Source organism: Atractosteus spatula, chromosome 7, assembly GCF_055471065.1.
Source record: "Atractosteus spatula isolate fAtrSpa1 chromosome 7, fAtrSpa1.hap1, whole genome shotgun sequence".
Classification (NCBI taxonomy): domain Eukaryota; kingdom Metazoa; phylum Chordata; class Actinopteri; order Semionotiformes; family Lepisosteidae; genus Atractosteus; species Atractosteus spatula.
In genome coordinates this window covers 40,382,756-40,437,041 of record NC_142712.1, presented here as the reverse complement: position 1 = coordinate 40,437,041, position 54,286 = coordinate 40,382,756, and the positions used below count along the sequence as shown (strand labels likewise).

Genomic DNA, 54,286 nt, shown 5'->3' with positions numbered 1-54,286 from the left:
TTCCAGACTCATTACCAACGTGGAAAAAACTGAATTAAAACTTTTCGCAAGTCTTTAAATAGGCTCCTGCTCTTTAGACTAAAATTACGCACGTGGGGCGCACCGTGGCGCGGTGCAGCAGGGAGTTAAAACTTTGTTTTTATAAAGCCACCAGGGTCCGTACAGCATTCCCTGCACAGGTTTCTTCACGTTGATCCCAATTCGCTACAGCAGAAGCGACAGCAGAACACCTCGATTTCAATTGAAAGGGTCCCTATACATACTACAGTCAATCGGCTGTCCCGCCGCGCAAAACAGCGTTTACTTCCTTTTTCTCTCGTGGTCCTAGGGACGTCTGAACCCCTACACCGTTTTTCTATTTTGGGACCTGTTTCCTGACTTCTCTTTCAGCCATTTCCTCATTCCTGCCGGCGCGAGTCTCGGATCGCCGTGGTGATGTCACTTGTCCATGCCGCCCCCTCATTTTCTGAAGTCGGGCTCCGTCTCCCTGTGCTACACTCGAGCGCCCTGATTTCTATAGTTAGCATACAACTTGGCTGTCGCCGCGGCCGTGACTTAAGCCCATAGAGTCCCGCCCCGGGAGTTCAGACCCCGCTGAGAATGGCCGCCCTCTATTCCTGGAGGGAACACGCATCATTCAATAATGCAAGAGCATATGTATTCATCAGGGGGCTTTTTGGATGTGCTGTATTATGTTTTAGAGCGAAAGACATTGGCCATCAGTTCTGACCTCTAGTGTGGTGTGTCCCATAAAAATGATGGATCAGATCCTGGATTAAGGCCACCAAGAGCAACAGCTCCCTTCTGCCACAGGGCACACATGTCAGCGCAGGTCAAGCACCAGGAATAACGCCCGTTAAGCCCTGGCAGCACCGGGGCCCAAGCAGGCTTGGACTGCAGGGCCTGCTGGGCTTGCCAGACTCGAATCAGACCACATGGGGACTTGGGCACAAATTGCCAGAGTCACAAATCACAGCACTCAAGCAGCTCGGCAAGGGCAGCCAAGTGGGGCAAACCGGCCGAATGCTTTCTTATAGGCCTGAGCACAATCCCCCATGTGTGTAGCAAAATGTAGGCCCTCGCCTATTACCAAAGCTCAGCTCCCAACACTGCCAGTGCACGAAAGCTTTATTCCTCTGCCTCTATTCTCAGATACCGTCAAAAACAGTGAAACACAAACGAGAAAACCTGAGTGGAACCTATGGGAAAGAGCATTTAAAATGGAAAATGGGAGACAGTTTGTCACACAAAGTTCCTAAGGAGTCTGACACGGGCTGCCTAGCCATGTTGTTAAAAACAAAACCTTGGCTTCTTTTAAGAAACGCCTGGATGAGATCAATTAGCTACTAACTACCAAATGAGCCATATGAGCCAAATGGCCTCTTCTCATCTGTAACCTTCCTGACGTTCTCAGACAGCCATGAAGGAATCCTGGGATGTAGTCAGCAACATAATCAACATGGAGCCATCAGTGTCAATGCATGTCATAGCCACTGTACAATCAGGACAAAACTTGCTTGATTCTGCGTGTCTGATCCACAAAGCTGTCACTTTTCCCTGCATCTTTTTTCTGCAGCTTATATTTGGTCGCAACACAAACCGCAATATCCTACTACAATACACTAAATTGAACAGACTGATTGCAACAAATATTAGAGAACAGTCTAGGAGAATTTCTCAACATTACTACAGCCTTGGCAGAAGCAAAATAACATTCCAGGAAGCATGTAACCCCCATTTCCCTTATTCCTTCCATCCTTGTTTTTCTTGTTGTGAGATCTGTATTTAAAACATTCATTTTTGGGGTTTCGCTAACCTGTAAATTTTATTGCGGTCATTTTCCCCAGTACGTGGTTCAAACCTTTATTAAATGAGGAAAGCTCCGCAGAAAAGTGCTGAAAGAGTGGAAAATAAACCACCCTGAAACCCCAGGAGGTTTTTACATCAGGATTAACCAGGTTTCGGAGAAGTGACCCAATGGGAGTGTGCGATGGCAGCAGTAAAACATCAAGGCAAACAGTTTGCTGGAAGCAACAACCTTTCCACAGCACAAGGCTGGGCTTTGTGAGCAGTATTAGCAACGACGGACAAACTTCTGTCCCTGGGAATAAGCCTGCTTTTTTGTTTCTACATGTTTTAAGACAAAAACCTCCTACAAGCACCCTAATGAGTTTTCTAGACGGGGTTTTTCCAAAGTAAGCTGGTGATTTTTCCAAGAGGATTAACTAGGGGAAAAAAACTAATCAGCTACTTTTCTCATTGCCAGTTACCTCCTGGCTTTCACGCAGCTTGCCAACAGGAACCTTGAGTCGACATATGAGCAAGCAGCCATTAAGAACGCTGTGGAAACAAGCGATAAAATTCACAGGTTCTGAAGTGGATGCTGTCCTCTGTCCGGGGAAAAAAAAGATTAGCTAAGGAAGGAGGCCTATAGGAGATCAAAAACTAAAGAGGTTTCCAAGGATAATAATTGCAGGATTTAATTTGTTTTCCATTTTGTCCAACATTCCCTTACTGTATTCCCATAATAAGTAACAAGGAGAGCAGGACCAATATCTGTCTCAATTTTCCATTCTAGCTTCTCACAGGTAAATAATTCTTCAAACAATGGCGTGCTGACGGAAACTGTGTATTAGCTGAAAGCACTGCGTCTCCACTGTGTCCCCTGTTGCCTGGAAATGTCAAATGTTTAACTTTGAAAAATTAAAGTAAATGGTGCCAAGCATTCTCCCATCAGCAGTCTGTCAAAAGCAGCACCAGTGTATTAAGAAAGGAAAGACAACAGCTTATATTTCTACATTCCAAGTAGCAGCGATGCAATTGTTGAAGATGCCAATTTGTGAAAAGAGCAGGAAGGAGCAGTGGGTGTTTTGGCAAACTATCCACCTGCAAGGTGACTGAATATTATAAAAACCTTATCCTCAGTCTTTGGTCATTCTATATTTAGTCTATACAATTTGTTCTGTACAAATTTATCGTCAAGGTTTCCTTTTTAAATGAGAACAGAAGTCATTTTAAATTTCAGATTAATCTGAATGCTTGTCCCGCACATGAATCTCTGACAAGACCTCGAATATGAACTGACCGTCCCCACATCTTGTAGAAAGAATTTAAGCCATTTTATTTTCAATTGTGATTTAAATAACTTCAATATTTTGTTAACAGCAGGGCACTGACATAGAGACATATTAGACAGAAAATCAATTCCAATTAAAGAATAAAAATCTTTAAAGTGAATTTTGACCTGGGGTGGGATCAGGTTACATCTTGAACAGTATCCAAAAGATACAGTAGGTTTTGCTTTTATGTCTCCGGTAACTGGGAGACAATATTCTAATTACATCAACAGGAAAGAGGCTCGTTTCCAGAAAACGAGAATATTTCCAGAGATTAGAAGAAATCCTGTGCAGGTCAGTGTGTCTAGACAGGTCTAAATAAAAAAAACTGTTACACCTCCACCGCAATGGAATGTGGAGATTTAATGTTAAGTGGAACAAATGTAATAAAACTGGGTTACTGTCAGAGAGGGCTATCCATGTTGAGATATCTTTCTTCACTGTTAGCAATCATCCACTATTGAAACTAAACCCATGCTGGCCTAGGAAACCCACAATATGAATCCCGATGCTTTGGTGAAATGCAGATCTCCTGCCTGCAGACTGGAAGAATGAAACAAGATTGTTTTGATTCATATTAAGATTAAGACTGAGCCAGGGGCTGTTTGTCTGACACGGGTCCCTCACTGTGCAACTATCTGCTGACAGCACAGCAGTGCCTCACAAACCCTAGGATTAAAAAATAGTTCAAATAACAATTAAGTCAATTAAAAAGACGAAGAAAGTGATCAGAACACACCAATTAAAGGTAAATTAACTCAAGTGCACACAGACAAGTGTTTATCTACCAGATCACTCCTCAAATATCCTCCTCAATCTGGCACATCTTGGCCATGTTTAGGTATCACCCACTCCAGGTTATCCCAGCATAACCTCAGTATATTAGCCCTCTGCCAGCACATTAACACCCAGCATCTGGTGAAGGGGAGGCACGGCGCTCCTGCTGGTACCGGCCCGTGACGCCCTCAGTTCTCTACAGATCGTGAAGGCTGCCATGAGGCTCGGGCAGTTTGCTGATGTCGCAGTTCTGAATCAGCCGAAAATAAAACTCCACCAGGTCTTCGTAGTTTTTAGCCGAAATCCTCTCGTTTACACCATGAAACCTGGGGGGGGGGAGAAGCAGTAAAGTTGTTTCTGGCTCCCATTCCCTGTATCCACCCAGCCAACTCAAAAATGCATTTGGCATTCCTCAGAGCTCACAGATAGACAGCCTGCTGCCAACTACAGATGAAATGGAGTATTACTTGTTTCCAAATTAAATTCATACAATTTATCTAATGCTCCACTAGTATTTTCTACTGTTGTACCAATTTGGACCGTTATTTAGCTGCAAGGAGCCAAGCTTGTCATTTAGCCATATCTGTCTCACATTAGTTAGGATCTTGGAAAACTCCAGGGGCAGCCCTCTGTGAAGTAATGTAGCCGCTAATCCATTACATTTACCTGCCACATCTAATTGGCTCACTGTCAGGAGATCCTCGTCTGTTCCTCTCGACACATTCATGAAGCTACAAAGCTACTTTTGGCACTACAAAATGGAGACCTATCAGGAGTAAGCTTCAAATAAGATGGTTACAATTTCCCAAGATCAAGTAAAGAAGGAAAAAAGAAGAAAGCAAAATGTCAACCCAGCACTGTGTGCGCGAGTGATAAAACTGCAAATAAAACAGTTATTTTGGTTTGTGTAACTGGTGCACTGAATCAGAGAAAAAAAAATATTTTTTCTCACAACATTTTCTGTAACTACAGTATGTCTGTGTCTGCTTTATAAATAGAATATGACTCATTGCCAAGTGACCCAAAAAAACCTAGAATGCCTGAAAAGGTGTTGTTACATAAAAGTGCAGTCATTTCTGTGCCACATTACTGCAGCCATTCCGAGATTCTATAAACATCCCCGAGTTGAATAGAGAGCTAGTTTTCCACCAGCACGAAGCAGACGCGATTGTCTGAATGGGTCTGATTATACACTTCAAGTGCCTGTGCATTCCAGCAGTATCCTGTAGCAGGGGCTACCAAATGTGCAGTCTCTGCAATCCACTCCATCCTCAGAGTATTTCTGCTACAACCAGCTCATCAAGTAGTTGTTTAATATCAGAATCAATACTAACAATTAAGAGATTGGTGACTCCTGTCTAAGGACTGCAGTGGAGTAGGACTAAAGGGCTGCAAGCTGTACAGCGCTGAGCTCATCACAGAGCAGCTACACTGAGTGCGCACTCATTTCATCTGTTCCTCTCTCCTGAACGCCAGATCAACAATCGGAATTGAAAACCTAATTTAAAAGATCCTCCTTAGCTACATTGTTAAATTCAATCTTTTTTAAGCAATTTCAGATTACAGGGAAAATTATTCAGCAGAGCAAAAGCGCTTTGAAATAAATCACCTCATGAGTTTTGATTTCAGGTTTTCATTTGATAGAACAAAGCAACCCATCTGTAAGCAACCCAATGGGTCTTCACTGCAAAAGCATTCAGGAATTAGACAAGCGGAATGGGCAGAACAGAGCTTTCTGGTGAGATACTCTCAAGGATTTGTCACAGTGGAAAGTTTCTCTTTTGCAAACAATGTACTTAAATCCCAGAGAAACTGAGATGATTGTGACATTTTATCTGCTCTTATCAAAGAAAAATGTTTTCAACCAAAGACACATGAATCAAGACTTCAACCTTTAGTATCAGAACAGAGAAACATGGAAAATAATTAAGTTCTGAGTGCTTGTAAGTCTCTTTTCAGACACTGCTCTGAGATAAGCCAAGTTTTAACACTGCTTCTTAAAGAGAAGAATATTTAGAACATTCATTACATTTCAAGGTTTGTTTTAGCAAAGCTAGATGATAAGATCCGCCCTTCTCCACCTGAGTAGACGAGTCATTTGAGACTCCAAAAATCAGCCATTAAATTTAATAAAACATCCAGCACCAAAATTAAGAAAAATCCTCTTTAAGTTGTAAAAGACACAAACCACAGGAAATGTTCCACCTACTGTCAAAAATCTAAGCTTTTAAGCTTTTTGCAGGTCTTTCTCAAGGAAGGAATTCAGGAAAGTGAATGAAGAGACTACCTTGGCAGGAAACAAGCTACCTACCTCACGCTGACTTTTCAGAAAATGCTAAATTTAGTTTGGATGACAAAAAGTCCTGAAATTATCTGTGCAATCAAATCTCACCGAGTTGAGTTTAAATGAAAAACCTGCTACTAGACCTATCACCCCTGTGGTCCAGCGAGGTTAATGGATCTTGTCTCACCTGCGTAAGTCACCTTTCTTAAACCAGGTTGGAGTAAACCTGTAGGTGTCCTTGGCCAAGTCAACATAGTGGCGACTATCCGTGTTTCCAACGCAGATACCTGCAAAAAGACCCCAACCACTGGAATCAGATAAGGGAACACTCAGATATGTGACTGGTTCAGTCTCCTGAAAGATACTTATCAACAGTAACAGTAACAGACATTTCACATGGGTGACTGAAAAACTGATCAAAAGATGTCAGTTTTGCTCTGTTCTTAGAAAACTGGGGAAGAACAATTAATGGAAATTCACTGCATTCTTGTTTTTGAAGTGATCATTCTTTATTCAGCCCTTGGTGGGCGGGTGTTTAATTACTGTCCAGGTGTATCTGGGCAGAGTCCTACCTGGAGCCACTGTCACCTGGGGGAAGGAGTCCAGGACTGTCTTCTTGATGATCTGGAACCCAAAGGACTTCTCGTCGTAGGAGCTGACGCGAGGGGGATCAAAACCACTGACCAGCTCCAGCTTCACCCGTTCATCCCCAATAATGTCCCTGATTATCTCCAGGACCTAGAGAAGACCCAGTGAGAGACAGGCTCGTACATCTTGCAGCCGGCAGCCACATAACTCTACAATTCACAACTGGCAGCCCACTGAAGCTAAGCAGGTGTGAGCCTGGTCAGTACCTGGATGGGAGACCTCCTGGGAAAAACTAAGGTTGCTGCTGGAAGAGGTGTTAGTGGGGCCAGCAGGGGGCGCTGACAGGGACACTATACTGTAAATAGGCGCCATCCTTCGGATGAGACGTAAAACCGAGGTCCAACACTCTCTGGTCATTAAAAATCGCAGGGTGTTTATTGAAAAGAGTAGGGGTGTAACCCCGGCGTCATGGCCAAATTTCCCATTGACCTTTACCAATCATGGCCTCCTAATAATCCCCACCAGGTGAGTGTTCTGGCGCACTATGGCTGCTGTCGCATCATCCAGGTGGGTGCTGCACATTGGTGGTGGTGGAGGGGAGTCCCCATTCTTACAATCAGGCTTTAACCTACAGGGTCAAGTCAAATCCATCCTTGAGCAATTAGCCACTTATTCCTGGTGAGGGCCGCAGCAAGTCAAAGCCTATCCCATCAGCCCAGGGTGCAAGGCGGGACCGAGAACACGCCGGTTCTCCCCAAGCCATCGCACGGCAGGTCACAGCTAAATCTGCTTCTCAGATGTCTTCCCCACCACACTACACTCCTCATCACGAGTAGTCACCCAAAGGCTCTTGAGAAGGTCCTGTGCCACCCAAGCCCTTCATTACCCACTTGACCCAACAAACCGCTTAAATGAGCCTGTTTAACACTCCTCTAAATTCTTACATTCCTGCCGAGAGAAAGGTTTTGATCAACCCTCTTGGGCTGACGGATCCACGAGGACCGTGCTTCTGCGCCTGTCTGGCTGAGTCTCGCCCATTTCCCCTGCGCAGCCGTAGGTCCTCGTGCACAGACAGACATCCCCACACTTACCTCCTGCAGTGTCTGCGCAGAGTGGATCCGCAGATTGACAAACGCTTCGGCATACGGAGGGATGACATTGATCTAACAGCACAAAGAAGCATATAAATGGGGGTTTAAACAGAAATGAAAAGGATACAGAGACTGCATTTAAAGGAAGATGCATCTAGTTGCAATATTTTCTTATGATTTTAGCAGTAGTTTTACAGATCCTGATTGGCACTGATCACAGGCAACCTAATAATATTTTAGGCAAGCAAGTACAGCTGGTGTCTGTACAACCAGCTCTTAGAAATGGTTCTACTTCAGGGTAAATCTTGTTGAGGGGAGCCACCTGCTGGAGCCCACTGGTAACTGCACTGGCACGTTTTTAATTTCTCTCTGGGTCCTAAGTGAACAAAGCTCACCATTTTGTTGACTACGTATGAATGATAAAAACCTGAACTTTTCTTTTAGTTACAGTTCAATTTTCACTCATCTGCCATGTCTAAGCAAATTCACACTAACTTTTAACCATTCACAAAGATTTATGTATAAAGATTTGAACTGCGGAGCCCAGAGATTCTTCTCTACTAGTGTATCTGCTATGTTTATACCTTAATGCCAGAGTTAAACATGGTGACTGCAGTTGTAGTTCGGACAAAGGCATTGGAATCTGGTTTTCCTTCCATAACCCTGTGGGAGGGGAAGACAGCAACTGCTAAATAAAGACGAGCAATGCAGAACGGGTTTAAACCAAAATAAACTCAAGACTGCACTTACCTGCCAATCAGGGGAGAAAACAGCCAAAGGTTGGTCATGAAGAATTTCAGAGGGAGTGTGAACTGCAAAATGTCACAGGAAGTGGTTGCAATACTTTTAAAATCTGACAGTTTTAAAATTTGCATCCAGCTCTAACAGTGAAAGGTACATGTACTTATCAACTCTTTATTGGTTAATGAGTTTCAGAACTTTCCTCATTCGGGTGCGTTTTCTGAAATGTAATTAACTGACCTCAGCAGAAAGAGACAGAAAACCCACACTGGAAGTGGTTGTGCCACAGCACCATTCCACATGTGTCTGTTCATCACAAAGTGATGCCCTTTGAAGAGCAGATCAGACAGAAATAAGACAGCAGACTCTTAAGGTGAGGAGAGACTTCATAAAGTGCCATACAGTGGAGGTGTTGCAGCAAACCCCAAAGAAACATGTAAGCAACAACGTTAATCTATTAAAGAAGCTAAAATGTAAGAAGAATTAAGATACAGTACAGACAGGGTCTCCCTGTACCAGGGCCCGGATCCACTCTTGCATCCCATATCCACCTGTGACTGCATACATTAAAAACTATCTTTAAAAAGACTTGGGAAAAGAGCCAGTAAGATAAAGATAATCTGCATGTAAATACCCTCATTTAGTTTTAAGTTGATTTTGTGTTGATTACCTCATTGGAGTATTTAGACTCAACTTGTACAGATATGGTTCTGAAAAGCCATGTGTGATCACTGCAGGAAAGAGGGTGTTGGGAACAAATACTGCAAACAAGAAGGCCATTCAGCCCATTTATCTGGCCTGTCTGGTTATTCGCTCACTGATCTGAGGATCTCACCCAGCTGGGATCTACCACAGCCAGACAAGCACATGAAACAGCTGGGTCTGCTAGCCCACAGCCACAGGAGATTCACTCATCCATTTTCTAACCACTTCTTCCAGTTCAGGGTCGCGAGGGAGCTGGAGCCTCTCCTGGCAGGCACAGGGCACAAGACAGGGCACGCCCTGGACTGGACGCCACTCCATCACACAGATAAAGACACACAAGCACGCACACACCCACGCCAGGGCCAGTTTTCCCAGGAGCCAATTACCTTACCAGAATGGTTTTGGACTGTGGGAGGAAAGCAGAGGAAACCCAGGCCAACACGGGGAGAACATACAAACTCCACACAGATGCCACCCCAGGTCCAGACCGGAACTCAGGGCCACAGGGCTAACCAATGCGTCAATAGGTGGTTCACATTTGACTTATATAGCTATTACACAGAATACATACATTAGAGGAAGGGTCACCACTCCCACCTGCATGACACATTTAACAGGAATGAGCCGCCACCCCTCCTGAACTTGACCATAATAAACAAAAAGCCATTCAATTAGAAATGCCCCCATAATCAAACAATGAATTCAATTATTAGTACACTATTATAAACATTATGATAAAAAATGGTCATGAAGGCAGAGGAAATGAGGATGTTCATCTAAGCAGCAGAAACAGAGGAAATAAGAAAGTATCAGACATCCCTCTGATTGGTACAGACCCGGAAGGACCCAGGGCCTGGAATTAAATACGCCAGGAATGTCGGAAAGCTAACTTTACCTTATGGGCCAGGTGCTCAAAGGTCGCAAGCTCTGGGCCTAACCCAAACATGCTGGGAATCGGGTTCTGTTCCAGCCTGGAAACAGCAGAAAAGAAGCTGTGTTGCACACAGAAGTCCAAGATGACAAGTCATACATTCTATCTATGGGGGTCACCACAGACAGCAGTCTGCTCCAGACCCATCCAACAATATTTCGCTGCAAATCAGGAGAGTACATTTGCTAAACTCTACCTTGTGCTCTGATAATCAGTTTTGGATTGATGTTTTTTTTCCTATACTTTGAGGTGAATAATAGTAGCTAAAAGAAAATCTTGTGGACTGTGTTGCCAGGATAGGGTCTGTCTCCCTCTGCCTGGGAAAGATGAAGCAGTTAGAAAACAGATGGATCTTGTGAACTGCAGAGGGCTGATTCTGGCTCCGGCTGTCTTCTCTCACCTGGTCACAGCTGCTGCCAGGATGCCGATGCTGCTCTCTCGCAGAGGCATGGAGGAGTGCCCGGGGCTCGTGGTCACACTCAGCTTGACCGTGGCCTGGCCCTTCTCACCGATACCTATACTGCTCCACAGCGAGGAACACACAGTTCTGTCATTTCCCCCCTTCAGTACAAAACACTGCTTTCCGCCATCTTAAAGAGATGAAAGCAACATTCGCTCTGAATTTCTAAGAATTGTTAAGCTCTGTAAAGGTGTTGAAATGCTCTAGCCTGTCAGGAGATAGTGATGATTTTATGCAAAATGAGATACAAATATCAAGGTACTGATGCCTGTTGCTGTAGCATTACAACAGATTTGGCATTTTATCTGTAGGGCAGAACAGAAGAAAATATATTCAGAGCAATACAGAGTCAGGAACAAAGCTGGAAACCCTCTCCTTTGGTGAGCTGATCTTTACCTTAAGTGCAGGATCATGAAGCCTCCTATTTAATTCTCTCTGCAAAACACAGTCAGCAAGTGCTCTGATTGTCTTTCAAGCTAAAATTTATAGGAATCGACCTCTACTTGGCTGTAACTCAATTTGGAAGAGAAAAGAAACAATGAATGTTCAAGGTGAAATTTAAATAGTTCTAAGCTTTAGATGAACATCATGATGATCATTTAGATGAACTCATCTCTATATTAGGAAATCCTGTGGTTTGGAACAAGTAATAGGTTTATTCCATGCTGAAAAGAGAAGAAAGAAAACAACATTTCGGCTGTGGAGCCTTCTTCGGGTGTGAGGTTCAATCCTGTGTTTTTACAATCTTCCACATTAACTCTGCAGTGCTCTGAAGCAAACTTCACCCAAGTTTGAGGGGACAGGATAAATCTGGTCTTGTAAATGGGAGATCACTGTGAAAAGACTATTTGATTTTAAGCAAGCTACAGTACATTTGAACCTCAGTTTTCTGCACATATATGAGCAGCCCCCTTCTAAAAATCATGTTTTAACCTGATCAGGAGGATTAAAAAAGGATTGCATAGATCAGATTCATTGCAGAAGTATAACAGATAATGATGTCTCACAGAGCAACCGGTTCAGTTAGTCCTTCAATGACGCCGTCAATCACAGACAGACCCTCATCCAGTACAAAGGACAACTTCACACCGCGAGACTGAAGTTTCCTCACGATGCTCATTGCCCCCTGCAGGCCGTTTACCTGCATGGCACCAGAAACACAAGTGCAGGGACAGAAATAATAGTAACCAACACTCTAGACTGTGCCAGCTGCAGACTCTCACAAGCCAGTCCATGACAGGTCCTGGATACGTTGACTTCTCCTTACCATTTTGATTAAATTTGCATAGACCGACTAATTTACATAATAATATTCTTCTGTTCTGGTGCTTAAACATTTTTCTCTGAATGTAGATAAGACAAAAGAGATGATAATTGACTTCAGGAGGGCCCATGCTGATCACTCCCCACTGCACATCAACAGCTCCCCTGTGGAGACAGCTGGGAGTACTAAGTTTCTTGGTGTGGATATCACAGATGACCTCACTTGGACCATCAACACCTCCTCCCTAGCTAAAAAAGTACAACAACGTCTACACTTCCTGCGGTGACTGAGAAGAGCAAACCTCCCCCCCATACTACCACATTCTATAGAGGTACCCTCGAGAGCATCTTGACAAACTGCATCATTCTTTGGTTTGGTAATTGTCAATATGGCAGGAAACATCTTTGGAGCCTCCCTTCCGTCCATTCAGGACATCTACCACAAACGCTGCACACACAAAGCCTCCAGTATTGAGGACGATCCCTCCCACCCCTCCTGCAATCTCTTTGCCCTCCTACCATCTGGTAAAAGGTATTGCAGTGTACAGGCCAGCTCCACCAGACTCAGAAACAGCTTTTTTTCAACCCCAACAGGCTGTCAGGCTCCTCAACACCCTGATACCTACTGCACCTACTCCAAATCTGTAAACTTAGCTCTTTTTTGCCTAATGTCAGGCACACTGTCCGATGTATTCTTTGCACAAACCTGTAAAGTAAATTACACTATGCACATTGCACTTTATGTACCCTGTACCCTGTCAGAAAATGTCTATGTCAGCACTGTCTTGTCTGTATTCGCACCGTAGACCTGGAGAACAATGTCTCGCTCCTCTGTATACTTGTATTGTATATGGCTGGAATGACAAACTTGAACATCTTGATACACAATCTTATACCCTGGACTGGAGCCAGTTCTGACAGTGAGCTAAATGGGGGAGGCTTGATCACTTCTGGGGACGTTTTTTGAAGTAACCTGCTTTTTGATCAACCTGAGTGAAGAGCAGGATGCCACCTGCTCCTTGCTTAACTTGCACAGCTGTATGTATTCAATACCTGCATGTTCTCATATTTGGATTCATGCAAATCACTATGACATTGTGACATACTATGGCTAAGTCCCATTACAAAACTATATAATGCTGAATCAGACTGCTTTGTACAAATAACAAAGAAATATATTACATTAACTCGCAAGAAGTTTCCAACTTAAATTTCTAACAAAATAAAATATACTATGCCGCAGAAAAAAGTTACCCCAATTAAGCCTCCGATTTCCTCAACGAAACATCAGCTCTGCATCCCAAGACTGGCCTGGTCAGTGACCATCAAAGGATTCACAGATGTTTTCACACATTCTGCCCTCTCAGTCTCCTCTTACCTCCTCGTCGTGACCCAAGCCAATGTACAATGTGCGTCGAGGTCTGTACCCTTTCTGCAGCAGGTACTCCAGAGCCTGCAGGATTGCCTGCAGATGGACAAGCACAGAAAAACATAAGAAAAGTCACAAAGGAGAAGAAACTGTTGATCCCATCTAGCTCTTTTGGCTGTTAGCAGCTAAATGATGAGCAGATATCATGCAGTCATTTCCTGAAAGCAACCTGGGTAGCATGTTCTGCCATTTTACTTGCTAACTTGTTCCATTCTCCCGCAACCCCTTGTGCAAAGCAGTGCCTTGTTCACAGGCATTAATAGTTAAAAGCTAGTGAAACAAGGGGCTTTTAATGCTCCTAAGAACAACTGAACTCAGAATTTCCATGATTCTAAGCCTGGACTGAGGATTCTAGTGCTGTTCTTTCTCAATAGCAGGTCATGTGCTGGACCGTTAATGAAAATACCAGCAAGCAGGGATTGCATCGGAAGGAGCCAATTTAAAGAGGAACAACTGTTCGAGATCAAAGACTTTAATCATTTCTTTATCCTGGAGACAACAAAAGCTCTCTGTCTGCAGAGATGAAGAGACAGTAACTTTTTTTTACCTCCTGTCCTGTTCACTTTTACACAAATGCAAGTGTTCTTACACCGAGTTCAATTAGGAAGAATGCAGATCCCTAATCATGAAAGCCGGTGTTGTCCATTATCCCCTGTAAGAACATGTGACTTTCTGAAAACAAAAAAACCCCAACATAAAACGGGATCCCTTCACAGGGATACAAATGCACAGCTTTTGAAACTTTTCCAGATTTGAATACTTTAATTCCCTTTTAGTACAATTTAAATGATAACTTCTGATGTAAACCAGTCCACCACAAGGAGGTAGACCTCCTGGGAAAGCGAAGGTTGCTGCTGGAAAAGGTGCAGTCTGTGTGGGTTCTGATGCCCCAGTATTATTATGGGAACACTGTACTGGAAATATCCCAGGGCGTTTCTCAGAACGAGCAGTGGTGTTACCCTGGTGTCCTGGCCAAATTTCCCTCTGGTCTTTACCAATCACGGCCTCCCAATAATCCCCTTTTATGAACCGGCTTCATCACTGTTCTCCCCACTGACAGCTGATGTGTGGTGAGTGTACTGGTGCAATATGGCTGCTGTCGCATCATCCAGGTGGAGCTGCACTTTGGTGGTGGTGGTGGAGGAAAGTCCCCATTACCTGTAAAGCACTTTGAGTGGAGCATCCAGGAAAGCACTATGTAAGTGTAAGCAATTATTATTATTATTATAACTTGTGAGGCACTCAAGTGGCTTCTGAATAAGTGTAACTGTTTGTAGGGATAACACACATTATTGATCCATATCAATACCCATATTCATCCATAGGCTTTTTACATGTTAGCAGTTAAACTTACAACCTAAAACACAAGCTCAGGTAAACATGTTCACTTTTGTCTTCACAGACAAGAGAACTGTTCATGACAATCCCTCTCAGTTTGCACCATCAGTTACAGGGGAAGATCTTGGATAACACAGACAGGCCGCAGCCTCCGGCCTCCCGGCCAGGCCTGTCCTGCCACCCAGTCCCTACCATGAGCGAGTGCTTGTCGTCAATGGTGCCACGGCCGTAGATGAAGCCACCCATCTCCTTGGCAGAGAAGGGCGGAGCTTCCCAGCCGTCGCCCTCGGAGGCGGGCACCACGTCGAGGTGGGCGATCAGCATGTAGGGCTGCAGGCCCGGGTCCGAGCCCGGCACGGTGAACAGGTGGCTGTAGTTGGCAATGAGCTCATACTTCACCAGGCTGGAGGCGAACACAGTGGGGAAGACTGGCACAAGGGAAAAGAAATCCATTTACAGTCCCACTTTTCATTTTCCCTTTTCTTTACCTCTCACCTCATATCAAAGCTTAGAGAGCTTTTCTACCATAAGCTTTACCATTCTGCTCGCTCACCACACGCAAACCTTGTAGTATTAGAGAGAACACCAATGTACAGCCATACCATTGCTCTGCTTACAGACTAGACCTACATTGGGTCCTTATCCTGTTCCGGATACATTTGTTCAAGACTAGATCCCTAAAAACTGGGGTAATTTAAGCCAGTTAAGTTAATAGCTGATTCAATAACATAACTAAGTGCGCAGAGGGTTTAAGAAGCCACAGCGCAGTTCGGCGAAGGTTTGAAGCGACACGCTGGTGGTTCTGTGGTACCTGTGGGCAGAAAGTCCCGGAACTCCCGCAGGGCTGTGTAGTTGAGCTCTGTGTCCGAGAAGGACACCGTCGGGATGCGAATCGCCCCTGCGCAAGCAAAACCAACGGGAGAAACAACAAACGTCTTCAAATACACCCGACCCGCGATGGTTCCGTTTTAAGAAAAGATGGCGTCTTCTTATTTTATTAAGCTGCAGCAAATGCGTGAACTAAATTTAAAAAGGAGAATAAAAGTTAACTTAGAAATCATGTTGTAGTGCATGTACAGGGAAAACAGTCTCATTGTAAAAAAAAAAAGTTTTATCGCTGGCTAAAATCACTCAAAGCACAGACTTCTGAATCATGTTACAATTTTAAGACTTCCTGGCTCTGAAAAACGGGTTGCTCCATGTTTGACTTATCTTGAATCAGTTTGCACAGGCTTGCGGAGATGCGATTAAGTTTTCATGGCGTTGCGTAACTAAGAGGAGGAAAAACACAACACATACCGATAACGTCTTTCGATGTGGGTTACTTGTATTTCTTTCATAATCAACAAGTGTTTTTGCTTCTTTTGTTGCAGCTGTTACAATTATTGCTGCTGCTTGGTGTTTGCCTGAAGTGCAACGGAACACAAGCTATGAACTGGAGACACTAAAATCACATCGCAGTCAAATAAGTATCACAAGTTAAAAACTACCTGCTTTTCCGCTCTTGTCAGCAATATGCACCCTAATGAGCTTACGTTACAATCACCAAAACCTGCTACTGTACTACTGAACTGACCTATAGACCTGCACGACCCTGGCAGAAGCTATCGCCTCGTGTCCATTATTCAACAGGAGGACTCACCCTTAAAATTATCCAGTAGCTGCTGTCGCTGCTGCGGGCTGATGCCGAAGGGGATGATCTCCTTCTCTTCCCAGCGAGCGAGCCCGAGCCCCTCGTTCACGTCCAGGGTCAGAGTCCTAATCGTGGCCACGAGTAGCAGAGCGCACACCAGCAGCAACGCGCTCAGCAAGGCGACTTTCAGGGACCTCCCGAGCTGAAATCTCGTGCTACGTCCTGTCATTTTCAAGCCGCTAGCTAGCGCTTTCACGCGACCGTCCGGCGTGTGCGGCTGGCGTCGCTCTCTTGCCCGGATGAGCGAGAGCGAAGCATAATTGCACTAACCGAGATTACGTCAGAGTTTAAAGTCCAGCGTGCATAAAAAGTAGCAAGTTTAGCCCTATAGGGAGGGCAGAGTGTAGCGGTTTAGAAGGTTGTTTAACCTGACAAATTGCCCGTAAAACCAGTGCAGGGGTAACCGCATTGTTCAGGGTGAATTCGTATTCTTTTACGCTACAGTGTTTTACGTTTAATTTGTCCCTATAGTGCTATAGTAAAGGTTTATAAATATGTTCTCAACAGAAAATACATAATTAAATAAAGGATTTTATTTTTTGTAATACCATTAGTTGTAAAGTAAGGATTTAAATGTGTTGATAAATTGCTTGAAATAAGAACAAATCGCCCAGGTTGGGCATGATTGCTGTTAAATAGCGTCTGAAATATAAACTGGCCCGCAAGACTATTTAATAAAGCCCTAGAGGTAACAGCCAGAGGCCAAGAAACTGGTGTTTATAGCATGGGCTCATGGGCTTTGGTAGACAAACAACTGGCGAGCACACACCAGAAATGTCCATATTACAGGCAGTAAAATATGACGATTTGTTATATTGTTACAAGCGTTCAAAATGTAGTATGATAGTAAAGAATTTACAAACAGTATTTGGTGTAGAATTCATAGTTTCATAAGGTGCTTCCAGGAATAAACAAGTACAGTACATGAGATATCGATTCATTTACACACAGAGACGTGCTCTAACTACTGAAATAGTTTAATTGACATATGAAACTTTGTGGTCGTCGCGTAATTCCCGAGCTACAAAATCACAAATAATAGAAAATCCGTATACATATTTATTGCACTACTGTCTTTGAACATAAACCACACTTTATCCTTATACTTGCATCACACTTTAAAAACAGTGCTGGAATACTGTATTAGCTACTGCAATGCAAAAGCCCTCTGGAAAAAACAGCATTACACTGCAACACCTTAAATACTAATACAACTCTAAAGTTGTACATGTGCACCTGAACTAAAAAAATGACTTCCATTTATTGTTTCTATTCTAGAAAATGTAATTATTGCAAACTGGTTAAGTTAGAACAGTGTACCCTATTGAGTTATGCGAGTTAAGGTGTTGTTCCTGCAGGTATTCGACTATTATTATGCTTTAGCTCATTTAATTCAATTTACTGTATTGTTGCTACATTCTAAACAATACCACTCTACGATACATATATGTGTAGTATGTTTTCAGAAATTGTTCTGAAAGTCTGCTTTAGATAAAGGCTAGAAATCGTAATGTGGCTATTTTCATTAGCTCCCTTCGGAAGACTCATACAGTACGTAGTCATTACAGTTACCTCTAAAGTAAACACAGAATAAACTACACTGTGCTTAAGCATGCAATCGGCTTATGTTTGTAAGCAATCTATTTAAGTTTGATGTCTATTTTCTGAAAACCATAAATGCCTACTGCTCTTATTGGAAAGGCGGATTTGCCTTTGGCTATTTGCCAACAGTCAAATAGGCCAGCCTAACAGGGAGAGGGAAAAGCAGGATGAACCAATCAAAAACGGCAGCGTCAACACTCTAGCCGCGTCATTGGATGGAAGGTTCAATGCGGCGCAGGTGTGGACTCGTCTCTCACTTTCCCACATTGAAAAATCAAATGCGACCAATGTACCTTTCTTATTCATGGGGCAAAAACACCCTTATACAAATGATGTAGAAAATGTGCGACAGTTAATCATTCAAATTGCAATACTAAAGTTATTGATGTCTCCCTGAAACAATCAATGTATAGTTCTAACAACCCAGTTGCACCATTTGTATGTGAATAGATGTTTGAAAGCTAGTAGCTTTTTTGAGCTTTTGTTTCTCTTCTCCTGTTTAATGTATAAACCCATAATTTTTCATCACTAACCGGTGTGGATTCTAACAAGTTAAAGTTGGTTAATGGGTCATAAAATAAGAAGTTTTATCATGAATAAAGTGAGCAGCTACTGGAACCAACGATAGTGATATAACAGTTCAGTTTTCATTGGAAAGGCAAAGTTAATTTTTGGATGGGACTCTTATTTATTGGGGATCCCTGGGGTACCCCATATAGTATGTGATGTGAAAAGCTACATGTCACAGGCTCTTTGATCCATCTTATTTGCCTGGTTCATTCATCGAAGTGAGATGAGATATGATTAAAAAAGGCAACAAAAATTATATCACTTGCCTAATGACTCTAATCTGATCTCTATACTATTGGTTAATATCACATCTTCTGCATATAAAAACAAAGCTGTGTGTGAAGAACAAAGTTCAGCGTACAAAACGCAATGCAGGTCTACTTTGCTTTAGTCCAATCTGTAACTGAAAGGTAGCTGAAATCAGAGCTGCCAAACAATCCTCAGCCTCCTCTTGTGATTTGAAGAACTCTCCAATACCTTTTGGAGGTTTGGAGCAGGGCTGTCCAATCCTGGCTGGAGAAGACTTGTATATCTGCAGGTTTTCTTGGTCTCTTTAAAGCAGCAGCACCTGAAGAGCTGAGAGAAGTTGGCAAACTGGCCCCATTAAGTCAGTAAGCTGGTTTAGGTCATTCAGAGCCAGGCTGAAATGAAAACCTACAGTAACAGAGGCTCCCAGCGGGCAGAAATGCACAGTCCTCTCCTGGAGACAGACCTTCACTGCTCAGAGTGCACAGAGGCAGCGTCCTTGTTCAATCCCCAGCTTTCACTGCCAGGTCCTGACGAAAGAGGCTACAGCGACTCCCCCAGCTTCACATACAGGACCTCATGGGCAGGGCTAGGGCTCTGGTTGACTCCTCCCACCACTAGGAGGCGGTCCTGCATGACAATACAGGAGGCGGAGCAGCGGGGTGAGGTCATAGGGGGCAGATACTCCCACTTCCTTTTTCCTGGGTGATAGGCCTCCACAGAATCCAACATGGAGGGCTGATTACCTGCAGAGACAGCCACACATACCAGCAGTGAGCAACCCAGTACAGTCAGGGCCACAGCAGCTCCTTCACTGCATCTCAAACTGCACAGTCTGACTATGTACTCAAGGAGCTGTTCTTAACAAACTAAAGCAGCAACACCACAAAACCCAAGGAAGACAATTAAGTTAGCTTTAGCTCAATTAACCAGTGGCTTAACTAGAGAAATGTCTCCCTCCAGCACAGGTCTTATGCTGCTGATGATACAAGGAGACCTATGAAACCTGTTGCAGTGTTGCCCTCGATGACTGAAAAGTCAATCTAGTCATTCTTTTTAAGTACAATATAAATACATCCGTGGTATCAGATATGTGAAATACTGTGCTGATTGAAAGCAGATGTTCAGTATCATATTTAGTTGTAACATTAAGATTGATCACAGTAAGGGTGCCATGTGTTCAACACTGAAGGCTGCCATCTGTAGCTGGAACACAGTTTGGGTTTCCACAGCTCTGTAAATTAATGCAAATAAAGAATTTGCATTTCCTCTCTGACTTTATGTTTAGTGATTAAATACATCTGGGTTGTCGTAAATGAGCTACTTATGAATAGAGACCTATTTAAAAACACTCAGGATTGCAGCCCCCGTACATACTGTACACACTTTCACTGACTGACCCCTGTGACAGGGACCCGCCTGCGAGAGGCTCTGACTCATCCCACAGCTCTTCTGCATCACTTCCAACCGCCCCACTGGACACTACCTGCCCGTTTCAGGGTCTGAACAATGCAATGTCTCCAACATGCCATCTAACATATTACAGACTGAAAATAAGACATGATAGCAAAGTGATATGTACTGTATGGCAGTAAAACATCAGTATATGATCAAAATTAGTTAACACTGTGCAATAAAGAACAGGTTCATTCTTCCTTACAGGAAATTAGACCTACTTGTTTCTCCTAAATTCAGTATGTGGTTGTTGCCGTGGTAACCCACGTTCAGCACACTTCCAAAAACACATATGCATCTATGACAAAACCCCAGCACGTTAAATAGAGCATGTCGCAAGGCAGAGACAACAGTGCCCAGGTTATAAAGAGGAGTGTTCTGGTCGAACACTCTCGCAGGATGCACAAGGCCAGATGATCAGACATTTCTGCTGGTGTGTGCTCCACACTGTGCTTGGTGCCTGGGTCAAGGCTGGGATTACAGTGGGGCTGCCCCTGCTTGCTCTCTTGCCCCTCTCTCACCCAGTCCTCCAGCCACAATCACTCTCCCCTGCAGGAATGCAGACACAAAATCTGCTCGCTTCGTCTTCAAGGACACAGTTTCCTCAGACTTCTGCCAAACACCTGCAAAGGACAGAGACCAGAGACTCAGTGCTGCTGCGAGAGATACGGTAACACAATTTATTTGTTGCATTCTGACTCTGACCTTGTTTCCAGTTTATTTTTGAAACCCAGAATTACATGATAGATGGCAGACACAGCAATTTGCTTTTTTGCTAGTTCAACAGGGCTCACAGCAGTTCTTTTCTTGAGGAGCATGAAGACCCTGCATCACATCACAGTCAAGTTTTGCACATTTAATTAATTGCTCACAAAGCCCAATATTCGCTTAGCTTAGCTAAGACCAGGAGCCCAAGAGTCTCATTAAAGCAAGAAGCTAGTTCTTGCAAAGACACTGAGATGGAATACTATAATTATGGAAAAACAAAGGAAGTTTTTTTTTGTTTCAGATTCTGCTTTCAGAGGACTAGAGGCCAGAAAAATCCCATTAATCTGAATAACCAATTAAAAGTGTGGTGTTCAATACAACAAAGCAATTTGCTTAAAAACAACCAGCCCATCACACTAGCCTAAAAAGTATTTCTCCTTAAAATTGGGACTATGCACTGCCATTTTTTTCCAAAAAGGTCGTTACAATGTAAATGCAGTACATCCAGTTATTGAAGTCAGTAAAAAGGTTTGTCCTATGTGAGTTACTAAGATTTTGTACAGACACTACTAGTTCAAAGGTATTGTATGTTTGCAATTACAAATACTAGCCCCAGAGAGAATTTAATGGAAAAAGGAAGACAGTATATATAGTATCTCTTTCTAGTAACTAGAATCACCAAATTTCTACAATTTGAATTCATCTCCTGTATTGTTTGGAATCCCTGCTTCCCTTCAGGAAATGAAGCACTTTTGGAATCCTTTCCCTGGCCTTGTACCTCATGAGGACGATCACCTTGCTGACTGTCGAAGATGTTGACGTTCTTGGTGAATTTGGGCCGCTGGTGGACGCCCCCCTGCCGCAGTCCCCCCAGGCTGTACAGCTGCCCCTCTCTGTCCCACACCAGGCCTGAGTATGCTCGCTTGCAGGGCATGCTGGGAAGGACAGCCCAAGAGCGGCTCTCGGTGTCGTACATCTCAAAGGCCTTGACAGACCGCTTACACTGCCTGCCACCTGCAGGAGGAGAGATGGCGCTGTGAGACTGAGGATTCTGGGAGAGACAAGGTCGCGTCAGTCTGAAAAAAGGTCAGTGTAAACACCGCACATCTCGTAAGTCAGGGGACGTCTTCCAGTGCTGTTAGTGATTTCCCTTTTGCCTGCCTTCCAGAAAGGTTTGACTATGAATTTTAGGCTAGATGAAAGTGGGAAAAGGAAGTGATGAAGAAGTCAAATGAATGCAAGATGCAGTGCTTGTCTGTCCAGACTGAACCACCACCCCCATGACTCTCCTGCGCTTGATGTGCTGTGACTGTTTTGTATTCTTACACATACTATTATTGGCCAGCAGCCATATCACCCTGCAGTTCACAACTGGTGGTGGTGGAGGGGAGTCCCCTTTACCTGTAAAGCGCTTTGAGTGGAGTGTCCAGAAAGAGCTACATAAGTGTAAGGAATTAATTATTAATTATTAATTATTATTATTATTATTGTTATTATGATGCACATTGGAGACACCCAGTGCTGCATGGCTCAATCACCTGCCACATAGATCTTGGTACCCAGGAGGTGGACGGCTGCATCATATCGCGGGGTAGGCATGGGGGACAGCGATACCCACATGTCTTTGCGCAGGTCGTACTGCTGGAGGACACTCCGGGGGAACAGATCCCTCCCCATCCCTCCTACTGCAAACACCCTGCCGTCTGCGAAAAGAAAAGGCAGAAGAGGGCGGGCGCCAGGGCCCTGTCAGCTTGACGGCTGAGTGGCTTTGCCGCACCAGTGCCTTCTCCCTGGTAAAGGAATAAGGACAAGCACGCGCATGTTTAATCACGCTTGGATAAGGAGATAACGAAGGGCAATAATTTAATTAGAAACACTCCTGATCACTGTGTTTTGCACGTGATTTACTCGCAGCATGCAGGAGTGTTTCTTATTTCATCCATACCTTTACAACTGCAAAATATATTCACACAGCACTCAGCTACAGAATAATAAACCTGTCACACTGGTGAAGACAGGGAAGAAGAAGGCTCACATCAAAACAGCACCCATCAGACCAAGCCTAAAGATTTTCTTTTCTGTTTACCTGCGTGAACGTAAAGAGAAAATAGGTGTGACCTTGGCTGCAGCACCTCGATGACAGGATGGGGATATCCTGTATCTGACAAGGCCCAGGTAAAAGGGAAACCTCACTTCTCACCTGCATCGATTATGGAATCAATCACTTTGAGTGATAATTCAATCAGCTAAAGACCTCCAGGGAGATATTCGCTGCATGTTTCTACAAGAAGATCCATACTCATTGCTTTCTTGCAAGGCTGTGTGAACACTGTGAAAAATAGGACACCAGGGACTTACAGGCCCACTGGTGAATGTGCTCTACAGAACACAGGAGACGCCTCTAATTCCATTGCACACCATTATTCATTTCCCCAAGTTGAATTGGAGTGACCTCTTCTAGTACAGGTTAATAAGAAGATACTGTATTGCAGATAAATCACTTCTTGAAGCCTGACTTCATGTCTAGTCCTTGAGTCAGCTCAGCTCTGTCTTCCGTGTCTCTCTCTCACCTTTCACAGTCAGAGAGATACCCATGGCTGCTTCTCTCAGGGCGCTCCGTTTCCTCCACCGGCCCTCCTCCGTGTTGTACATCTCCACAGACTTAAGGGGGCGCTGGTCTATACCCACCCCGCCCAACACCAGCAGCTGCTTCCCGAGGACAGCTACAGCAGCGCCGGCCCGGGGGGTGGGCATCGGGGGCAGACCGACCCACTGGTCCACTTCGGGGGAGTACAGCTCCAAGGCGCTGATGGGCTGGCCAGTCTCGTCACAGCCCCCCACCACGAACAGCTGCCCCCCCACCTCTGCTAAGGAATGATACACTCGGCCAGTGGGCAAAGGGGCCAGGCTGAGCCAGTGGAACTCGTGGGCGGCCGCCACAGCCATGGCAATGGTCTTCTTCCTCACCAACACTGGATTCACTTAGGGGGGCATAAGGAGGGGCTCGAGAATATGAAGCTGTGCCAGGGAAGAATGCGAAAATCTCCTCTTCTCTCCAGCAAAGTCCTGGAATGCAAGAGAGACTAGACTTTGAATCAAATAAAAGGACATCCAGGTGAATTTTCCCTCAACAACAGCTATGAGAGCCAGGTGCGGAATTTTAGTATTTTGTAACCACAAAAAAAAACTTTTTTCACAATTTTCACTAGTCCATTTCTATTTGCCTCAGCACTAAGCAATGATAATACTAAACACCATTAATAATACATGGTAAGACAAAAGATAAAAAAATATTGTATTTTATATGTAGAAACACAAAATGAAGGATTAGTTTATCTGTAAAATCTCCAATGAGCTTCAGCTAGGAAAGTTATTTTTCCTTCAAGAAACTCCCATTTCAAAATAAGCAAAGAATCTTTAGAAAAAAAAATCATCATTGTGGAATGGGAATAGGAAATTTGCCTTTCATGAAAATGCCAGAAATGCGGCTTTGTGTGGGAGAATTACAAATTGCTTTGTGGTCGGCGATATCAAATAATGATTTCAGTTACTTGTTCATTCCTATTGAAATCTCTGCCTGCCCCACTTCAGAGGCCTGACCGCAAACACAGAAACGGCCTGAAATCCCAAGGCTGGAATGTAATTGATTTTTCATGGCTGTCTGCTGTGTCCTTCCTGGGATGAGTACACAATATGCAGTGCGTGAAGCCAGGGGACTGTCGCTACCCATCCATTAGTAACCAAGCAACCAGCCCCTCTCCACTCCCTCCCTGGACCAGTGAACACGCAGTACTGGGGCTGTCAGGCTCCCAGAGAAAAGCACTACTCCCGCCCAAAAGCACTGTGGGTAAACTAACAGCCCCTGACCTCTTGCTGACCTGTCACATCCAGGATCGGAGCGGGACTAATCGGGACCCTCCGGCTCTGAAGGCGTACCACGCATTTGGCTTCTGTAGTCATTAAATGAACAGAAAGGCCACAGGAGGGGGTTTTGCCATTTTGTGTTTAACTAATTGCTCTTTATAGCTGTGCCCCTTTCAGAAGAAATCTGAACAAATCATTTCAGACTGACGGTGATACTCTGCGGGACGAGTGTGTTGACCACAGCTGGCAGTGACACCCAAGTGGCTTCATGGCATTTCCTGGCAGCTACAGAACTGGGCATCAAAAAATGTTATTTATTCGCTATTCTTTACTCTGCTACCCTTGTCAACGGAAATGTTCTTTATCCAATATTCTTAGTCAAACTGTATTTTGGGAGTGTGTGCGTGCTTGTCTGTGTGTCTGCCCTGTGATGGACTGGGATCCCTTCCAGGGTGAACCCCATCTCACGCCTGTTGCTTGCCGGGACAGGCTCCAGCTCTACTGTGACCCTTTGTTAGATAAATTAGAAATTGGATGGATGGGTTGATAGATGGAGGGTTGGTTGCATGAATGAAAAATTCAGATTTTCAAAACCACACATGAAATGCTTGATATCCTCTTCATGTGCAGTTTGTTGGAGCAGGAAGAAGTCCGCTCACCCTGTAACCATGTAGAACAGCATGGACATAGTGTGCAGTAACACGCTATTTGCACAGTAGCACTGGGAATCATCCATCGGAAATAGAGCTAAATGAAAACAACCGCCAGCAGCAGAAAATCAATTATGTGGAAAATGAGCCATCATTTAATTAACAAATCACATTCTCATGTTTCCCCACTGCATAGGAATATAGAATCCCCTTACTTCATTCAGCTACAGAAATAAATCATCTTGTACTGCTTCAATTAAAATATGCAAAACAGACAAAAGCACTTTTTTAAAGAAAACATAATGTTATATTTAAGACTTTCAGATCTTATGCAGGTTCCAGACCCAGGGAAACAGGAAAGCCGCCACGTATTGAAACATTTCTCACGGACGTTGCTTTAAGGTCCCAGGAGTTGCTTTTGTACCAACAGCCCAGAAATACCTGGATTACTAAGACCAGCCCAACTCCAACAGTACTAATCCAATCGGCCAAATAAAGATCAGTCCACCACCAGCACTCTTCAGTTGGCCAACTAAAACCCACCCAACTCCACAAGCAGAAATCTAATTGGCCAACTAAGACCCACCCACCTCCATCAGCACACATCCAATTGGCCAACTAAGACCCAACCAGCTCCACCAGCGCACACCCAATGGTGTGTTTCAGTTTGTGTCCTGGTCTCAGTGAACGATGCAGCCTAGGCCCAACCTGGCACGGTCTCGACATCAGGACTCAACCTTCTTCCTGAAGGAAGGCCCTTACTGGTTGAATAACTGGGGAGCCATTGCAAATCCACTATCAGCAACATGCATTCCCTTACAAAATTTCACTTCAGGCCAGAGGGTGGAAAAACTAATTTTCCAGCAATCTAAAAGACTGTAATACAGGAAAACATCCATGACATGAGTTTTACTGGTCTTGAAAGATACAGTCACCGGCAGAAAGAAATTCTGATCACCAGTTTTACTACAGACCAGTTACAGTTTCTGTAAATTTTATTTTCGGATCCAAGAGATTATAACATGTAAATCAATTATAACACGTAAATCCCGTGTAAGTGAATTTGTCAAAGACCAGGGCACAGGAATGTCTTCTTTTGTTACAGAGTTATGAACTTCTCTTCTCTCACTTCTTTCCCTGGGCTGTGATGACATGGGCATTGTTCTGGCGTGCTTGGGAAGCGAATTCATTAATTCGCTCGATGCCGCCCCCTGCTCCCAATTTAATCACAGCAAGGTGCGACTCCAGTCACCTCTGAAGCAGCGGGATCAAAGAGAAACCAGCGCTCCTTAAAAAAAATCCCAGAGAATTTATTGCTCGAAAATTGCCTGATGTGCAGGGGTGGGTTGCCATAGAAACAATGACAGTTTTAAATGCTAGGGGCTGAATCCCGTGCTCAGACACGCTCAGCTTTAATAATAGATTTAAAAGCATCACTTTGCACACATAACAATGACCTAGTGTGGCGGTCTCTCGTTATGGGAGTCAGATAGCTTTTGCTTGTATGTTTGGAGAGCACATCAATCCTGATTTAGAGAAGAACCGTTTTTAACAGCCTGCATCACAGTGTGAGAACAACAACGGGGATATGTACGCCCACCAGATTTACTTTACTGGATCCTAATTTATAGTTTAAAACAAAGCACTCTAATCATGTCACTGATCTTGAAAACATGTCTTTCTCCCTCACATATTATTAGAAAAAGTTTGGCCCGGTTCCCATAAACCTGGGCCTTTATCTCCCTTTTGTCAAGTAAATTGCATTCAAATTCATTTTTTAATTACTTTTTTGCACAGAGCAAAAGGATTCAACCCTGTGATAAAAAGGGGAATATTTGTAAATCAAATCAGTGCTCAGGGCGGCACTGTGGAGCAGTGGTCAGCTTTACTGCCTCCCAGCACTGGGGCCCTGGGTTCAATTCTGGATCTGGGGTGCTATCTGTGTGAAGTTTGTATGTTGTTCAAGTGGGTTTCCTCTGGGTGCTCCAGTTTCCACCCACAGTCCAAGAACATAGTGGCCAGTGACCTGGCTTCTGGGAGACTTGGCCCTGGTGTGAGTATGTTCATGTCTGTACCCTACAGTGGACAACCATCCTGTCCAAGGTGTACCCTGCCTTGTGCCCCTTGCTTGTTAGAAAATGGATGGATGGAAATTAATGTTCAATATGACAAAAAAAATGCTTGAATCAATGTATCACTACTAAAGCCTTGTGATCAATGATAATGGGGTTTTTTAAAGACATTTGTATGGAAAGCCTCTTCCAAAAGACTAAGGGGGGAAAACTATGGAAGGATGGAAGGATCTTGGTCTGATATCTTAACCAAATGATCAAGAAGGAGCTTAGCCAGGGCTTGAACTAGCAATAGCCTGGTAACAAACTCCTCACATTAAACACCGGACAACCTCAGCCCAAGGGATCCACTCCATGCTGCTATAGGACTTTGATCGTGAACCATTATCACTGAACTGATCCCTTTTTAAAATATGTGCATTTGCCGAATATTTTGTAAGTTCTCGCCCAACCGAGTTACCCGGTGCTTTAATGTTCACTGGCAACAACTCCTGTGCAGACTCGGGAGTGGGACACGCCCACCTGCAGCGCCACTCCTCATTGGACACGGAGGAGCAGAGGCTCTCTCAGTGACGTCACTGCAGGTCTGCAGGCATCACAGTTTGCCAAGACAGTCCTGGCCTACCAACGCCAACGCTACTCTGTCAACGCCTAGCCAGCACTGCCCAATTCCTGGAACGGATACTTAGTTGCTTAATTGACCAAGGTGCTGAGGATCACTTCAGTAACCAAGAATTAACTGGAACCAGGACTTTCTGGAAACCATTTGTAAAAAGGTCAACTGCAGTAAGAAACCAAAAACATTCCAGGGAACCAATCGAGTTTAGCTCATCCTTCCGTTGGTATTTCGTTCTCTACGCCCGTCTTTCTCCACCTCATTTATGACACATAACACCTCACTGCCCTGGTGCTGCTCGCCGCACAACTCTGGTTCTGCACTTTGACTCATTATGCTAATCACCCCGTCTCTGGCAAATCCAGACGAGCCTCATTTCCATGGCAACCCCTCATATGCGGCAACAGACGGCGCAAGTCTGCATCCGATAATATCAGGCCTCAGATGTACGTCTTAGTGAGGGAAAAAAAAAATTAAAAGTATCAGGACAGCAGCTGTCTGCACCTCCACTCCAGAAGGATACATGCTGGGCTGTGGTTTGCAAAGGGAGAAACTGAGAGACACAGCTAGCATGAGGAAAAAGAGAAAAAAGAAAATTAGCCCTGCTGCATCAACCTACGGCTCTTTAGCGGAGTTACAAATCCTAAATTTGTGAGTCATCTTTGGCTTTTGTACTCCAATGCCAGTTAAGGACAGTGTTGCAAATGCATTTGTACAGTGTGCCACTATGCTTCTGCCCAGGAGATGCAATGACACCTGCCAGGAATCAGTCTATAGAGGGCCTAAGAAATGTCACAAAGCATGAAACACTTTCTAACAATTGTTACAAAGAACATTCTAAAGAAGACGCCCCATTTAGAATTTTACTAGGATACACAATAGCAAGGAAAATCAAAATCATGATTTAAAACACAGCAATGAACAGAGAGGAAAGGAAAGAAACTGTAGATACGGTGAAAATAGCAAAATAAAGTATTTCCACAGCTCAAGCATGGTAGGACCACAGACGTTGTATAAAAAACACACAAATTTACTAGGATAAACTTTCATAAGGAGATATACATATGCGGATATCACTTTTAAAATATATTATAAATAAAAAAGAATGTATTGGTGCTCGTACAATATATAGGAAGATCACTTTTAATGAGTGACCAAAATTAATCAACGTATGTTTGCCTGACAGGACAGCCCTAGAATTAAATGATGCCCAAATCCTTTGGAGCTCGATAGCTCCTTTCGCAAAGGAAATGTAAACCCATACTTGGGCCCACTTGTTAGTCCATAGGTAACTGTACTAGATACAGTACATACACAGTATCTCCATAGCACAGCATACGGATGAAGTGTAATTCGACAGAAAGCGCTAGAAAGGCTACGTTTTATTGTATTCGAAGGAATGTAGATAATCAGAGTTTAGTTTCTATTCGAAACATAATTGCTGAACAATCACAGTATAATGAATCGTGGTTCCTTCAAAATGAAAAGTAACCTACTGTAAGTTAAACAGACGTCCGCATTAAAGAATTAAAAACGGTATAATACTGCGTCTTTCTAAAAAGTTGAAGTGGAGAGTATGGATTATCCCAGCATTCACACATCGAAAATGAACATCACTTTGGAAAGGATTTGGAACAATCACGTCCTCTCTTTTGTTACATTAACGACAACTGATTTTCATTCCGGGTGGAGTTGCCGAGCTGACCTCTTTAAAAGCCGGAGAAGCCTTAAGCCTGAATGACATTCGTAATGTACTACATTCTGCGCCATACCAACACCCCCCCAAAGATAAATTAATTAGCTCCATTAAAACTGACAGCACAGCGGTTCGACTTACTTTTATAGTTAAAATCCGCGACCATATAAACCCAGTAAAATTATTAATTTCAGCTCTTTGAAAGAATGTGATCGCACGATGTATCCATTATTTTTTCCAATCAAAGTTATTGCAGCCGGAGCTTTGCGGTAACAAATTACACAGGACTCACTTTTCCGTTTGCCGAAGACAGGTGTCTACTCCTCTCCGCAAGAAGTCTTTCAAGAGCTGCGCTCCACTCAGCGGGCACAGTCCGGGGAAGATTACAGTGCATAAAAGCCCCTCCCCTTAAAATAAGGCCACTCCTCGCCCCTCCAGCCGGAGCCGTAACCCTGATTTAGACAGTGATCTCCGATGACGGATTCTTCACCATTATTAAAAGTCGCCAGGTCCGCTGCCTACAGGCGCCACAGAGCAGGTGACTACGAAACTGTTTTTTTCGTCTTTATGTGGGTCACACACTGGAAATGCTCGCGGTTCAGTTGAATAGGAGGCTACTGACATTGGCATTACAATATTAAGCTCGGAAACATCCGCGGGCTTCGCTTACCTACAGTAACAGCTCCAACGAGGTCTGGCATTTCATGGCTAGAAGTCTAAAATAAATCCCAAGTGAACAGAAGCAATTTGTTTCAAACCCAGTTAAAAGCCAGGATAAAAAAAGCACTGCTGCCAATACATACTGTACAATGCACGATAAAAAAAAGCTTTGCTTTGGCAACTTTTCACATCCTGCTTAAGTCCTAATGCAGATTTGCTTACCTGTTTCGTCTGGTATGTATCTTTAATAACGCATTCCTATAAAAGGACAGTTGCGCTGCTCTTGGTTATTCTTAGTTCCCGTTTATATATTTTTCATGTAAAGCTTCTCGATAATGTATTATTAAAATACAACACTCTCAATCTTTTCGAGCAGAAACGTAGTGGTGCCATTACTCACAATTACTGCACACAATATTACAGGCGTTCTGCGTTTTAGGATAACAACAAAATGGGCGGGAACAAAATACATTTACTTCCGTTATTACATTCACAATTCGGGGCTATGAGCCGGCCTGCGTGTCATTTTTTAAATACGGCCGTACTTTCTAAATACAGTTTAGCACAGTTCTTGTACAGACCCGGAGTTTCCCAGTTTGTCGGTGAGGTTACTTGATAACCTTTCCCAACACGAATCGGAGGATCCGCCGCTCCTCAGCCACCCCTTGGAAAGGAAGACACGGTAAAGAAAACCCGGGTACATAAAGAAGCTACTGCACAAATAATCTGATGTATACATTATGCAGCTTTACTGGATTAAAATGGGTTTAAGTGTTATTTTAAAAATCTTACTTCTTTTAGGGATGTAACTGGTATCACTTTGAGGGGACTGACTAAACCTGTCCAGTATGATCTGAAGGTACGGTGCGTAAAGATGTCCGATGCCATCCGGTTGCTGCTGTGGCGTGGACTGGGCAGTAGGACACAAGACAGTACTGTATCCATACTAACCGGAGGAGGGCCGTCTCGAAGCCTGGCTGCAATTCAGTGCTGTTCTTGTTGAAGGCGGAGCTACATGTAAATTTCAGGAAAAAAGTGCAAGCAATTCACTGGGACAAAACCTCGTTGCCTCATTATCGTTTTATAAAAGAAGTGCATCATAAAATCATAGTCTGTGCAATACGTGTACTTTCCAGAGCTTCCAAAATTCAATTTTAAAAGGCTGCCTTTTATTTCTATTTCCCATTTTTTTATCCCGCAAGATCCGGAACATAAAAGAATTAATAAGGAAGGTGGGAAGATGAGGTTGGGGGGCTGGAGAACAAATGGCCACCGGGCTTCTCTCTACAGTGTAATGCAGACCTGCTTCCCTTCGAGAGAACATACCACGACACCAACAAAAAATAGACATCAAAACGCAGTAACAAAGAGGTGGCTGAGAGAAATCACACACAATCAGAATTGCAAGGCAACAGCAGGGGAGCCCAGCAGAGAAAGAATCACTTTCAGTTTTCGCCACCCTACCCAGAAGTCGGGGCACATGATTCCAGAATCTCAGACTTTCATCGTAGCTGGGGCTGAACACTCCAGCAATGTCCCCTCGTGCTTTCAGAATACTAATTGCTGAGGGGACACTGCCGGTATTCAGAAATACCTGCATAGCATCTTCATAAGCGGCTTCAAGTTCTTGATGATGCTCCTGAACGATCTCGCTGCAGCAGCGCTGTCCTCTGAGCCACCCCATCTCTGCAGGAAGTCTCATCAGATGTTCCGATATCCTCCTGGAAAAAGGCTGGTCTCATGGTCTTTCACTTTCTTCAGACCTTTAAACAGACTCTGGCGTGAAATACAGGGAGAGGGAGAACAAGGTCCACTTTCAAAGTTTGGGGAACTCCCAAGTAAACAGTCTATTTAATAAGGAAGGGCATCCTGCTTGAGTTCCATGATTGCAGGTTCAAGGCTGGATCAGGTCACTAACCAACAGAGACAGGGATCCCCCAAGGCTGAGAGCTGGGGTTCACTTGACAACACAGCACCTCTTGTGCCCTCCTAGTAACTTGTAGGTCCACTCCTCTCCTCCGGTTGATGCTGGAGCTCCCGGTTGGGGCTTGTGTTTCCCGTGACAACACTGTCACAGCAGAGCGTCACAACAGAAGCCAAAAGGAGATGTCAGTCTTCCGCATGCAGTCGCTAAGTCCATAGCTGCCAGCCAAGACTTAAACACCACACATTTGGTTATTACAAACAGTAGAGAGGGTATAAACAAAAAGTTTAATATCACAGGAAGTCATGTTGTAATTCTTCAGTCCATTTCTTGAACCATACCTGGTATACTGTGTTCAGTTTTGGTCTCTAAATTACGTGATGTTGCTGCTCCTCAGGCAGTACACAGGACTGCAAACATTTATTCTAGTTCTGAAGGCAACATCACACTCTGAGAGACTAACAACTAATCCTCTTTAGACTGGAACAGCGAGGTTCAGAGACTTGATTCAGATATTCAAAAACCCAAAGTGCATGGGTTAAGTCAGCATGGATCATTCAGAAGCCTTTTTGAGTTTCATATGTAACTGCAGGACTGATCCACTTGCATAGTGTTTAATGTAAATCGTCACTGCACACATTATTCCTTTTAACAAGGGATCTGCCAAAGTCAGGTTGATCTATGCTATGTGAGCAATGTCAACTCATAACAGACTCACTGTAAAACCTGCACAGAAAGTATAGAAAGACACTTAAGACCAAAAACGAGACCCTTCTTTACACAGAGGACTGGGAGAGTCTGAAACCAACTCCAAAATGTGACTGAAGCTGACTACATGGGATCCTTTAAAAACATAAGGGCAGAATTCAATCAAACTAACAGGTAACCAATCTACATGGACCCAACAGCCACCTCTTATTTGCAACCATTCTTACATAATGGGACAACAAAAGTGTAATAGGGTAGGAGAGAAGTCTTTAGTCACAGAATATTACAATCTCCCACACCTATTGAAAAAGCACATTCTTCTCAGCCAACTCAAAACTCCCACCCAGAAGAAACCTGATTAAACTGTCAAAGCAAATTTTCTTTTGGCACAAAGATGTTTGAAGCCTTTTTTGTTTCGTATCAAAGCAGCCCTGAACAGTTGTTTTTCCTTCTTCTCCATTCGTCATTGCTTTGAAGTACACAAATTAAAAAAATTAAACTCCCACAACCTTTACAGTCATTAGTAGCTAGTCAGCTCACTTCAGGGTAAATTCGACTGGTTCACCACAGCAAATCTGCAACTCCAATGTCACAATCTTGTCAAAATGTGGAAGTGAATGTGCTAAAAGTAGTGGAAAAAAAACAAAACAAAACCTAAGGCTTACATGCCATCAGGTTTATCACTCCCATGGGTCAAATTGTGACAAACCATTCTTCCTGCTCATAAAAAACAAAACTGATATGAAAAAATGTTATTTTTTGTCCTTATCTGTCCCACAATGCCTTGCGGCACATTTTGAAATACTTTGAACTCTAAGAGCCCCAAAAAGTTTTGCTTTGCAATTTCCTCTGCTCCCTTGTTAAAATGCAGAGAAAAATAATCCTCCATATAACACCACAGGGTTCCTAAAAACAAGCATTAGCAAGCATAGAACAGAATTTGCTGCAGGCAAGATTCAGTATTCTGGAAGGCAACATCTTTACTCTCTCCTTATCATTCACTGTCAGTTTTGATCACGCACAGAGATGGAAAGCCTCAAGTTTTATATCGGCTACGCACCAGGTCATTATCTTCCACAGCCTTGACAATAAGGCAATGATAAAATCTTTTTTTTCCCCCCTCCATTACACCTTATGCACTACTGTTTGACATATTGAAGTCGGCTCACACAATTTCGGCTTTAGTTTGGTGCATTTAGAAAAGCCTAAAACTGCCATTTCTTCACAGACCAGTCTTTAAATAAAATGGCGTGGGTCGAGCATGCACTAAGGCTTCAGCATGGCCTTATTAACAATGAACTTAGACAACGTCAGATCCGTCAATCTGCAGAGCACATGCCAGGGACTGGGAGACACAGCGGATTAGCATTCTGCTTCCACAGGGTGACCGAGGGGAAAAGGGCAATCTGTTCTCAGAAGTGTACCTACCACCCCCTTTAACTGGCGCCCACCCTTTTTAAGAAAGGTCCGAATAAGTATTGCACAAACAAGTGAAGGGGATGATGAATTAACAGCCATGTCATTTACGAAATAAATCCTTTATTAAACCTTTTTTCAATATAGTTTTGAAACATACCAGTTTTTACAACAACGCCTACAAAACCTACAAGGACACAAACCAAACATGACATATTTCTTAAAACCAGTAGCCAGAAGTAAAGGGCTGCAGTTCAAGTGCAAATGACTGGAGACCCCTTTGGGCTGTGCTGGGATGGTACTGTGGCGCTACGTTTCTACTGACGATCAGGCTTTTGTCGCATAGTGAAAATACCAATCTCTTCAGAAATTGCTGGAACACTTCCAGATGGTGTATGCTGACATACCACTATAAGGCAGAGGTTAACACCTACTAACATTCATACATGCCACAGGAGAGCTCCTTTTTACCTTCCCTTTTCTCTGTGCTTCCATACACAGAGTGGGAATCTGAGATGCGGAAATATTAGAAGTGCTTATACAACCTGAGACCTTTGGCTGTTTGTGCCGCACAACCATTGCATATTAAGCCATACTCAACCACCACCAAAAACCTATGGAGGACAAGCTCTTTAGATCTCCAAATGAAATTAGAATTGAACCGCTGTTGCCCTTAACCTTATTGCTTCATTATATATAAAACTGACCAAACTCCTAGGTTTCATTTCTGTTTCTCCGGAAAGGCACTTCTCTTTAGCACCAAAAGAATAAAAAGCCTTAGACCTGATAAATTTTTATAAAACTGCAAAAATAACTCTTCCCCCCCCCCACCTCAGAAGCATATAACCATTTCCTAACCCTCATATTGGGAGACTGCCATCAGTCTACACAGAACCCAGTCACTCATTCAAAACAAATTGGTTTACACCAAATACAAGCCACAGCTGTTCTGTAGTTCTTTAAAATAAACGATCCACAATCAAAACAGCCCTGGCTCTTAAGGGGTCTCCCAGGACCGGTGCCTGTATCTGGCGTCACTCCTGTCCAGCTGTATGTAGCGGTGTGTCCTGCGCCATCGCAGCCTCCTGTGGGGCTGCAGGCAGCTGCTCCTGAATGACTTCTGACCCCTGGCTGGAGATTTCTGTGTACTCAGACAGGGGGCTGTTCATGGTATAGTAGACGAACAGGAAGAAGCCAGCCAAGGCGAGGAAGACCAGGACCTGGATCCAGATGGGAACGAGACAACGCAACTCCTCTTGTTTCTCCTGCGGAAGGGGTCTAGAGTGGGGCACCATCTCGCTGTACTTGAACTGCACCGGGCGGCCTGCTGCACCCTTGATGGGTCTCCTGCGTGTGGCACTGGTGATGAAGAAAAAACACACGACAAAGAGGAACGAATGAGGTCATGCATGCAACTACATCTTAAGTGTCCAACCAACAGTATTTCACTAATTATGACCTAGGTTGGTTGTCGCATTTAAACTGTACAATTTAAGGCTATGTGTTGGTAATAAAAAGCTACATGTCTGGCAACACTGGCCAATCCAGAACCGCAGGTTGTATGGCTTGCGTAATATTCACAATACCCAGTCCTTACACATAAGTGTGGAGCTTTTATTGTAATGGCAAAGAAAATTACAAATGTTTCAAAGACGAAAAAAATCAGCTTATTAAAAAAAGTGTTATTCTTGTCCTAATGCTGATTGATGTCACTAGCTGTTGTTACAATACCAAAGTGCACATTTTTAAGACTTGTGTGAGCTGAGGGGCATTATATACATACAGCAACAATCATTTGAAAGCCAAGTGCAGCTGCCAACACAGTAGGGGTGGATCACGAGAATTCCAAGCGGCGAGTGCTAAATATTTTTCACAATTAGATTAACCCTTTATCATTCACAGAAGCAGAAAGGCAAAATAAAGATTTCAGTGGCTGTTCCAGATAAGACATCCTAGCAACATGACAAAGGAATGTCATTTAATACAACAGGCTAACACAACATTCTGAAAAAAATAAATACCAGTTTTGACTTAAGTGGTTGAGCAGCCAAATCTGACGGCAAATAACAAAATATGGTTTTATAATGCCAGGATAACTCCGAGCAGGGGATAGAGCATTGCATAGAATATATTTTTCAGTTCATTTTCACTCTGTACTCTCCAGCCACATGGATATGAGCCAATTAAGACAGTAAGCAGCCAGCTATATTTCTTACAGCATAAAAAGCAGGAAATGGGGACACTAAAGAAATGCAAGAGTTCACTAAAATATTTCTCCTTTCTACCATAGCCAGCAGGTTGCCTTATCATAAAGCAACAACTGTGAAGAACATGTAAATAACAGCTGAGAAGCATGCATGTTTTTTTACTGACAATTTTAGCATTTTAAGATGGGATGTTTGCTTTTTAGTGTGAAAAGGCAAACATTCAGAAAGACAAAAAAATTCTATTGTCTCGGCTGATGTTATCAATAAGAACACACATGCATGCCACGTTTTATCACGATATTTGTACATGGCAATAGTTCAGTAAAGTCCGGAGAGATAAACAAATTTAAAAGTCAGATGCATTAGTGTAGCCATGGTTCCCTATGACAACTCATGGGTTTCATTAATGGCATTCTTATACAGCATGAGATTTGTCCCAGTCTCCTGAAAGAGGCCATTAGTCCTGACTGGTTATTGCTGACATTCTAACTCCAGTAAAATGAAACAACAGGCAACTCTGGGACTGCAAAGCTTGTTAAAACATAAGGACTGACTAGAGAAAGCTTTACATCATCTGCTGCAGACTGCCCACATTATTTGTGAAGAACTACAAAGTATGTTACAATATGCTACAACGTGCTGGCAATTACCCAAATCACCTTTCACAAAACAAAAGAAAATATTAATAGTCATTTACAGTTTTGTAACTGGAGCTGTTCTGCAGGCATATTGTATCTCAATATATTACAATGGTACTATTTTAAGCCACATTTGAACAATATATTTAATGTACATTATTTTTAAACAGTACTTAATACTCCTGCAACCTGTGGCCGCATAATATTGCGTTAATGAATGCATTTTGCACAAATAGTGCAATACAAATAACCTTTTCTTTGTGTACCCTACTCTATCTCACAACATTTGGATATGTTTCTCATGTGGCAATTGCAAATACCTACACATGGGGTCTATACAAGATCTGACTGGGTCTGTATTGTTGCTGCATTTTCCATCAATTACATCCGGTGCTTTAAGGGAAAAAAATCATAATTAGGGAGTCCAAAAAGGGGTTCCCCAACTAAACGCCCACACCATAAAGGGTTTTCATTTTGGTAGTGGGTGGGCTGGACTCCAGTTACCTGATTCCTGTTGGGGTGCGAACTTCATCAGGAAACATCTCCTCCAGGACATCCTCCTTCCTGGGCCTGTATTCTCCCTGGCGACACAAAGCACAGTGATTAGTCAGAACCCAGGCCTGCGGTGCCGAGAGAGAGTCAAACTGCAGAGGCACCAGGTCAGAGAGAAAGAGCGGGGGTCTGGCTAGGAAAGTGAGAGATCCACACACGCAGTGCAAAGAGATGCCAACACCATAGCCGCCCCCTACTTGTGTGACAGCCTGGAAAGAACAAAGAATCTACTGTTTATTAGGAAAAAAGTATGATGGTTATCAGAACAAAAGATGTCAGATGAAAACGTAATTACTGTTTTGTATTTATGCGTTGCTGCATTAAACACTACATTAACTACATCATGTTTATGTCTTGAAAAACCACAGGCCGGTGTATAGGAGTGCCTTCAAGACATAAAGATCAAGCGAGAATTGAATCGGTAAACCAAAAATAAGTTAGATAAAGCAACAGACAGCCTAGATGGAATGAAAACCACAAGATTCTCCCCCAAACCCCTGCGCTACAGGGTTTCATGTGCCCTCCCAACGGCAGGTCAAGCCCAGTTGCATCGACCAAACAGCAGGCAGGCCTCTGCAGTGAAGGGATTCGCTAGATTATATCCCCCACTCCAGCACACAAGCAACAAAAGGTGACCTTAAATTGGCTGGCAAGGGCACGGGCCGTTCCATTTCTTTTTTCCACTGAGACCCCATGGCAATGTGCAGGTTCACAGATGACCGCAGATGAAAAAGTATGGCCTTACACCTGCAGTGATTCATCTGTGATGTGGCATCCAGAGGTCTCTCTCAAAGCCAAATTATTAAGACAAGAAAATCAAAAAAAGCCCCTTTCATACATTATATAATAGTGTTTCTTATTGCGAGTTGTCCATAGATTTAAATGGAAACAATTATTGAACAGTGCCTTGAATAATTTTTAGCCGTTTAGACAGATGTAAAAAAAATGTTTGGTACTTCAGTGCATACACAACTACCAACACACATGCAGTCAGGCTGTGAAAGCGTAAAAAAATGATATTCAAAAGGAATACAGACAGTGGCCACAAGAAAGCAAAACATAATTTGAAAAATAAAATGCAGAATAACTCCCTTAACCCCTCTCCACAGAGAAAGTTACAAAAACTGTTCAAAGTAGTTTTTGAAAATCCGATTCAGCTAATAATGTTAAGTCCAACTCAGCTTGACGGCAGAAAGTGCATACTTTAAAGCAGTACTCATACACTGGGTAATAAATAAAAACAGTCTTTGTAACAATCTGAAATCCAGACAGAAACTCAAGTGAGTGCTCCTGTGTCCTTCAACATAAGGCACAGAAATAACAATAAAACGATCTGCCTGGATGTCCCGTTCAAGAAGGGAGCCCTTGAGTGCATGTTTTGGAGTGTTGCTCGTCATCGTATCCTTGTCCACCATTATCAGACCCTGTCAACATAATTACAAAAAACAATCAAAGAGTTCCATCAGCACGGAGAAACAATTCACCTGGACAACAATCAAGCCAGTTAAACGACAAATAAAGACCCAGTATAAATGAGCAACCTAACCCCTTCAAGCACACATATATTATACGCTAAATCACCCAGTCTTTCAAAACGTGCCAGCACTTAAAGGGAGATAGTGATGAAAGTCTTATCTATGCCCAAGCAGTTGGAAGCACGGAAATGAATAAAAGACTTCAACTGAGGACTAAGACTGAGTATAGACACTGGGAGGTAAGAGCTGAACATGTGTTTGGAAACACCACAAACCTGATTTCTGTACAGACCTTCAGTAAGAATTGGCTTTATAGCTCAAGGGATATGGATGAGTGTCTCAAACTGATAGGTTACTTTTTTCATGCAATTCCTTCTTGACAACTCTCTGCCACAGGAAAGTAAGACTGGAATCAAACCCCCAGCTTTTTACCCTGTGGCATGCCATTTTAATTTTTTTTGGTGAATCATTCAAATGTCTTCTAGAGGGACGGGTAGCAAAAGGCTTGATGTGGCTGCTGTCATTGACAATGAAGCCTTCAATGGTTCACGTGTTCCAAAGACCATTTCCCATTCCATGTCTGCACTACAGAAAGAATTTCTTGCACTTCATTTTTTTAAATTTATTTCCTTAAATTTTCAATGAAGAAACTCAAGCATCTCAACAGTGTAGTAGTTGAAAATTTGAATTGTGAATTGGAATTCAGATCTGATTTAGCCCAATATTATCATCAAAGGCACAGCTGAGATGCAAATCGAAAGACTAAGAGGATCCCCAGCATCACATAACCCTGCCATAAAATATTAAAACTGCCTGAAGCACAGTACTGACCCCCTTCATCTTTGGACTCGCAGTAATGCAGCTCGGGTCACTGCCTCTTCTTGGAGGCTTTAAAGGTGGAGTAGATGGTGATCTGCTCTCCAGCTGCATTTGAAGTAAAAGCAGAGCTGTCATAAAGCCTTGAACTTGAGCCCACATCAAACCTACACTCTGCCAGGAAATTTAGCAAGAATCAAATCAAAAAAAGTCTTCTGAGAAGTGCTGAATTCAAAAGACATCTTTTGAAGCTGCATTTGATGTGTATATACAAAGATCCCTCAAAAGTAAAGCCAGAATCTTAATCCTCACCATGGTAAAAATCTTTCATGCATACAATTTTTTAACAAGTTTTAAGCCTTACTGTTCTATAACACAATGTGTTCTATAGTGAACACAGTGTGTTACTTACATTAAAACTATTCATTATTATGAATATATCTAATATATCTTATCCAATGCTGAACGTCAGTCACAAACTTAATCAGAAAATTGATACATAGATATTAAATACACTCCACGGTGTACAGGTAGAAATTTGTAGAAATTATGCTAACGGTGGTTTAACTGTTTACTATTACTCATAGTAATGGTGTTTACCATGATCCACTGATCACAAACTCTCATTTCTAGTAAAACCAACTTTTTTGCTAGGTATATAATCAAATCCTCCAAAAGCATCACAGAGTATATTCAGATCCTTTTGGTAACTTGGTAAAATCCAAGTGTCCATAATTAATCTGAATATTTATTTAAACAGATCAACTATCTGCTAGATAATACATCAGAACTACTGTATATACATTTCTATAACTTATTATACAAGGGAGGTTCCCCTCTAAAGGATTTCAATCCCACTGTTTTTCACTCAGTCAGAAACCTCCCTCCTCGACCAGTTTTGTGATGCTGAAAACGGCTCCTGCAGAGACAGCAGGACTGGCAGCATTACTGGCCTGCAGGGATGAGTACAGAGGAGGGGACACCTGGCAGGGAAAGAAACAGAAACACTATCTAACAGGCCATGACAGTCCGAGACAAGCTTGTGCACAAATGAAAGATGCAGTACTACTATAATTGGAAAATATTCTAACTCAAAAACATGTCCACACTAAAGCCATGATCAACTGAAAACTTACATCAAGTGTTCCTGAACTAAAAAGCCAGGACTTCGATAGATTTGTAAAATAAAAATCACAAGATGTGATCAAATTTTTATCCTACAGCTTGTCCTCCCCAGTCATAAACTAGTGCACTTAATTCTGAATCAACCTGCAAGTTTAAGCTAAAAAACTGAAGTACAGAATTACATTTATTTTTGCTGAAACACTCTCCTTTCAAGAGTGCCAGCTTAGCATGTGTGGGTGGTCATCATAATAGCTGAAATTATCAAAGTAAAGAGAGACACAGAAGCTGTAAATTAAAGCACAGAGTGCCGGAAACGGAGCCAAAAATAAAACAGGCAAAAAAGAATGCCTGAGATGATTGTTAAATGTGTTCCAGTGTGACATCTGGGAAATGTTACAATGACAAGCAGCACTCGCCTCCCTAGAAACTGTTACAGAATGAATATTTAATTGGCACAAACCTAAACTTCCTAGTACACATCTTTTAATAAACAAGCAAAATCCAGTTCAGCTATGAGCTACAGAGCACACCAACAGAAACATAAACATACCTAAGTTGTGGCATGCTAAATTAATGCGCCCAAGACAGTACATAGTCCTAATTACTGAAGTAATAAAAAACATGTTTGTCCCCAGTAGAAACACCCTTATTAAAAATTTGAAGATTTTTTTTCCCCAAATTCCAAATTCTCACTTTCGGGTTTTTAAATTTTTAAGCAGAAAGAATGCAGTTTAGGTACATTTGTATTTATCAAATACACGAAACAATAACAAACATTAACAGCCAATTATTCATAGCACAGCTGTCGTAATGGGCTAGTATAGGTCAGACAGGGCTGGTGCTTGCTGGTGCGTACCCCAGGATCTGCAGGTATTCCAGTGAAGGTGGCCCTTTGAATAGGAGCAGACTGTGAGCCAGGGCCTTGGCTTTTATCTGGTGTGGACACACACTCACCAGCAGGATTATTCCTGAGCTTGGGGACACAAACAGACAACACAGACCCCCATTACAAACAACAAGCTTGTCGAAAGACGCAAGACCAGTGCACTGAGGAGATCAGTGAACAGCACGGATAACAATGTGTCACTTTCTCAAAATGTCTGTCTGTGGCAAAGCCTCACTCAGGACAGGTTTCTGACCCTATATGAAGAGATCTGAATTGTTACTCGTCAGCAGATAACTTCCCAATGCATGGGCCCACATCCAACATCACTGAACGAGGTGAGAAGCAGCTGGGAAAGTTTTTCATTGCAAAAAACTATTAATATTAATGTGAGAAAAATGGGTCAGAGTAATTTTCTGTAGTTCCTGCTCTTAAATTTACCTCTGCCTGAAAATATTGACTTGAACATTCAGTATTTTTTACTTTGAAGATGTTTCTCTTCATAGAACCCATGGCTCTATCTTACACTTCCTGTCTTTTAAAATGAAGCTTGTTTCCCCAACAAAGTGTTTTTTCCAAATATCCAAAAAAGGTATAGGAACACACACACACACAAGAAAGGTATCCCCAGCACTCCCAGAAACAGCTCTGCATTCAGTAAATCCCCAAAAGAAAAATCACCTTCACTGTTCTTTGACAAGCTGAGAAACACTGTGGGTAGAAATAAAAGTCCTCATCACTCTTTGGAGGACTGCCTTCCTGTTAAAGCAGGAGACAAACAAATTAGCCTCTTTTTGTGCAAGAGCTGTTCATTTATTTCACCACGGGATACGCCTGCAAACTCCTCAGCATCGGGTCAGGAACAAAGACTGAAGGGACGGGGCAGACATGGTCACATCCTTATTGTACAACGTTTCCATTAGAGCCAGCTCTCGTCTGAGGATCGTTTGTGCTTCTTGTCTGAAGTCTTTTTACTGGAAGCTTGGACAGAGACCCACTGATGGCAGGAAGGATGCAGGGGTGGAGGAAATGTCATGTATTGATCTGATTTTGATAGTTTACAACCCCCCCAAAAAAAAAACTGGACTTGAATGTTTATTCTGCGTTTGTGAACCAATGTTCAAAAATGTCACCGTCAAAAAACAGCTTCCTTTCCGGTACTGAAATCTGTGCTTGTGAAATCTTAAGTGTAGTTACGCGAAGTACCACAAGATAGCACTGCTGATTAAGAAACAACTATCTGGGCACACACTTCCACAGATGCCTCAATTATGGACCGTGCAACTCACTTGAGATCCTACAGGTTTGAGGACCAGTAATGCACTTGTGTGTGAAAATTGTCAAAGAGAACTACACCCATCTACACTAACGTGTACTGACATGCACCCATCTTCTGCTGTGCTGATGAGGACTTCAAATACATGTTTGTCTTTGTCACCTTCTGCACTGCCGTTTGTTCATTTATTACTGTGGCAAAACCAGAATCAACTCATCTACTTGAGCAACTACATGCCTAAGCAGTGAAAAAGGTTCTCCTATACATGTCCCCATCGGAGTCAGAGAAACGTTTAACACACTGGGAAAACATTAAGGGGAATGCTTATGTATATTCCCCATTAATGGTTTAGAGCACTGTAAAACCCAATTCCCTCTTATGAAAATGAATAGACACTTGAGCCTGAGTGTTTCTCAATTTCTCAATGCTGCTATTTCACCTGTGGATTTAAATACAGTACAACACAAATACACAGCGTATTCGTACCTAAAACCATGAGGACACAGCCGGAGTACTCACCCTGTGCTGGCTGAGCTGACTGTGACCATGGTGAGCTCTGCCAGTGCCTGTCACAGCCCTCTGCGGTTCATATTCTGAACCTGTACGAGATATGCATCATATCAAGAGTGTGAAAGATGACAGTGTTTAATGCTGAAAAGAAAGGTCAAGTCAATTCTTACAGATAACACACAGCCACTGTAAATGGCTAGATAAAGACAGCATAGTAATGAGCTATTGGGGCACAAACTGACAAGTCACAAATTAAAAAGTTAAACACATCACAACGCCAAGGACTGAAATAAACAGACTTCTAGGAGTGTTCCTATTAAAGGGCAGTATCGGCTATCTCAAGTCTCACAAGCTGAAGTATATAGGCCAATACGAAGTGTATTTCAGGTTTGCTACAAACTAAGCATGCCTTGACATGTGGCATAAACACTAAAAATGTATATGGGTATGGAATTAGTAAAATGAAGAAAACCATTATGCAACAAGGTTTATTTTCAGCCCTGAAAGGGAACAGTCTTCTAGATAATTCAAAGCAACTGGCTGCTACTGACAAACTAACACAGACACAGACTGTGTGTTAGAGAGTATGTAGCAGGCAGGAGAGAGCTCTGCTGCAGTACCCGTCTCGTCCTCCTCGCTGTCGGAGTACTGATTGGCATCATGGGTGCTGTTCTGGGCGAGTTCGGGGGCTGGCGTCCGGCTGGGGTCCAACAGCCTCTGCAGCTTCTTCTCGTAGAGGGCCCGCGTGGACGCTGACAAAGACAGACGGGACACTCCGTTAGCACACTCCGCAACCCCCTGACTACCTCTACAGCGGCCACGCGTCCCCATTCTACTGATCCTCAGGCTGTCGAGTTACAGCTGACACACGGGCTCAGATACACTTCCACAAACAGTACGCTGTACCTGTGTAACTGCCAGCACCATCCTTTTATTTTAAAACATTTACTGTATAATTCACCAACAAGCACTAACTAGGTAATCCCAGGGTAACCAAGCACAGTCTTGTAGAGCTACAATTCATCAGGTTTTATTTATCACACTAAAGCACCAGCTTCTAAAGATTTGCAACAATTACATCACGCAAGCAGCCTGTTCAGTTCATTCATTTAGAAATCATTTGGAATGAAAAGCCCAACACCCTTAAGGAAGAGAGCTGGCAGCTCTTCCTTTAATTGAACAAATTAATTACTTGCTACATTGATTAAAACTGCTCAAGTGTTCCAAGTATTTACAATCTGAAGATTACAGAATGCCTGTCAAAACATCAGACTCCGGCTCTCCAGCGTCACCGCTGGCCACCCCAGAGATCGTCATTTAACATCAAATGTTCTACAATGGGCTTTGAGAGAAACGCCACACAACGTATAAAAAGACCTGTTAATGTTAATGCTACTCTTCCCAGCAGGCAGGTGAGCAAGCCTGCTGTTTCAGTGCTACTCTAACAGGAAAACATGAATGAGTATGCGTTTAGCACAGTGTGTTAAATCTGGTTGAGGGTTAAACTAATCTCTATATTAAATACTTGTATGCATTTTTAATGAGAAAATTCATCTCAATCACCTCACTATAACGACATTTAGTCAACTATACCCATCCGTCCATTTCAGCTTCTTTCGATATAGGGGCGCAATGGGGCCAGACCTATCCCAGCAAGCAACTGGCGCAAGGCAGGGTACACCCTGGCCAGGATTCCAGTCCATCGCAGGGCGGACAGACAAACACAGACAAGCACACTCACACCAGGGCCAGTTTTCCCAGAAGCCAGTTAACCAGCCATCGGGTCTTTGGACTGCGGAAGAAAACCGGAGCACCTGGAGGAAGTCCACGCAAACATGGGGGGGTGGGGTGGGGTGGGGGGGGGGACATACAAACTCCACACAGATAGCACCCCGGGCCTGGAGCTGAATCCAGAGCCCCAGCCCTGCAAGACAGCATTGCTAACTGCTGTGCTGCCGCCAATTCAACCCTCTACACTCAGTTCTCAAATCATGTTGTAATGACAATGGAAGGAAGCAAAGTACAGTGCCTGTCTGTCCTTCTCCTTACCTACAATGGGGCCTGGCTTCACTCCATGCTTTATCAGCTCCCCCTTCAGCTGCTCATCAGTCAGCTGGTAGACATCCATGACTTCTCTATTTTTGTCTTCGTCTTCCTCGTCAATAACAGTTTCCTGTGGGGGAGAGAGAGAGCCCCAGCCTCATTACTTGTACTGATTTAATCCTATAATCCAAACATTTTCAATTTTCTCATGGCCAACAAAAATGCTTTTTAAGAGAACACACGTTGTGAGCTTGTAACTTTTAGATATAAGCTCATAAAGCGCATCTGTTTAAAGCCGTCTGCTCCAATACATGTCAATGACTACAGTTTCTGACATGTAGTATTCAGGCTCAAAAGTACTGTGTCTTTTGAAAACTGTCAAGTAGGTCCTACTCCGAGCACTGCTTTGAGGCTCTGGCGTATATAACCAACAGCTGGCTCTGGCTTCACATGCTTCAGCTTTCTTTTGTTTCTTCTTTTAAATGTGCACTTTCAGCAATGAAAATAAAATCAAAATTAGGCTTCAGCGCTCATTATCCCACTGCGTGTGGCTCTCCCTGCCTCTTCCAATTCTGTCAACCTAGATTTGTCATTGACTGCTCCAGGTGGGACTACAGACCACAGTAATGTGCTTTCACAGATTGTTAGCTTCTCTGCTGCAAGGCAGTGCATGTGTGGGGTGAGGGGGGGGGGGGGGGGGGTCTCCCTTGATTTTGGATAAAGAGCCACATGTAACCGCTTGGGTCTGAATAGAACAGGATAGAAGAATACTGGTAACTATCCTGGTTCAGCCGTTTTATTCAGAAAGGACACAAAATGACACCACAGCTTGCTTTCTCTTCATTTGTTTTCACCCTTATTGAAACAGATCAATTATGCTAGCCCAGCACGAACAAGCCTCATTATTCACGACCGCATGCTAGCTATGCAAGAGAAGAGAGGTGCTGCACAGTGACTGTGCTCTCCAAGCAGCAACTTCAAAATCTTATTTCCTGCGACAGTGATGCACTACCAGGCATTCAACTTCAAGAACAAGGAGACGAGCACTGCGAGGTCAATTCTTACATGCATAAATTAGCCACTTCTTTCTTTCGAAACATCTGCAAGATTAAGCAGCACAGGTGTTCGTTATCCAAGCTGGTACGCTAGGAAAACAGCCACATCAGTAAACTGTTTCTGCAATGAAATATTTAAAAACAAAAGATTCTCATTTCCCACTAAGAGTGGGGTAGCAGAACAGGCGCACAAGACAAGAGTGCATAAGCCATGAACCGAACCTTAACAGCAGCAGCATCAGTTTATGACCCCACTGAGCTTCAGCGGGGGCGGGTGTAATGTAACTGAAGCACAACGATATAATCGCAAAATTGAAGCGACAATTGCATTTGCGAGGCTGTTCCTCAATCCTCACTTAATTTGTTCATTGTCAAGTTATGCGATTCCATCAAGCCCGTCTGGCACGACTGGCATATTTCAGGCTGCTCTTCGACCCGTACCGGCGTGTTTGCCAGCAGCAAGATCCAAAGGGAAGACTGCAGACCTTCAGAGGCTCACGGAGGTGGAGAGTTTGTGATGGGTACCATCACATACACTGTATAACCAGAAACATGCCTCACACAGGGCAACAAGATCAAGCAACGACATGCACTATGAAATTCAACTGCATTCGCAGAGAGCACAGCATGTACAGGACACGCATTTAAGGATTCATACTTTGTAAAAATATGACATCTTCTGAGGACAGTAGATTCCAACAGTGATACACAGCACACGGAGCACACAGCAGTTAGGAAAGAGGCCAGGAAGATCCACTAGGAAAGGGTGAAACTAATTCTGAATCAGTGCAATGGAAAACTCAATGCACCTAAACAAGCTGTGACAGTTATGTCAAGAAACAGAGCACGTGTCTTTTTTTTTTTAAACAAGTGCCTTTCACCTGCTCCAGAAGGTTTCTTTTCAAATTGTAAAATACAGTTGAAAACACGCCCCTGCCCTATTCACAGAGCACAAAAAAAAAGATCTTCAAATCTTATGACCTATACCAGCCCCTTCTCCGGGGCCTCTCTGCCACTGCTCTGCACAGCTTCTCGTCTGAACTTTAACTCTGACCCTATAGAAGACACGGTATCAGTTGCTGCTGCTCTGTGACAGCTGCAATCCATGCTTTAAGTCAGCAGGTGCTGACTTCAGCTTTTCGGTAGGAGAACACTCGTATAAAAAAAACACTGCCCACCACCCAGCAGGAGGTTCACAGTCCTTATTAACCAGTTCCCTCCTGGAACATGCAAAACACAAAAAACAAACAAAAAAAAAGACAGCTCTATGAATAATCTTCATATATCCAACAATATATACTCCAGGCAGTACTAACTCGTGAAATTTCTGTCAGTGCTGCAGAATTTCGCACTGTTAACGTGTGGGGAGGGAGCTCACTGTACAAAGGGAAAGCTTTCTAGTGTCGCTGACCCATCAGCTGCCAGTTGACTGAACTGCTTCAATCAAAAATCAAATTATATTTACAAAAGTAGTATAAAAGTGCCTCCCCGCCCAATACTGTTTGGTGCCATTGCTTTGCGATATGGGAATCCATGCTGTGAAAAGCTGAAGACAGGCCAGCTATGATTAGAAAGCAGCAGATCATCGCCAGGATTCTCAAGATCCTGTCTCCTCACACTGGATTAATGTGCACAGCAGGCCTATCACACTTCAGCAGCTGAAGGAAGAAAAGCACCAGGAACACTCATACTAGACCGGCAAGGGACACTCTTCAACATGCAACCCTGCTGAGACGCAATAAGTACCCTGGCCCCTCTACCCAGGGATAAATGTCTCCAACAACTGCTGACACAAGGGATTTTTACTTATAAATTTACTGTATTATTCACGGCGTGCAGAAGTGTTAATGGCCAATGTTACTGTGGCCAAACAGGTCTTTGATTCAGAAACTGAAAGACTAATTCTTCAGGGTTCCTCCACATACAGGCACACACAAGAAGGCAGCTGTATTTGTTGCTGTGATTAGAAATGGCAGCTCAGAAACACCTGAAAATGAATCTAAAGTGCTGCCTTTTTGCAACACAATTAAGATTAGCAAAAGCCATTCCATTCCAGACAGACCGCAGGATGTGTAAGCCTGGAAACAACACGGGGAACAGAGGCTCAGGAATAATCACAACTCAGAGCATCACTGCAAAGCAAAAACATGTCCATGCATACTAATTCCTCTTGAGATGGTTTTTGTTTTTGTTTGGTAAATGTAGCAGTTTTAACAGAAGCTTCAAGAAATAAATCTGGGCTTTTTTTGTTTCATTTCATGTGAAATCTCTAAGCCTCCGCGGTTTGCATCAGCTTGAAGATGCTAGCGACTGTCCATTCCCTACTGCTCTAATTAATTTGTGATTGCTTTGCCGATGTGCAATTCGCCAGAAAGTGCTTTGCCACATTTCCACTGGGATGCAAGCAGGCAAACTGCTTTCAAGACCGCTGGCTTGCCGCTAACAGGAAAACAAGAATGAAATATCAAAGGAAATTTGTTGCAAGATTGTCAGCCCATCCTATACCAATCTCTTGTGGGGAAATGCTCCTATATGATACGGTGTATAGTCACCACACTGATGATAGCAAAGTTGCATATTCAAAAATGTTTTAACGGATTAACATTAATCTCAAAAACTATTAACTGCATTGCCCCCACAATAAGAGTTGTAAATATCATCCCGTTCTCCTCACTTGAAGAGGGCAGTGGCGTGCAAACTGTAGTAAAATTCAATAATCCGGGGTGAAGTCATCTGAGCTCTACTGTCAACCCATCGCACTAAATGCTGAAGTGTTTCTAATAGGTAAAGAAAGGGGACGAACTTGCCGTCTCTCAAGTAAACATTATAAATCAGAATCAATGAAACCTTACAAGTTCGCCTTCGGGCGCCCCGTCCTCCTCGTCGCTAGAGAAGTCCGCAGGCTTTTTGTGGGCTACGTGTTTCAGGTAGAGCTCCAAGTAAACCTGCTTCTTGTTCTCTCCCGGAGGCAGCGGCACGCTGTGGGCCACCAGCTCCGACTTCAGCCTCTCCTTGGAGAGCAAAACGGGGTCGTCGACAAACACCGGCATGTCCGGGCCGGGGAACACGGGCCCAGAAGCCTCTCTCCGGGACGCGGCGCGCTTGTGACGACGGGAGGCCGACCCCAGCCGGCCCTACTCCCCTGGCGCAGCGAGGGCCTGTCTTGCCACCTGATCCCTCCGGCGCAAGGCTGCACTAGCAGCTGTTCACTCCACTACAACCTCGTCTTTAAAGAAACCTCTGACTGTTTTGGTTTTTTTGGGGGGGGTTGGGGGTAGGGACTAATAAAGGAGAAATGACCTCTTTTCCTCTCCACCCCTCCCGTCAAGAAATAGCTTCTCGGACAAGCGGCGCAAACCGTACTCACAGGCGTAACAGGAGAAAAACGGACAATCTGTAGTCACACCATCCAGTAATTGCGTGAGGTTGAAATGAAAAAAAAAACAATCTCACTCTATTTTTACATAAAAGCAAACGACTTAATTGAGCTGACCACAAGGTGATCTCATATTTGATTCTGAAATACTTTTGCGCTGTCACGCAAGGTCGAGACCTACGACCTTAGATATTCAAATTTATACTATAAGTGTATATGTACACGTTATAGATAAAAAGAAACATGCATAGAAATTTGACTACAAAGAGTTGTGTCGAATCTGGGCGATTTTAAAAAAACTTACATTTACGTGTAAAACGCAGCCTTTTTTACCACTAAATCGTCAACCAATTTTAAACCATTGGAGTGCAGTTTCTTTGTAACTAAAACACGATATCTCTTGCATACCGTGCGATAAAAAACTGTTTTATATGACAAATAAAAATCCTCACGTCATTTTATATTTTTGCGCTATATTACATGATCAAAATACATGTCACAAAGTTGAAACAAACGTACTTTTAAAAACACGTAAAAAATACCTTTCCACCTACCTTCTCAGACAGTCCTTGCTTGTCTTAATTATAAAGATATATTTCACAGATTCCACAAACTTAATTTTAAGATAAAAAGTTACATTAATATTAAAATTTATATAGATTCTGTTATAATAAAGATAAAAACCCTGTCGCGGCTTAAGCCTTTCGCCTACTAACTCAAATTTGTGCGGTCGAAACCACTTCAACGAAGTAGCTAAAAACTATACCACAGTAGTTTTAGTTTTAATTACCTTTGCTGTCTTAATATGTTTATACTATCGAATGATAGAAAATTGAATAAAAATATCCAGTGATAACCATGTTAATTAAAAACAAAAATACAGGTATTATTTGTAGTGTACTTCTCACGTCTTTAGTGGTACGATCCACAAACCCGCCTTCCTTCCTCCCGGGACTAATTTAATAATTATAACTTCCAGCCTTTATACAGCGCGTTTCACCCGGAAAGATCCCAAAGCGCTTTTGAGATAGCAAGGGGACCTACTTCATCAACCACAGTCAAGCGATAAATTCCGTTACCGAGTTAAAGGGGGGCTTTAGGTAGGTTGTTATATACACACCTGGAGCTGAATTTAACATTTTACGCCATTAAAACACCAACTCAGTGCCTTGAGATCTTTAAAGACCAGTTACCTGGGATCTTCGGGTTTAAGTCACATTCAAAGAGTCCCTAGAGCTCAGTATCCCCATTCACCAAACTGCGGCATTGGGTTGGCCATTGTGGTCCAGTGCCACAGTCACGGTCATCAGGCACGGCTGAAATGACTCCAGTAAAATCTGCCCATATCGTGCCTTCATAAAAATGTATTTCTTTAATGTACACAAAGATTTTTCATTCTGTATTGAACTGAGATAAAGAGGGCGCTCATGTGCGCATTAAACTCCACTGCTAAAATTTGAAAGCTTATCTCTCCTGCTCCGTATTCATCTCCTGAAAATAAATCCCTTTTATGTCGGTATATATTAAATACATTTTAATCCTGTTGTATGCATATATATTGTATTGTAGGAAATGTTGGTATTCTTATTTGCATCAATATGCCCTTAGAAAAGGGCACAGACAATGAGAAACCATCCATCCATGTTCTAGCTGCTTCTTCTTATTCAGGTGAGCTGGAGCCTAACCCGGCAAGCAACAGGCACACCAGGACACACCCTGGACAGGGCAGTCACAGATATGGACACACACTCACACTCACACCTAGGCACAATTCTCACAGAAGACAATTCACTTACCAGAAGGTCTCTGGACTGTGAGAGGAAACTGGAGCACCCAGAGGAAACCCACATGAACACTTGGAGAACATGCAAACTCCACACAGAGAGAACCCCAGGGATGGATCCCAGGGGCCCAGTGCACACTGTAGCATGATTAATAATAATTCACACCCTCATCTTTAATAGATTCATAAAGTCCCGCAGGACTCTGGGACCATATCCTTGCCCAACACAGAATATCATCAAGACTGCCAGCAATCTTTGTGGAAGGAGTTTGAGAGGTTATAAACAGGAATATTTGAAGATTATTGTAATTTATACATGTATTAATCATGTGGGGTGAAAATATTATTTGTGCTACACTTCATTATAGGACACAATTTAGAGGCATTCATCATAGATGTTTTTTTTTATTAAAAAATTAAGAATGCCCCTCAATTCTAATACAGTCAGTGAGGTATTGAAAGCAATAAAATATTGATTGTCCAGGTTAGCAATTAATAACTGGTTATGGCACCAAACAGTAAATTACCAGTAAATGTCACACTGAAACACAAATCTTTTTTGTTGTAATAAGTTTCATATCTGAATTATAATGTCAAGAACTGAAGACAATACATCTGCCTTTTTAGGCAGGTAATACATTGAGAACTATAATTTTCCAGCTGGCTATGAAGCCACTTCTGAGCAAATCAACTGTGAAAGATGGACCAGAGGACACAAAGGAAAAGTCATGCCAACCGCATTTCAAACTGGAAACAAGAGGCACTTCTTTACACAAAGGGTTGTGGCAGTATGGAACGAGCTACTGGGCCATGCTGCTGAAGCCAGTTCCCCGGCTGCTTTTAAGAAACAGCAGGACAAGAGCCTCGGATCAATTAAACACTTTGAACTAATTGAGCTACATGGGCCAAATGGCCTTCTGCAATCATTCTTATGCTCTTACGATGAAGTGTATTGAACTTAGTGAATGGGCTATTTTCTTCAAAGGGCAGAACAGAAAAAAACATGACTTTCTTTCATCTCTACCGCCTCTTTTCAGCTCCCCGCCATGTGCTGTCGGTCCTGCAAATGATGTCCCACAAGCTGTGGTTTGGGTTGGGGGTCAGTGGGGAGATTGGGGTATAGGAGCACACTTGACTTCTTTCAGCTCCACATGAAACCAGCTAGGTTTTTAACAAATAAATAAAAAAAAAGCCAGACCTTCATTAAGATGGTTTGCATTTATTGATTCATTTCCAGAAAATGCAAAGTCGATTTCTGTATGCATGGATTAGTCTTCATGTTTGGTTCTTTGTCATTGAAGGCTCAAAGAGCTTCTGTTTTTGTTTTTTTTCCCTCCCCTCCAAGAGCAAAAATCCATCAATAAAACACACACACACACAAAAAGCGAAGCAGCGGTGACCCACAGTGAAAGGAATGCAGATTGAACCAAACCTCAGAAGACAGTCACAGGCAGTGTGTGGATTGTTTCACAGCTCTTCAGAATCAACTTTCTTAGGCGTGTGTGTGGTGCATTTCAAAGCAGACAGTGAGGCGGAGAAGATTGGACTGACTGGGGTGGAAGCAAAACAAAATCCGGAAGCCAAAAAAAAAAAACACAGAAAAAGACCCAAACTTTCTTTCAACGAACTTCTACGCAATTAAAAAATCTAAAATTATATCTGACATCAGGACTTCATGGCAAAAAAAATAGACGAATGCTACTGCAGGGAAACTCAGCCTGCTGCCTCCAACAATCCATTTCACTACAGCGCTTTGATGAGACCAGCTCCTTACTACTGTATATCAATCCTACTACTTATCAATTAAATAATTTAAATAAAATTCTCTAAAGGTGTGGGGTAGAGGGGGCTGGTGGCTTCAGATCCTGTCCTTTAGGGACAGGCGCCACATCCTCAGCTTTCCTTACCCTAGAAGCGAGTTAGCGTTGCAGATAATGGATTTTG

At 43.1% G+C, this 54,286-nt stretch overlaps 3 protein-coding genes across 9 annotated transcripts; all 3 read right to left on the bottom strand.

The window, feature by feature from the left end:
• Positions 1-3,100: 3,100 nt before the first annotated feature.
• Positions 3,101-16,661, bottom strand: LOC148830987 (N-fatty-acyl-amino acid synthase/hydrolase PM20D1.2-like). Its single transcript, XM_088921250.1, has 13 exons — positions 16,366-16,661; positions 15,535-15,621; positions 14,916-15,151; positions 13,335-13,421; positions 11,701-11,834; positions 10,634-10,753; positions 10,198-10,273; positions 8,607-8,668; positions 8,441-8,519; positions 7,857-7,928; positions 6,750-6,915; positions 6,365-6,464; positions 3,101-4,219 (listed from the first exon to the last, which is right to left on the bottom strand). The coding sequence occupies exons 1-13, from the start codon at positions 16,583-16,585 to the stop codon at positions 4,090-4,092; spliced, it is 1,569 nt and encodes a 522-aa protein (XP_088777376.1). The 5' UTR covers positions 16,586-16,661; the 3' UTR covers positions 3,101-4,089.
• Positions 16,662-17,375: 714 nt separating this feature from the next.
• On the bottom strand, positions 17,376-31,524 carry klhdc8a (kelch domain containing 8A). Of its 3 annotated transcripts, none has more exons than XM_088920993.1 (6): positions 31,348-31,524; positions 23,568-24,063; positions 22,536-22,700; positions 21,793-22,011; positions 20,811-20,912; positions 17,376-19,580 (listed from the first exon to the last, which is right to left on the bottom strand). In XM_088920993.1, the coding sequence occupies exons 2-6, from the start codon at positions 23,941-23,943 to the stop codon at positions 19,378-19,380; spliced, it is 1,065 nt and encodes a 354-aa protein (XP_088777119.1). In that variant the 5' UTR covers positions 23,944-24,063; positions 31,348-31,524; the 3' UTR covers positions 17,376-19,377. The 3 variants fall into 3 exon arrangements, with proteins under 3 accessions (XP_088777119.1, XP_088777117.1, XP_088777118.1); XM_088920991.1 differs by lacking the exon at positions 31,348-31,524 and adding an exon at positions 30,778-31,176; XM_088920992.1 differs by lacking the exon at positions 31,348-31,524 and adding an exon at positions 30,188-30,278.
• Positions 31,525-34,709: 3,185 nt separating this feature from the next.
• Positions 34,710-51,252, bottom strand: lemd1 (LEM domain containing 1). 5 transcript variants are annotated; one of them, XM_088922468.1, is made up of 9 exons: positions 51,114-51,252; positions 46,135-46,258; positions 44,706-44,837; positions 44,095-44,174; positions 42,981-43,058; positions 42,273-42,389; positions 40,307-40,399; positions 37,953-38,029; positions 34,710-35,962 (listed from the first exon to the last, which is right to left on the bottom strand). In XM_088922468.1, the coding sequence occupies exons 2-9, from the start codon at positions 46,211-46,213 to the stop codon at positions 35,638-35,640; spliced, it is 981 nt and encodes a 326-aa protein (XP_088778594.1). In that variant the 5' UTR covers positions 46,214-46,258; positions 51,114-51,252; the 3' UTR covers positions 34,710-35,637. The 5 variants fall into 5 exon arrangements, with proteins under 5 accessions (XP_088778594.1, XP_088778591.1, XP_088778593.1 ...); XM_088922465.1 differs by lacking the exon at positions 51,114-51,252 and adding an exon at positions 50,036-50,412; XM_088922466.1 differs by lacking the exons at positions 34,710-35,962; positions 37,953-38,029; positions 51,114-51,252 and adding exons at positions 38,086-39,424; positions 50,036-50,414.
• Positions 51,253-54,286: the final 3,034 nt, after the last annotated feature.

What these genes read in the sequence shown, in the direction of transcription:
- LOC148830987 (XM_088921250.1), bottom strand. Translation starts at nt 16,585, where the DNA reads ATGACAGGACGTAGCACGAGATTTCAGCTCGGGAGGTCCCTGAAAGTC. An exon ending in ACGACAAGCACTCGCTCATG is followed by an intron (nt 13,422 to 14,915) that starts GTAGGGACTGGG and finishes GTCCATCTGCAG; the next exon opens with GCAATCCTGCAGGCTCTGGA. An exon ending in TGTTTAACTCTGGCATTAAG is followed by an intron (nt 7,929 to 8,440) that starts GTATAAACATAG and finishes TTGTGCTGTTAG; the next exon opens with ATCAATGTCATCCCTCCGTA.
- klhdc8a (XM_088920993.1), bottom strand. Translation starts at nt 23,943, where the DNA reads ATGGCTGTGGCGGCCGCCCACGAGTTCCACTGGCTCAGCCTGGCCCCT. An exon ending in TACCAAGATCTATGTGGCAG is followed by an intron (nt 22,012 to 22,535) that starts GTGATTGAGCCA and finishes CTCCTCCTGCAG; the next exon opens with GTGGCAGGCAGTGTAAGCGG. An exon ending in CATCTTCGACAGTCAGCAAG is followed by an intron (nt 20,913 to 21,792) that starts GTGATCGTCCTC and finishes TGTCCTTTGCAG; the next exon opens with GTGTTTGGCAGAAGTCTGAG.
- lemd1 (XM_088922465.1), bottom strand. Translation starts at nt 50,233, where the DNA reads ATGCCGGTGTTTGTCGACGACCCCGTTTTGCTCTCCAAGGAGAGGCTG. An exon ending in CAGCGAGGAGGACGAGACGG is followed by an intron (nt 44,175 to 44,705) that starts GTACTGCAGCAG and finishes TATCTCGTACAG; the next exon opens with GTTCAGAATATGAACCGCAG. An exon ending in CGAGTCCAAAGATGAAGGGG is followed by an intron (nt 38,030 to 40,306) that starts GTCAGTACTGTG and finishes TTGTGTCGCCAG; the next exon opens with GGAGAATACAGGCCCAGGAA.